The 72,089-nt window shown below is 44.6% G+C and overlaps 1 protein-coding gene across 2 annotated transcripts; it reads left to right on the top strand.

Moving 5' to 3' along the window:
* The first annotated feature begins 29,080 nt into the window (after positions 1-29,080).
* Positions 29,081-69,049, top strand: LOC144684193 (thyroid peroxidase-like). 2 transcript variants are annotated; one of them, XM_078547841.1, is made up of 6 exons: positions 46,656-47,430; positions 51,125-51,517; positions 52,386-52,548; positions 54,330-54,588; positions 66,657-66,894; positions 68,558-69,049. In XM_078547841.1, the coding sequence occupies exons 2-6, from the start codon at positions 51,465-51,467 to the stop codon at positions 68,604-68,606; spliced, it is 762 nt and encodes a 253-aa protein (XP_078403967.1). In that variant the 5' UTR covers positions 46,656-47,430; positions 51,125-51,464; the 3' UTR covers positions 68,607-69,049. The 2 variants fall into 2 exon arrangements, 1 of the variants encoding a protein (XP_078403967.1); XR_013577443.1 differs by lacking the exons at positions 52,386-52,548; positions 54,330-54,588; positions 66,657-66,894; positions 68,558-69,049 and adding an exon at positions 29,081-29,448 and having other exon boundaries at positions 46,650-47,430; positions 51,125-51,814.
* The last annotated feature ends 3,040 nt before the right edge of the window (positions 69,050-72,089 follow it).

The following is a 72,089-nucleotide window of genomic DNA, read 5'->3' as shown; positions in this document are numbered from 1 at the left end:
ATTTGAACCAGCGAAACAGCCACTCTCGGGAAGAATCAGGGTGATAGAAATGTAAGGCTTTGGCTGGCTATGGATCCAAGCATCGTCAGCTGCCTCTCAATTCGAGGATGATGTCTACGTCGTAAGTTTCTGCCGTGAATTTTCATGTGACTGAACAGACCAATTCTTGACCCACAGATCCTAGGGCACATGGGACATGACATCCCATGAGGTAGTGCAAGATTTTCTTCCTTTTCTTTCCTTCTCTGACACTGCCCTGCCTCATCATTAAGATGTTGTTATTCAAAGTATGATGCAGCTTGATGGACAAATTGTTACTATTCTGAATGAGCAGTCATTAATGTCAATGCTGCCACACTTCAAGGAGAGCTTTAGAGTGTCTTTGAAGTGTTTCCTTCGTCCACGCCTGGAGTGCTGGCTACTTGAGAGTTGAGAAGACAGAACCTGGTGGGGGAGACAGCTTTCAGCCATCCAGACAAAGTGTCCAGTCCGTCAAAGTTGATTTTGCAGGGGTTTTGCTTACATGTTTGTGGAGCTGACTTCAAGAAGGAGATTAGCATTTGGTTCCAGCATTCTGAATGAGTTGCCGTTTATGAAGGGAGCAAGTGGGGGAGTTGGTTTGGGCAGTACTAGATAAATTGAGCTTTGTGGTGATAAAAACAGGGATTAAATTCTCAGGGACACAGGTATGGATGCTGCCAATGGTCATGTGACTGTTGTGACTAAAATCAATAGATTTTTGTTAGCTAGGGATATTAAGCAATATGGAACTAAAGTATATATGGAATTCAAGCATAGATCTGTCATGATCTAATTGGATCATGGAAGAGGCTCGAGAGGCTGAATGGCCTACTCCTCTTCCTATGTAAGGAACTTTGTGAATGAACAGTAGATATTCTCTCAGACTCCACATTGCCGGTCATTTCTGTCAGTTGACCTCAGCTGCCCCACAACCAGGAGTGCACTTTTACTGCCCAATAGCTGCTAGAAATTGCAACACAGGACCTTTATGGCACTTACTGGATACTGTGACATCTCATATCTCACCACATATGCTCTCTCTTCTGATGGAAGGTAGACTTGAAAGCATTTTATTAACCTGATTATAAATTGGTTCATTTTACATGGGATATTCCACTGACATTAACTTAAAGATCATCCATACAGTGGCTGAAGATGTTTTCTCAATGATATGCCAATTTGCTGTTTGAGCTTTTTGGTGCATTCCATTATTTAGAAGCCAAGATAACACGACCCAGGCCTCACACATTGTCCAGCGATGACTAATATTTTAATATTAAGTCAAAAAAAAACAATTTGCTGTCAAAATAACACAAGGTTAATATTGTCAACATTGTTTAAGTGCAAATGCCACGGTAATTTCAGGCAAGGACAGATGCATGATTAACTGTGGAAATTCAAAAGCTGTTGGAGTAGCATTGTTGGAGGGACATAGCAGGAGAAGGCCATTCAGCCCATTGAACCTGCTACACCATTCAATTGGATCATGACTGATCATCTACCCCAGTGCCATTTTCCCACGCAATACCTCTGTTCCTTGATGTCATTGGTATCCAGAAATCTTATCGATTTCTGCCTTGAACATGCTCAGTGATTGACCTTCCACAGCCCTCTGGGGTAGAGAATTCCAAAGATTCACCACCCTTTGAGTGAAGAAATTCCTCCTTATCTCAGTCCTAAATGGCCTGCCCCTTATTCAGAGGCTGTGCCCTCTGGTTTTAGACTCACTAGCTGGGGAAATATCCTATCTACATCTAACCTGTCATGCCCTGTAAGAATTTTGTATGTTTCAATGAAATCACCTCTTATTCTTCTAAACTCTAGAGAATACAGGCCCAGTTTCCTCAATCTCTCCTCATAAAACAACTCTGCCATCCCAGGGATTAGTCTGGTGAGCCTCTGTTGCTCTCCTACTATGGCAAGTATATCCTTCCTTAGATAAGGAGACAAAACTGTACAAAACTGTCAAACATGATTTCTCTTTCATAAATCCATGTTGACTCAACCATAACATTATTTTTCAAGTGTCCATCCTTTATCATAGATTCAAACATTTTCTTTACTACTGATGTCAAACTAACAGGTCTGTAGCTCTGTTTTCTCTCTCCCTCCCTTCTTAAATAGTGGGGTTACATTTGCTACTTACCAATGTGCATGAACCTTTCCAGAATTGATAGAATTTTGAAAGATGCATCCATTATCTCTTTGGCTGCCTCCTTCAACACTTCGGGATGTAATTCATCAGGTCCAGGGGATTTGTCAACCTTCAACCCAATTAATTTTTTGAGTACTACCTCTTTATTAATGCTAATTTCTTTCTGTTCCTCAGTTTCACAAGCTCTTTGGTTCCCTGGATTTCTGGGCGGTTTTTCTGTATCTTCCTCCGTGAAAACAGACAAAAAGTAATTGTTTCACTTATCCGCCATTTCCCTACTCTCCATTTTAAATTCTCCTTTCTCCACCTGTAATGGGCCCACATTTGTCCTTGCTAAAGCTTCCCTTTTCACATACCTAAAGAAGTTTTGATAGTCCGCCTTCATGTTTCTCACTAGCTTGCATTCATGTTCTCTTTCCCCTTTATCAGTTTCTTGGTCCTACTTTGCTGGATTCTATATTGCTTTCTATCCTTGGTCTTACCATTTTTCTGGCAACCTTATCCAACAACTTCTTTTGATCTAATGCAATCTTTAACTTATTTTGTTAGCCATGGTTGATTCACCTTTCCTGTTGGGTTTTTGTGTCTTGGAGGAATGTATATTTGTCATAGATCATGTAATAATTTCTTTAAATACTAGCCATTACCTGTCAACCTTCAAATTTTTTTAGAGCATTTTCCCAATCCACCATAGCCAACTCACCCCTCATACCTTCATAGTTTCCTTTGTTCAGATTTAAGACCCTAGTTTCAGAATGAACTATCTCACTTTCAAACTTGATGTAAAATTCTATCATATTATGGTCACTGTTTTCTAAAGACTCCTTTACAGCAAGGTTATTAATTATCCTTTTCTCATTAATAATACTAATTCTAAAATAGACCGATTCCCTACTTGGTTCTTCAACATACTACTCCAGAAACGCATCTCGTATACACTCCAGGAATTCATCCTCCACAGCATTAGTGATAATTAAATTTACCCAGTCTATATGTTTATTGAAGTTGCCCATTATTAATGTATTTCCCATGTTACATGCAGCTCTAATTTCCTGATTTATACTGTTCCTGTTACCTCTACAGTTTGGTGGCCCATAAACAGTTCCCTCCAGTGTTTGCTGCTCCTTGCTGTTTCTTAGCTCCACCCAAACTGCTTCTGCATCTTGGTCCTTTGATCTAAGATGCTCTCTTACTAACATGCTGATCTTGTCCCTTATTAACAGCACTACCCCACCTCCTTTTCCTTTTTGCCTATCCTTCCTAAATGATGAATATTCTTGAATATTCAGTTCCCAGTCTTGGTCACCCTGTAACCACTGCTCCATAATGGCAATTAACTCATACCCATTTACCTCTATTTGTGCCTTCAAATCATCTACCTTATTGCAAATGCTGTGTGCACTCAGATAGAGTACCCTTAACTTTGCCTTTTTAACATTCTTCTGCATTCTAATCCTATTTGATGCTTGCCATCTTTTCATCTACCTTCTAATTTTGTTTGCTACTTTCCCACTTCCTGTTACCAGTTTTGTTTCCTTCCAATCTGAGCTCCCTCTAAGGTTCCCATTCCCATGTCGATCTAGTTTAAAACACACCCGCAACAGCACTAGCAAATCTCCCTGCGAGGATGTTAGTCCCAGTCCTGCTAAGGTGCAACCCGTCCATCTTGTGCAGATCACACCTGTCCCAGCACCGGTCTCAATTGCCTCAGAAATCCGATGCCCTCCTTCCTTCACCTATTCTCCAGCCACATGTTCAATCACTCAATCCTTCTATTCCTGTGCTCACTAGCACGTGGCACTGGAAGTAATCCTGAGATTACTGCTTTTGAGGTCCTGCTTTTTAATTTCTTTCCTAACTCCCTAAAATCTGCTTTCAGGACCTCATCACCCTTCCTACCTATGTAGTTGGTACCAATGTGGACCACAACATCTGGCTGTTTACCCTTCCCAGAAATATGTCCTGCAGTTGCTCTGTGACATTCTCGAGCCTGGCACCAGGGGGGCAACATATCATCCCGGAGTCACGTCTACGACCGCAGAAATGCCTTTCTATTCCCCTAACTATTGAATCCCCTATTACTTTGCTCTTCCGCTTTTCTTTCTCCCCTCCTGTGCACCTGAGTCACCCATGGTTCCACAGAATTAGCTGCTGCTGCACTCCTCTGAGGAACCATCACCCTCATCAAAAACCAAAATGGAAAACCAATTAGCAAAAGAGATCAACTCAGGGCACTCTTCATTACCTGCCTAGTTCTCTTAGACTGCCTTCCTGTCACCAATTCCCTCTCTGCCTGCATGTTTCTGATCTGTGGTGTGACCACCTCCCTAAACATGCTATCCATGTAGTTCTGTGCCTTGAAGATGCACCACAGATACTCAAGCCACCACTCGAGTTTTGAAACCTATGGCTCAAGTTTCTGTAGCTTGTAACACTTCCTGCAGATATGTTTGTCTAGGGCACATGGTGCACCCATGACTTCCCATATTCCATGGGATGCACATTCCACTCAGCTTGGCTGCCCTGCCATACACTAACTTTTACAAACTACTTATTATAAGCAGAATAACTTACCAGTAGCTCACCAAACATCTCCTTCCTTTGTACTGAAATAAAAGCCAAATACTGGAGGCGCAAGAAGGTAGAAAAAGAAAGGAGCACCTCCTCCCCCATTTCACTGAACTTCCTCACTCACCAAACTCCCTGATGCTCACTCTATAAAGTCGCACTCCATGCAAACTAATAGAAACTTAGGACATGTCCATTTTAGTCTAAGTACTCTTCTAATACCATGACAGCCAGTGAATCCCCCAGCTCTTAAATTAATTGTTACAAGTGTGGAGTCTCATTCCTTCAGGCTTGTTTTTTTGGAGTTTTTTTCAACTTTTTCATTCTGTTTCTTTTTTTTTTAGCTCTTTCTTAATCCAACCTTCTTTCCTTTTCTTTAATTCTTTCTATACCTGATTTGACATTGAATTTATCCACTCTAATTTACATTGGCATTGAATTTATCCACTCTAATTTACACTACCTTGTGCAGAACTTGTGCTGTTTATTTCCCAATCCTTCGATCTGATTAGTTAAGAAGATATACAGTTGCTTGTTCTGGTGCCTTAGATTCCCGATGCCCTACAGTGCAAAGCATCGTCGGCATTGTCTGGCAAGGCAAGTCTAACTTCCAGCAGGTTCCATTCATGACCTATCACATCCATTGCTGGGCTGTTATATCATCAGGAAATACTCTTCTATAGACAGAATCTGACTTTATATCAATAACATACCATTTTAAAAACAAAATCCCTTTCATGTTATGTGGATAAATGAAAATCAACTCGGTGTCAAGAAACACCCTTGGGTTCTGCGTCACCACATCTAGTTCAGGAAATGGTGGAATTAAAAGCAGAGTTATATTTGTGTACGGGGCTATATTGGTGAAATCTCTGTTTCATTACTCTCTCCCTCTCACTGTCCATGGTGATTTGTGGCAACATATAGAAACTATATCAACCTGAGTATGGCTGTATTGCCTAACAGCCCTCACTTTGAAAATGGTTTACAGTGAACCATGCAACAATTTCCTTTCCAATTTAGACGCTGAAAAGGTAGCATTTGTATCAGGAAGTTTCAGGGTGCAAGTAGTCTGTTTTTTAGCTGTTTACATTGTGGGCGCATTCTTATTCAACCAGAACAGAAAGAATTTACAAGATATGCGTGCCTGCAATCTGATTAATAACTCACTGCACAAGTATAAAGCAATCCAACCGGTATAGTGAGTTAATTTGGCATAATGAGCCGGAAATTAGAACTCATCACATGTGGAATGACTTCCAAGATAAGAGATCCATTAAAATTGACAACCAAGGCACATGAATCCTATTAAACTCTTTGGTCATGAAATTGAACAGTGCCCAAAAACAGGTGCAGGTATTGCAATGTGTAATTAACCTGTGGTTGTTGTTTCTGATGCAGGAAGGATACAAACTTCATACTGCCTGCTGATTTACATGATAGCTGTATGCAGCCAGCGCTAAGTGTGTTCTTGAGTGGCTGCATGGATAGCAAGGGTCCTAAATTTGTATGACGCTAGCATCACTTAAAGCTAGGCTGTACTTCTTAAAGACAGTCTGCCCATCTTAAAGGGGAAGTATATTTAGCTGGAGCAAATGCTGGAACTGGTTGCAGAAGAGTGTAAGTATGAAGAACACTGAATGATGGTGCAACCAGCTAGAGAGCATGTCCAAGGTTCTCTGATGCTGCACTGGTCACTTTGGTACAGGAGGCGGACAATGGGAGAGAGTCCTTCATACATAGAGAGCCAGAAGGCTTTGCAGCAAACTCTGATAGCTGTGTCAGTCAATGCCAGGAATCTAGCCCTGAGGATCTTAATCGAGTGCTGCAAGAAGTTAAATGACCTCACACAAATAGCCCAGGTAAGTAGATTCATCTTCAAATGCCAAATCTTATCAATTGCAGACACTGCTTAATGCAACACACCCAATCACTCACCTACCAACAATTACTATCACCAATGACTCCTACATAACATTCATAGCTTCATCTCACCATCCACACTTAGCCACACCTCACAACTTGCACATATTGTCAGCTAGTCAACCATAACAGCCAATCACCTAAATATATGGCACCACACTCACAAGCATACTTCCCTCTCTCTCACAGGACAAGGTGGCATATAACTGGAGGCAAAAGTGCCTAATCGGTGGGGAATAGGCGTGGTAACATATCTTTACACTAATGGAGTGGTTATGATAAGGCTTTGGCCAGTTCCAGGGATGCAACCATTGTTGGTATGTTCAAACCTAATCCTTCTTCTCACATCCCACTGCCCCCTCATCCCACAATCTCTTCTGATTTACAAGCTGCAGATGGTGTAAACATGCAATCCTTTCTTTCACCCCCTACCCTAACAACAACCCAACCCTTTGCCTTTCTTCTTTCAGAAACTCATGAACTGCTATCTTGCCAGCAATAGTGGTAGAGAATTGCCCGGAAGTTCCAACTTCTGTTGGACAATTCCCCTGCATCTGGAATCCTCTGAAATTCTGATTTAAATCAGAGACTTCGGATGGTTCTGGCTTACTTAGCAGAGTAGTTACCCATAAAAAGTTAGAAGAATTAAAACCAGTTCTAACTCCTGGGTAATCATCATACTAACCCCAACCCCAAACCTCCCTGGACATTCCCCAACTACCCCCCGACCACCTAACTACCCCCCACCCCGACTGACCCCACCCAGCTACCTCTAATGCACAACTATCCTCCACCCCAATATCGCCAAATGCACAACTATCCCCCACCCCACAACTACCCCTCAACCACCCAACAATCCGATACCCCACCTTGAACTCACCCTACCCCTTCACCCACTTACCTTACATGCTTAACTTCTCTCCTAGCTTGTCAAAGTGTCTGGGACATTTAAACCTATTGGTATACGGCAGCTAGTGCCTTAAAAAAGGAGGCATAGCTTGGTTTCGCCCAATAATCCTACACTCGGAGGGAAGGCCTCCAGGGGCAGCTACACTCCTGAAGTCCAGGTGAGAAATGTGGAACACCAGTCCAGGTAAGAAAATTGAAGTGAAGTGGCAATCCGACAGCGATTACCACTTCACAGAAGGCTCAGTCCATACAATCAGATTGGCTATAGCAGTGGAGAAGGTGATTTGACCCATTGTATCTATGTCGGTTCTCTGTAAGAGCAGCTCAGATAGTCTCAGTCCTTCACCTTTTCCCTTTAGCCCTGCAAAACTTCTCTCTTCAGGTTCCAATTCCCTTTTTTGAAAGGCATGATTGAACATGTTTTAAATATCTCTACAGTAGTGAATTCCAGATCCAAACCACTTGCTGCTTAAAAATGTTTTTCCTCATGTTGCCTTTGGTCCATTGGCAAATCATCTTAAAAGGGTGTCCTCTGGTTCTCGACCCATCAGCAAATGGGTACAGCTCCCCCTATTTACTTTGCCCAGGCCCCATCAAATCTCATTTCAACCTTCTCTTCTCTCAGGAGATCAATCCCAGCTTCTCTAATCTATCTACATAACTTAAGACCCTCATCCCTGGAACCATTCTCGTAAACCTTTTCATTCCCAACTCCAATTCCTCACTTCCATCCTCAACCACAGTGGTCAGGTGCAGGGGCCTGGGTGGTCAGCTTTTAGGCGGGGTGGGTGGTCAGGTGTAGGGTGGTGGATGGTCAGCTCCAGTGGGGAGGTGTGTGGGGTAGTTATGTCGGGGGCATTGGGTAGTTGGCTGGGGTGGTTGGGGTTTTCGGGAGGGATGTATGGAGATGGTGGATTTTGATACGCTGTTAATTAGCGGGACAATCTGGGTAGTCAGTCTCTGGGTAAGTATTGTGCAGAATTGGACACAATACTCCAGTTAAGGCTGAACTAGAATTTTATAAAGGTTCACCGCAACTTCCTTGCTTTTGTGCTCTGTGCCTCAATTTATAAAGCCCAGATCCCTATGCCTCATTAACCATTTTCGCAACCATCCTGCCACATTTAACAATTTGTGCACATCTGCTCCGGCATCCTCTTTAAAATTATATCCTTTACTTTATAATACTTCTCTCATTCTTCCTACCAAAATGTTTCACTTCACACTTTTCTGTATTAAATTTCATCTGCGGCGTATCTGCCCATTCCACCAGCCAGTCAATGTCCTCTTGAAATCTATCACTATCTTCCTCACAGTTCACACTGGGCTGGATCTGCTAATGCCAACTGCGACAACTGTTGAGACTCCTGCCACTGTTGCACATTAGGACCCATTGGAAGTCCTGATCCATGTACATGCACATTAGTTGTCCAGAAGCCCTTAGGTCAGGGACTCAAGCTAGGTGAGCAATACTTACCCAGAGACTGATTACCCAGATTGTCCCGTTGATTAACAGCGTAACACAACCCACCATCTCCATACATCCCTCCCAACAACCCCAACCACCCCAGCCAACTACCCAACACCCCCATATAACTACCCCACCCACCTCCCCACTGGAGCTGACCACCCACCCTGCCTAAAAGCTGACCACCCAGCCCCCTGCACCTGACCACTCACCCACTTTGGACCTGATTACACAACACCACCGGACCTGAATGCCCACCTGCGCACCCCCGCCACTCTAATCCTGACTACCACCACTGCATCCCCCAGACAAGATTCCCCCTGCCGCCACCACCTCCCCAAATAAAAACAGAAGGTGCTGGAAAAATTCAGCAAGTCCAGCAGCATCTATGGAAAGAGAAAGAGAGTGTAGTAATTATGGTTTTATTTAGTGTGTAATGTACCTTTAAGAATAATACTTGTTAGGTAAGATCACATGATCTGTAGTAACCAATAGAACAGTAGCATAGCCTACCTCATTATCACTGTAGAGTTAGAGTTGGAGTTGAAAGCATACGTATAGTTGCTGCTGAGTATATTGTAAATAAACTTAATGTTTCCACCCAAGAAGCGTCTGCAGATTAACTCTATCACTAATAGTACAACACAGGCACCCTACAACGCACAGGCGACGTGATAAAACAGGATTGGACAGAAGAAATCAAGTTAAAAAGAAATCGGCGTTGTACCTCACCCAGTGATTGTAAGTAACAAGCTCCGTTAGAATTGAAGAAGATATATTCTCTCAAGATGACACAATTTGGCTGAATTGATCCTTTGAACCTGCCACAGATGATTGGTCTCAATACATAAAACGTCTCACGTTCTTTTTTCAAGCAAATGAGATTACAGGAGTCTGCTTGAACCTTTCCTTGCATTGCCCCATAATATATCAATACAATGACAATAGTAACATTCAATTTAAACTGCCAATCACTAAAAGACTGATTGTTTCCACCTTTATTAAAATTATTCTTTGATTTCACTGCTAAGTTATTTTCCTTTATTCTTCGGCTAATGGGGGCTGTTTCCCACTTCTCCATGGAGTCTCGCTTTTTCGCATCTCTTTCATTGGGGGTTTCCCGCTCGGTGTGGAGGATGGTGCCATTTTGCTTCTCTCACTGGGTTTTTCATGGCCAGCGCTATCTCTAGCATCTTCTTGAAATCCAGATTCACTTCAGACAATAATCTTTTCTGAATAGTGTCCTCTTTCACACCTTACACTAAACGATCTCTGACATGTTGTTCAGAGTCGTACCAAACTCACAATGTTCTGTTAGCTGCTTCAAATTTGCCACATAGCACGCAATTGACTCACCTGTGGCTCTATTTCGTGAATTAAACCTGAACCTTTGCATCATGAATGAGGGCTTTTGGTTGAAAGTGACCTTTCACGAGGTCCACCAAGTCATCAAAATTCTTTGAATGTAGGTCACTGGGTGCCTTCAAACTTTGAATCAGACTAGGTTTTGCTCCCACAAGTACTCAAGAGGACCACTCACTCACCCACTCACCCACTCACTCACTAACTCCACTGAAACCTTTTAAGGCTTCTAAAATCTTAACAGGACGCAGCAGCTGGTGTTGTAAAAAAAGGCCGTGTGTCCTTTCTGCTGCTCCTCTTTGCTATTGCTCTCTGTGGATGACTGCAATGAAGGATTGCTTTCAGCAACGAACGCCCCCAGCATCTGAGCTGATACTTTGAAGTTATGTGCCATCTGCAACTTTTGAAATTGTGCCCTGCACACCCAAGCCTAGGTCATTAATACAAATCAAGAAAAGCAAGTGGTCCTATTACTGGACCATGAGAAACCCCACTATGTTCCTTCTTCTAACCTGAGAAACAACATTCACCATCCCTCTCTGTTTCCTGTCCAACCAGCAAAGCCTGTATCCATGTTGACACTTTCATTTCATGGGCTTTAACTTTGCTGACAAGATTATTGTGTAACAGTTTATCAAACACCTTTTGGAAGCCCATATACAGCTGTGGCTCAGTTCATAGCACCCTCGCCTTTGAATCAGAAGGTTGTGGGTTCATGTCCCACTCCCGGAAACCAAGAACTGTGAATGTACTCGAAAGAGTTACATGCGATCTGTTGATAACTCGAAAGAGTTACAGCATGGCAATTGCATTACCCTCATCAACCCGCTCTATTACCTCATTGAAAAGCCCAATCAAATTAATTAAACACAATTGTTCCTTGACAAATCTGTGCTGGCTCTCTAATTAATCAATATTTGTCCAAACGACTGTCAATTGTGTCCCAAATTACCATTTCAAGAAGCTTGAGGTTAAATGGACCAGCCTGTAGTAGTTGGGCTTATCCTTACACCCCTTTTTGAACAGGGGTGTAACGTTTGCAATTCTCCAGTTCTCTGGCACCAGTCCTGTATCCAAGGAGGATTGGAAAATTATGGCCACTGCCTGTGCAATTTCCACCCTTACTTTCCTCAGAATCCTTGGGTGCATCTCATCCAGCCCTGATGACTTATCTCTAAGTGCAGACAGCCGATCTAATGCCTCCTCTTTATCAATTTTTAGCCCATCCACGGTCTCCTGTACTTCCTCTTTTATTACTACTTTGGCAGCACCTTCTTCCTTGGTAAAGACTGATGCAAAGTATTCATTTAATACCCCAGCCATGCTCCCTGCCTCAATTCACAATCCTTTTTGGTCCCTAATCAGCCCTGCTCCTCCATTTACTATTTTATACTTAAAGAAGACTTTTGGATTCCCTTTTATTTTGGATGCTAGTGTTTTCTCACTGTCTCTCTTCGCTGCTCCTTTCTTTTTCCACTTCCCCTCTGAACATTTTATACTCAGCCTGGTTCTCACTTGTACACTCAACCTGACATCTGTCATATGCACCTTTTTTACTTCTTCATTTTACTTTCTATCTCTTTCGTCATCCAGGGAGCTCTGGGTTTGTTGGTCTCACCCTCTCCTCCTTGTGGAAATGTACCTCGACTGTACCTGAATTATCTTCTCTTTAAATTTTGAATTGAGGCAGGGGGGCACACCCCACCCCTGCACACCCCAGTCTCCTGCCCTCATTGCGTGTTCGGCTGTGAATGATTAGCAGAGGCATTCAGTGGACCTGCCTGGTTAAGTTTCAAAAACATGCAGCAAATCTGCTCATGTTGAAAGCTTCAGGCAAACGAATGCCATATCTGTGCTCGTGCCCTTCCCAGCTTGGGCACTCTGCTAGCTGGAAGTGGCCAAAAGTGACTGGAAGCATGGCATGTGCCTTTTTCTGACCTCAGGGTTTCCGTAGCGTTTGCACCAGCAGAGCTACGGAGCCCAATTTCATATCTAAGGCATTTGGGATCTGGGGATGGTGGAAGTTTCAGGTTTGAATAGAAATTACACCGATAGGGCCAGGTAAGGCCATGGAGCTATTTAAGCGTAAAGAAAATCATTTTAAATTTGAAGCACTGGGGCAGCAGGAGCCAATTTCGATCAGCAAGGACTGAGGTGATGGGCAAACTAGGCTTGGTACAGTATAAGATATTAGATTTCATTGAGTTGAAGCTTATAGAAGATGGGACACCTGCACTGGGATATCGAGTCTGGAGGAGGCAAAGATACGAATAAGGTTTTTGCAGCATATTGGCTGAGGCTGGCAACATTAGGGATGTGGGAGTAAGTGATGTTTGTGAGAGAATATTGGATTGCAAGATCATCTCGAAATTGAATGGAATGCCAAGGCAGCAAACAGTCTGGTTCAGCATTAGACAGGGGCCAGAGAAGGAAATGCAGTTTATGGTGAGCGTATAGAATTTGTCATGGGGACTCAAGATGATTGCTTTGATCTTCTTATTGTTTAGCTAAAAAAAATTACAGCTTATTCAATACCGTCTGTCAGACAAGCTCAGTAATAGCACAGAAGCTGCCGAGGAATCAAAGGAGAGATACATTATTGTACGTGTGGAAGCTGATGCTGTATCTGTGAATGTTCCTGCCAAGGATCAGCATGTAACTGAAGAAGAGGAGGAGGCCAAGGAATGGATCCTTGTTGGACTGGTGAGGTGTGGAGAGAAGAAGAGAATCCTTTGGAAGCTATCATCAGATAGAGAAAGGTGGAAACAATTGACAGCAGTCTCATTGAGCTGGACAATAGGGGGGAAAGATTGGAGAATGATGGACTGGTCAACCCACCGAAGTTAGTAGAGAGATTGAGGAGAACCAGAAGGAATAATGACCCGCAATTGTGGAGTATGTCTGCTTTGGTTTCTAAATCACTTTTTTTAGTTTTTTTCTATGCTCTGTGTGTTTCTATTAAGCAGAAACTCAAGTTAGGACTATTTGATGCCATGTCTACCAGGAACTGGGCTTGGGTAGAAACTCATGCAAGATTTAATGTGAAGTTTATTTTCTTTTCTAGAGGTCAGTGATCAACGTGTTTTTTTCCTCTTTTGAGGTCTGTGGAACAATATTACAATATTTTAATGTGCTTATTATAAATAATCACAATTTCATTTGTGCTACAAAATGGTTTCCTGTTATTGTAGTATCAAACAGAAACTATAAAAGATCAGCAAGTCTGAAGGAACTAATGACCTTCTTCAAGTAGCCTATGGCAGAGCCCAGGACAGCAGTACCATCTACAGTGTACATGCAAATGGCATTGAGCCTCATCCAGCATAGTGTTCATCGAGTCCACAAATGCTCACTCAAAGTCTCAGGTCAGTTTAGAAGGAGTTTCTGAACTGCTGCATATTTGCATCTGACTGGAATATTGCTGTTAAAATTTACTATTGGAGTAGAAGCTTAGGCTTCTAGTAACTTGTTCCAGATATTTCACTCATTTTCAAGGAAAATTCTCTGCTAAAAGATCCATCCAGCATAAATGCAAATATTTCAGCTGATAGGAAAAAATTTTGCTGGTAAACATTTTGTTTTTCACCGTGAAATTCAGCTGCAACAAATAAGCTTTGCTGCCTTAACTTTTCAGATCTCTGCCACTTCGGCTGGCAGTGTTTTATTTCACACCCACATGGCTATTCATCATCATCATCATCATCATCATCAGCGTCACCATCATCATCATTAGGTGTGCTCTGCCAAAGGCAGGTTCTTGGCTCATAGTAGGCTTTCCACGTCTCTCTCTCCCTTGTGCCATTCTTTTCATTTGCCAATAACTTGCTTCAATTTTCAAGCTATCCAGCATTGATATTCTCTTCTTTCCTCTTCTTCCTTGAAATCTTCCCTCCATAATGTCTTTTCCAAATCCGTTTCCTCTTACAATGTGCCCTTCCCAGTTACTCTGCCTTTTCCTAATTATGTTCAACACATTTCTTTGTTTGTTCACTTTCCACAGCACTCCATCATTTGTTATTTTTGCTGTCCAGCAGGTCCTTTCCATTCTCTTCCAAATCCACATTCCAAAGCTATTTAGCAAGTTGATCTCCTTCTGTAAGCTCCAAGTCTAAATCCATACGAAACAACACTCCAATTGAAGCTCTTTACAAGTCACTTTTTGAGTTATTTATTCAGCTTTCCAGTCTCTTCCTACCTAAGATGGTCTTTCCCATTGCTATCCTTGTTCCTTTTTTTTGTTGCATCTTCCATCTGCAGATATTATGCTTCCTAAATATTTGAACATCCCTTCTAGTTCCCTTCTCTCTATGAATATTTCCTGGTGCTTTTGAGATATACATCACCTTGGATTTGCCAATGTTCATTTTCATTCCAAAGTTCATGCTTGCTGTTACTAGTCTATCTATTAGTTCTTGTAATTCTCCTGTGCTTGCCACAAGTGCTTTGTCTTCTATAAACCTAATTGATGTTGCCATTCACACCCCCAATCCTAACACCAAATTTTGTGTATTCAAATGCTTCTTTGATCATTGCTACTGCATAAGTATTGAAGAAGACTGGTGATAAACAATACCCTTGTTGAACTCATCTTACAATTACACATTTTTCCAATTCCCTATTGGCTACTCTCAACATTGCTGTTGTCCCATGTACAGGTATAAAGTCTATGGCTCCAGTCTACTCCAATGTCTTCCAGCACTGTCAACAGCTTAACACAGTCAACCCGATTAAATGTTATCTTAAAATCTACAAAGCAAACATATAATTCTTGTCCAAACTCTAAACTGCGTTCACTCATTAATCTTATAATGCCGATTGCTTCTCTTATCCCTCTTCCTCCCTGAGATCCAAACTGGGCAGCCCCATTGTAGTTCTGTGCTTTCCCACTCACTCTCTTTGTTATAAATCTCAACGCAACCTTCGATTCATGGACAATTAGACTAATTGTGCGAAGGTCAGAACTCAGCTTCTTTTTCAGGGCATTTATTATTGTCTGCATGTAGTCCTGGGCATCCTCCTGATAATTAAATGCACAGTTTAGGAAACATTGATGTTAAGTTTGTTCCCATGTTTTACATCAGCTCTGTAGGTATAGAGGTATTTCATCTATTCCAGTCGCTTTTCCAGTTTTTATCTGCTTTATTGCTGCTCTGATCTCATTCACTCTCATAGACATTAAACAGGTGAAAATAGTGCCTGATCGAAACACACAAAATCTAAATTTGCCACATTGGCTTTGTACATTATTGTGACACTTTTGTTAAAATTACAAATTCCTGGCCCCAAACAGTAAAATGCCTGCCCCACTGAAGGGCCAACAAACTCTTTAAAGCAACACAAATACCTGCTAACTGTAAGAAATACAGCAATGATTTACCAAATAATATTTAGCACACAATTGCTTCACAAAAACTCTGCACATAGATAAGGAAAAGACAAAACTTAAAATGTGTATTTTTTTTTTCTCAATAGGACAATGGCTGTAACTATAGAAACAAATAAGGTGTTGTTATTTTGCTGCTGAGTTTATTGTCCAAGGTGGCTGTTGGGGCGAGGTGGGGGGGGGACACGCAGTTGGGAGCAGTTGTACTATATTTTGGTGACTGATCACCAGTAGAATGGACAGGAGGCACTGGAGGCGTCAGATGGGCCACTGTGGTTGGGGTGTGGTGTGCGCGTGCAGAGTTCATGAGCGATCAGCCCCAATAAATGGTCTTCTCTGTTCTGCAGGAGAAAAATGCACATAATGTGCATGAACATTCGCGCACTGGAGGTGGCCAGGCCCAGTTCGTCATCTTGAACCGTTTCGAAAAGCAGGCCCTGGAGTTAGAAACCCACCAGGTCCACAGGTGTCGGTGAGGCTGGGGTGCAGCGGCCAGGTATTTGAGACCCACAGTCCCATCCGCCCTGTCTTCCAACCATCCAAAGCACTGATGATTGTTGCAATTGTTAATGCAGCAAACTGCTCATTCACAGACTGATAGAGTCAGACGTGTGGGTCATACGCAAAGGTCCCTCGGCCCTTCGAAGATGCCCTTCTCTAGCATCTTCCAAAGCTGCCTTATCCTATTTGTGACCACTACCCCCATGGCCTTGTATGCCATGGCATCGCTGCTGCACATCCAAATACTTATTACATCTTAGGAGGGTTTGTGCCTCCACCACCCTTTCAGCCAGTGCTTCCCACATTACTCTGTCCAAAAGTTCCTCATCACCTCACCTGTCAACCTCATGCCCCTGATCTTAAATAAATACCACCAGGTTAGTCATCCCTCCGCCAAGGGGAATGTTGCTTTATGTCCACCCGATCTATGCCCCTCATAATGGTATGAAGCTCAATAATGTCACCCATCAATCTCCTGTGCTCCACTGCAAATTTCACCAGTGTATGCAATGTTTCCTCATAACTCCAACTCTCCAGGCCAGCATGCATCCTGGTCACAAACCTCTGCATTCTCTCCACTCCAATCACATCCGTCCCATGAAGCGCTGATCACAACTGAATGTAGAAGTGTAGCTGTGGCCTCGACACCGTTTTCTGCACTTGCAACATGACCTCCCTTTTCCTACATTCTATTCCTCGGCTAATAAAGGTAAATATGGCTTTTATCTTGTTAAACACCTTATTCCTGTACACCTTACACCTGTTCCGCTACCTTAACGGGCCTGTCCACATGCCCAGCAAGGTCCCTCTAATCGTCCTTATTTTCCACGGTCCTACCATTTCTCGTGTATTCCCGTACCTTGTTTGTCCTGCCCAAGTGCATCACCTCACATTTATCCACATAACATTCCATGTGGTATTCCTTAGGCCATCTGACCAGCCCGTCTGTATCCGTCTGTAATGTTTGGGACTCCTCCTGATTATTTGCCACCCCACCAATGTTCATCTCCTTAGGTTCTTGAAGGTTGAGCGCATTATGAGCCTGGGGGAAAAGGGATAAATTGTGTCACTATGTGCACGCTAACTGATCCACTGTCCTTGTTGTTAATTTCAGCATCATCAGAGCATGGCTGCCATGAGGAAGTGCAGGTGTCCCCTCTCACACCTGAGGCGCCTGAACTGTCACCTGCGTCACACCATTTCAGCGAGGCAGGCACCAGCGCAGAGACTAGCACATCGGTGGGAATTGTTACATCGACTAGTGTCCCGGGGCACAGTGGACACATCACAATCGCTGGAGGAGGTGGCAGAGACAGAGAGTGCTGATGGCACCAGCAGCCGGAGGACTGCAGGGGACCCACATGCTGAGTCCGGCAGTGATGATGTGCCTCTGGAGTCATCCGCAACGCAGCAGCTGCAGGGCAAGTGGCAGGGTGCATGAGAGCATCTGGCAGGGTTGCATGAGAGTGTGCTTCACTTGGTCTCCGTGGTGGAGGAATCCACGCAGATCGTCAGTGATGCCATGAACATCATGTCAGAGCGTCAGGCTTCCTCCATGGAGAGATTGGCGACTCTCATGGAGAGGGGCTTCCAGCAGAATAACCAGCTTCTCCTGGGGATACGTTCGGACCTGCAGGCCCTCACAGTGCTTGTGGCCACAGCTGGTCATTGGCAATGTGGGAGATGGTCTGGGCACCAAGTGTCCCAGCTCGGTGCCCATCCATCTGCAGTGAGCAGGAAGGTCCAAAGCGACCTCACATCGGCACAGCAGCTGCCTATCGTCACTGCGAGCTCTTAGGGCATTCCGAATGAGGGCGGCAGCTCCTCCACCCCTCTGCCAGTGACCGTTGCAGCTGTTGAGGCTGTGACAACTGGGGAGATGCCAGCTATGGAACTAGCAGCTCACTCCCAGGCGGGGCCAGCACAGGCTCCATGTGCCAGAGGATGGCCGCCAAGGCCATCAAGGCCAACAGGACAGCAAAGTGAGCAGGCTGTCTCAGATGCCACTCTGAGCGATGGGGCGGCACCAAGACGTAGCACCCATAAACGTAAGTATAAGGCGCCTTAGGCACACCATGGGTTTTTCACTGGTGCTTTTGTGTTGGCCTGAGATTAGGGAATTTATATTTTTTGACGTTGTAATAACGTTACGAATTAATTTTGTTGCACCATATGATGGATGAAAATAAAATCCACATGTGTTACCATGGCTGAGGGTGACTCCTTTGTGCTGCATTTGTATGTTTCACAGACATATCATGAGTGTTTAAGTGGACATTGAGGTTTCTGTACTAAGCCCTTAGTTGCAGCTGATGAGGTGGAAGATGTAGCACTTAAGTGCTACGTATGGATGCACCAGGCAATGCTGGTCCTGCTAATCCATGTGTGTGGCACTAGCTGAAAGTTCATTGGAATAAAGTCTCCCAGGTGTCCCTGCCTCCTTGGTGTAGTTCCGGGTCGGCGTGCTGCCCCTCATCATCGCCCTGTGCTTCCTCATCCTCTGAGCCACTGCTAGATTCATCGTGTGCAGCCGCATCCACTCCAGTACCCCCCCAGATCGTGTCTCTGTGATAGTGGTAGCATGCTGCGCTCTGCACAATCTTGCACTGGACAAGGTCTGTGTCAAGGTCTTCATCGTCCACTGCATCCCCTCTTTCCAGTTCAAGATTGTGCAGAGCACAGCATGCTACCACTATCACAGAGACGCGATCTGGGGGGTACTGGAGTGCGGCCCCTGAATGGTCCAGGCATTGGAAGCCCATCTTGAGAAGACGGATGGCTGTCTCCACCATAGCCCTTGTAGAGGTGTGGCTCCTATTGTACCACTGCTCAGCTTCTGTTCTTGGATGGCGGAGAAGTGTCATGAGCCATCTTCTGAGGGGATAGCCCTTGTCACCCAGCAGCCATCCATCCAGCCAGGCTGGAGCACTGAAGAGCCCCGGCACCTGGGAGTGTCTGAGGATGTAGGCGTCATGGGAGCTGCCTGGGTACCTTGCACAGCCTTGCAGATCTGCATCCTGTGATCACACAATATCTGCACGTTCATGGAGTGGAAGCCCTTCCTGTTGACGAAGGCACTGGGCTTACCTGCTGGCGCCTTGATGGCCACATGTGTATAGTTTATTACACCCTGGATGCGGAGGAAACCAGCAATGGCTGCAAAGCCTCTGGCTCGCTCTGTCTGGCTTGCCTGGTCACAGCGTAAGTAGATGAAGGTCAATACCCATCTGAACAGAGCACCTGTAATCTGCTTGACACAAGTGTGGACAGCTGATTAGGAGACACCCCAAAGATCACCCACCCGCCCGCCGCAAATTTAAGACTCCCGCTCTCCACAGGAGTGGAAAATGCGCTGGGTGGGCCTTATTTGGCCCACCTGTGCAAAATGGCAGCGCGGCCACATCAGCTTCAGCTTCGCCCGCCTGCCTAATGGACAATTTAGGCCATGGAGTTGTGGAGGCTCTGCGACCTTCCAAAATCAAGGGGGAGACCCAGCTATGGAACTCCCATGCCCATTTTGTCAGATCCTACTTTCACTGTGAGAGGGATGGGGGATCAGGGGTAGGACATGACTCCCACATGTGGGAATCCCAAACTCAGCAGGGCCATTTGAACTCAGTGCTGTATATACGTGATTATATTGTTGGAGCAGGGGCCTTATCCCGCAGTGTGTGAGTTAAGAATCTTTAAAGATATTGTAAAAATGCTCTGAAGGGCAGATAATGTCTGTAGAACTGTCAAGCTGTCAACTTATATAAATGGCCAGCCCTTTAAAAATTGAAAAGAAAAACTGCCTGACTGTGCCTGTGTGATATTAAAAAAAAAAATCTGTTCTAGCAATTTCAATAGCTGTTTATTGACATAACCATAAGCGTTATCATTACAGCTACTGGGGGTGGGTGGGGACACTGGGTAGCATGAATTGGCATGTATGGGCATGGGAGTGGGTGTGGGGCGAAGGGGTGTGAGAGGTAAGGGCGAGAGGACCTAATGCCTAAGAAAACAATCGGGATGAAGTCCCAGAGATCTGAGGTGGGCCTTTTAGCAGCCCACACCTTCCCCCCCACCACCAAGATCAAAGATGCCACAATTCAGGGCACTTTTTCCCCCAATGTGGGTGCAGCAAGCAGGCTAATTTCCCAATTTGTGCTACCTGACTCAGGAGTAAAAATCCAGGTTTTTGTGTATGGAGTTGTAAAGCCCCTCCCTTACTGGGGCTATCCTCTGTCTAGGTTCTAGTTTTAATCTGGGTATATGATGGCACAGAACAATCATGTGGCTTAATCAAACTTCTTTATCGAGTATTATAAATCACTACAGATATACTGACATAACTGGCTATTGGCCGTCTGACGTGCAGGAATCTGTCCCTCAGTGATCAATCTGCTGAACGAGAGTTCTTCATATATTTTGTGACTGATCAGGTCACACCTTCCTGACAGTGATGCTGCCACTCTCGGGCTTCTGATGTTTATAGTGTGAAGTATGTCACTCATGCCAATGCTCATTCCCCGCCTGGGGCGTCAGACAGTGGTGGCACATATCCCTGTTCCAGTTCATAAAGCTTCAACTTTGAGCCAAAAAAACCAACTTTGGCACTTATACTCATTTGCCTGCAGGAACTGCTTGAGGGTAAACAGTCTCAGTTCTTAGCTTATTCAACCCAGAGGTTTTGCAAGTGAGCTATTTTGTCTGTTAAGAAAAATGCAGAAGAACACGTTTTTAACCTTTGTCCATTTGTATAATCACGTACATACTGTTTGTTTCCATTTCTTCAGTTATGCAATCTTCCTCTGTTTTATCACCCTTTCTCTGTGTGCGTGACTGCCAAGTATGGTTCACAAGCATGTGTATCCTATCTAAAGCAACTTCATCTTCAAGCATTGGTAAAAATTAGATTAAAAGAAAACACAAGTTAAAAATGCGATTACAAAAAATCTTGAAATGAAATGGGTCGACTTTAAGTCTTACAGCATCTATGGGTGTGGGTTGGATTTTCCAGCTGGGTCCCAATCTTAACATTGGCCTCAACTCCAGGTCAGGAAACTAGAAATAGCTGTGTGACGTTGCTTGCAAACTTCCTGGAGGCAGCCAACTAAGAAGCCACTTCTGGAAGGCCTGTCCAATTAAGGAGAACGGGCAGACCAAGGAAGTGTGATGCATAATCAGAGGGCCAACTACATTGTCTGGCTGGCAGCCTTATTGGGAGAGGTGGGTGCTGCTGTGGCAGGCAGGGTAAGGTCGCTCTCTGCAGCACTGCAAAAAATTAAAACCTGCACATGGCCACAGCTGTCAGGCCATCGTTATGGAGAGGAGTCCCCTCCACAGGGTCACTTGTGATTCTGTCTGTCATTGCTGCATGTCAGCGGGTATGTGATGGTCTGATGGAGAGGATGTCAATGACACCCCAGGTTTGCCGCCAGGAGGCCGCATCCAGTTCAGTTCCATGACCCAGCCTTAGCAGAGGGCTTGTCTGCCATTGATAAGATCCTGCGGCACCATCTTTCCTCATGGGCCTTAACAGTTACCTGCTGCTGCTGGATGGGTAGCCTCTGCTGCACTGACTCTGCCTCTAGCAAAATTGCTCAGAGGCGGGAACGCACGGGCAACCAACCCAACTTGCAGCTGACTTTACTTCCATCTGATCCTGCTTTCTAATCCACCTCCATGGGACCTGCAAAATTCAGCCCTGCATAAATGCAGCCTGGCTGCAATTAATTGGATTTCCCCATCAAATAATACCCTTATCATTATTTTCAAATTACTGGTAGAATAATGTTTCTACAATTTTAAAAATATATCAGAAAAAATGTGCCAACATCAATGTTGTCAACTTGAAGCAATTTCCACATGGAAGTAAGTTGATCAAACCATTATCGAGACACAGAATATCAGCTCCGTGGTTGGCTGAGAATACAGCAGAGGCTAAATAGCTGCCAAAATGGCCATGTAGAGAACAAACACTACAGGGTACAGAACGGCTGTAGGAAGAAATATTTTATTTGAAGGTATCCTTCATAGGATAGCACAGGTAAGGAGCACTCAACAGCTAGAGAACACAAATGCTGGCCATCAAATTCCCTTCTTCGTATCCTATGGATGATGCCTTTATTTACATAGTAATCCATACTTATGACAAAAATATTTTCTGAAATGTATTGAGTTAGGCTAGTGTTTGTTTAGTGCAGTTAGTTCATAACAAAGTCTGTAAAGTCATTGGTTTCCATCTATATCTTTCAGATCAGACATTAAACTGAAGCCTTGTCTACTCCCAGAGGTGGACTTAAAAGATCCCACGGCACTTTTAGAGGAAGAACAGGAGAGTTCAACTGTTATCCTAGCCAATATTTATCCCTGAACTAACATGGCTACAACAGATGATTTGGCCATATGTCTTAGGCCATAGGCTTGTATCCACTGGAGTTTAGAAGAGTAAGAGGTGACTTGATTGAAACCTTTAAGATCCTGAGGGGTCTTGACAGGGTGGATATGGAGAGGATGTTTCCACTTGTGGGAGAATCTAGAACTAGGGGTCACTGTTTAAAAAGAAGGGGTCCGCCCATTTAAGACAAAGATGAGGAGAATTATTTTCTCTCGGAATGTAGTGAGGCTTTGGAACTCTCTTCCTCAAAAGGCAGCAAAAGCAGAGTCTTTGAATATGTTTAAGGCAGAGGTAGATAGATTTTTGATAAACAAGGCAGTGAAAGGTTATCGGGGATAGGCATAAGGTTACAGTCAGATCAGCCATGATTTTATTGAATGGCAGAGCAGGTTCGAAGGGCCGACTGGTTTACTCTTGCTCCTAACTAACTTGTTTGTATGTCTAATAGCTGTTTATATGACCTTGCTGTGTGCAAAACAGGTTTTGTTATCATAAGAAAAACAGGAAAGTTTGGAAGTACCTAGCAGGTCAGGCAACAGCTATGGAGAGAGAAACAGAGTTAATGGGCTGGATTCTATGCTCCACCACCAGTGGGTTTGAAGGAGGGACGCATGTTAAATCCAGTGGGTGGTTTAACTCACCACCTACCCGCTCGCCCCTGCTGCCATCGCAATTATACCAGTGGCATTGTCGGGGGGGAGGCCTGACTCACACTGGGTCAGTGGGCCAATTGAGGCCCTTAAGTGGGCAATTAATTCCCACTTAGGGACCTCATCCCACAGCTGCTTGGATTTAACTAGTGGCAGGAGAGGCCCACACCAAGTGTCCAGCCTAGCAGGTTTCCTTAAGTGGGCTGGTGGTGGATGGAGAGGTTCCCTCCTTAATGGGCCCTCTGGCCATCACTGTGGCCTGCCAGCTTGGCCTTGGAAAGACACCATACTTACCTGCCATCCCTGATTCAGCGCCACGTGCCTCCTCTCAGCCTCCTGCAATACCATCAGTGACCACTGCACCCAGTGGTACTGCTGGTACTGGAGGACTGCCAGTCTCTGATTGGCAGCCGCTCGCCAAAGCAGGACTTCCTATTTCTGAGGGCGGAAATACCATCCCAACTCAATGAATGTCCAATTGGCCATTAAATGGCTGCAGGGCAGCTGTCTGGCAGGCAGGGGGTGGCAGGCTCTTCCCTGATATTTTCATCAAGGGTTGGGGATTATGGCGCCCCATTAAATCCAGCACAATGTTTCAGGTCAATGACTTTTCATGGTCTTGCCATGTAACAAAAATAAGAAAGCTGCTGTTCCTAAATGGTACCAAATAAATAGCCTCTATCTGAAGCTAAATAACCATTTAATATTGATAAGTTCCTGTCTTAGGCACATATTCAGTGAGAAAGTATAACCCATGAGATTAGGTTAAATTGGAGGAGGCCACTGATAAGTAACTACAGACATTGGTACACAGTGGTTCAGGCTTCTGTGGATCCAATCATAATCTATGGGCAGAATGCATAACTTAATGCTGGTAAAACAACAGTCTTAATATTTGGTTGAAGGACTGTGAGTGTTCATTGAAAGAGCATAAAACTGAATTCTTGTAGATACCTATCTGGGATTCCCTAATCAACAATGGAATTGAATAGAATGTGTTCATGGATTTAAAAGCACTCAGAGTTAAGGATCAGACCTACACCAATTTAACAAATTATACCCTGATGAATGGGAGGATCACCGTGATTAAGGAATCCCAAATAATGTTCACAAAAATGCAGTTTATGCTGTTACAATTAACACACATTGTCCTTTCACAAATATTCAGCCTGCTGTTATATCAGCAATAAGGGTTTGATGCTTAAGACTGCAGAAAATAACCATGAGATGATTCTTACAGACTGGCAGGATTTACTTAAAACTCATACTCAATCTCCCATTACTCACATGGTAGAAAATGGGTGAAGATTTTATTGATTCCTAAGATCCACTACTCCCCATTATGTGAGTAAAGCATGATGTGTATTGGTTTACTTGGAGCAGCTGATAAATTTAAATAGATATTTATAGTCTTATATGTGTATCCCACAGATGCCCTGACAAGCAATGACCTCAACCACATTTTACAAAGCACAGGCTGTTCAGACCTAACCAAACTTCCAGTCTGCTCTGAAGAAACTTACTTTGAGCCCTGCAGGACCATTATTGGTCAGTGCAATAACAGGTATGAACTGATGGAGCTAACAAAAATTGTCTGTCAAATGTATTGTACCATGAACTCAGATTTGGTTAACTGTTTTACTACCATCACTTGTCAGCTTCTTGAAACAGGTATTTATTATGGAGCTTGGATCAGACTCTTTAAAGGGTTAGTAAAGTCCCTTGAAAACTTAGTGGTTAAATGCTACTCCTATTGGAGCATAAAGCCTTACAGGCTAGAAAAGCCATAGATTTTATCTATCAGCATGCACTGGTCTCAACCAAAGCAACAATTAGGATATTGTTGCAACTAACACCTCTTGGGTTAGAAAGAGGGTTCTCACTGTTCAGTATCAGTGCTACAAAGAGTGCATATTTGAAAATCAGATGAGTAAAGGTGTGGGCTTCTCTGTGATGCACAATCAAATATGCTACCCAAAATTACTGTTAAAGACTACGTCTGAAGAATAGACAATAGATTAGGTGTGATTAAGCTGCCAGCACTCTGGAATTGTGTCCAAGCCAGAGTACAGTTGGGTAATTTAGTTATCTAGACACCTAATTGACAGATATTGTTTAATGTGGGTAAATATAAAACAACTAAATGGAGAATGACTTAAATGAAATAGTGATAGACACTAATTGGAAAAGATAAATGGATGAGTCTTTGAATTCATTGGAATAATTAGATTGGAGATTAGATGCAGTAATACTAGAAATGTGAACTTGCATTTATGTAGTACCTTTTGCACTCTCAGGATAGCTCAGAGTGCTTCACAACCAATGAAGTATCTTTGAAGTATAGTCACAGTTGTAATGTAAACAGATGTGACAACTTTTATACAAGCAAGGTTCCCAAAACAGTAATAGGATATCTCATGATGATGTAACCTCAGCATAGGTGGTATTAATCTTTAATGCCATCAGATGGTCAAACATATATTGAACTGTTTAAAAATAACTTGTAAAAAAAGCAAGCAGACACATTTACTTAAGATGGCTGCCACAAGTCACCTGATGTCTGGTATTACCAGTTGACCAGTTTTCTGGAAGATTCCAACTTGGAATACAATTAAGGCATGTCCAGACACCCCCATGGAATTTCATACTTGCTGATGTCAAGAACAACTTCAAAAGGATTTACTGAAACTGTACTGGACCTCACATTTGCATTTTGATAAGGCTACCTCTCAAGCAGAGACAGCAAATCTACCAGGACAATAACTACATGGAAAGGGGTTTTTCCTATCTCATCAACATGGATAATGAATCATTAGGAAGCTAATGGCTGGTACATTATAGGCCATGGCCAGGATTTTCCTGTCCTGCCTGCCACAGGGATCTTCCTGTCCCGCCAAAAGCCTGCCACATCCTCCATGGTGGGTCCTGCCATGCCGGGAACTTGAAAATCCTGGCCCATGGGACAATAGCCACAGTTTGTACAGACATCAGCTAAGCAAATACCTCCTGAAATCATTATGGGCAGAGAGGTCATGTGACTAGAACAACCATTTTTGAAATCTCTTTTAATACAGCATGCAAGTGGCTAAAACAGTAGCCTGGGAATAACCTTCCAAAGGGGCAATAATACTCCCCCTCTCCCCTTCTCTTTCAATTTCAAGGCTCTATCTCTATTACAGTTTGAAAAACCAGCACAGAGATAGTAAATTTCCATCAGAAGGAAATTCCTCAGGTACAAAATCATCAACTACTGGAAAAAGAAATTGTCCCTCTCAATTGAAGTTTTACGTGGGCTTCAACTCCTGGAATTTCAAGATCACCTTGGAGAAAAATCTGCCGCAGCCACAGATAACCACAAAAAACTCATAACAGTGAACTCTCAATGTTTTACTTTTTAGTATTGAATTTTTAATTTGGCTAAGAAAGCAACTATCTACTGTATAATTATCTACTATAATTGTGTGTGTATGTGTGTGCTCGTGTGCTGTGAGTTGCGAAAGTCAGGCCTGGGTTTACCTTTTTAAATATTTTTATATCTTTACCTGGGTAAGTTTTTTTTTAAATCAAAAAATATCCCCTTTTTGTTTTAAACTCAAGAAAGCCTGTCAGACTAGTTTCTTTTCAATCAGCATGTAAATGGTTAAGCACAGACATTGAGTAAATATCTTCATCCTTACAAATTCACAAAAAGCCCTGTTATGATCAGACTTGAAGTGGTATTGTGAGGGAATAATTTTTACTCCTCCTCACATGGTCGTAACAGATGATTTGCTTGTTAATTTGTTTTAGCAATGCTTGTTGAGGGATAAGAATTTGCCAGGACACCATCTTGCTTTTCTTCAAATATTGCCATGGTGGCTTTTGCCACTACCTGAGAACAGGAAGATTTTAACATCTCATTCACAAGGTGGCACCTCCAACAATATTGCACTGAGTATCAGTCTAGATCATTTGTTCAAGTCCTGGTGTTGACCTGGAACCCATGACTTTCTGACTCATGTCAGAGGACCACAACTGAACCAAGGTTGACACTGTATCTGGGTTACATTGGCAGTGAGATAGATTGCAAGTTTAACAGGTTGTAATGTTGTTCTATAAGATGCTGGCCCTTTGAGAAGTATTGGGTGTCCAGTAACAGGAAGAATATCAGTATCTTGTTGGGGGAATAGAGGTACCAACACAAATTATTCAGACTTTCGGGAACTTAAGCTCTGAGGGAATGATGGTGAATGTAAAACATTTTCCCTTTATAAAAATGTTTGAGTCACTGATTCCAGATGCAAAGACAACAATGGGTGGCTTTATAGATATTATTTATTATGGGAGTTTGACTTTAGTGAGAAGAATCTGGCATGGGCTCTGTTTACTTAGGTTGCCTGTCTATTTACACTGAAACAACTTGTTCTGACATTATTTTTAGAAACTATGTGTTACACAGGAACTTTCTTTGTGTTCTGTAAACTTAATGGGCAGCATTAAGGCCATTAAAAAAGTAATTAAAATGATTAATGGACCTGCCTGTCCAACCTTAAGGTTGGCGGGCAGGTGAAGAGCCGAGACGGCCTTCCGAGAAAGCATGAAACCTCATCCAAGGACGGGATGAGGTTTCATGAGGGATTTAAAATGTTTGAAAAGTTTTAAAATAAAAGTTATGGACATATCCCAGCTCATATGACAGTGTCACACAAGGGTACATGTCAGGAAAAATTTTTCTTACCTCTAATAAATTTTTTAAAGTTCAACCGATCTCCCTGAGGCAGCACTTTGCGAAAGAGCGAATAGACCGGCTTAGGGAATCCCCCCCTGCCCGCACAGGGGCGTCACACTGGGTGGGCTTTAATTGGCCCGCCCATATAAAATGGCGACATGTCCCCGACTGGGGGTACCAATCAGGAACCCGCCCGCTCCCGCATAACCCCCCCAACGGGGTGAAAATGCTGCCCCATAAAGAAGGGGAAAACAGTTCAGACCAGTACTCTTATTTCCCAGTTTTTTACTGGTATTCCATTTTAAGCTATACGAGACCAGTTCGCACCAATATTCTTATTTCCCAGTTGTTACTGTTTTTTCCTTCTGGATTTTTATTCCCTGTTTTGGGAAGGTTCTCTACTCCTAGCGTTACATTTACTAATGTCTATAAGGCCAGTTCTCAAGTCTCAGTCGGAGCTTGTTATTCTATCATTGCAGATCAGTGCAAATTAGAAAATGGAAATACCAATTACAGACTAACAAAGATTTATTTTGTCTAAAGTAGTCTATTTTGCTCGTTCTCAGCCTTTGTTGTCTTTTAGCCATTAATATGTTTTTATTACATTTTCCTTTCAGCTCTGGTCACATTTCAGGAATGACCATTTTTCAGCGGAGAGATTTGGGAGAAGAGTTACTTTTAAATATTGGGACTGTTAAAGCGACGTGTACTTATAGAAGGATATGTTGATCGGGTGAGGTGAAGTCAGGTGGGAGAAGGTTCATATGAAGTATACATAATGGCATAGGCCATTTAGACTATAAGGCCTATTTCTATGCTGCAAATTCTATGTAATGTAATTCATACATTTTTTTCAAAAACCACTGAGACAAAAGGTAGTTGAAAAGATAATGGGCTTCGATGGATGTACTTTCTCCAAAGACTGTAAACAATATAGCAATACTACTGTAACCATTCACAGCTTCTTTGGATCTAGCTTTGTCGTAATGATATTATACCTTGGGCTTATTTACTGTACAAGACACAAGGCAGCAATGGCTCATAAGGGATTGGGTAAGCATGTTGTGGGTTCATTTACTAAGACGGGGAACATGAGAACAGTTATGCATGGGCATAAAGCTTGAAGGCATCAGAGCTGTGTGTGTTCTCTACTCAAAGCAAAAGTGAAACTAAGTCTGGATCACATGACACATTTCCCTTATTGTGATGTCATGCTGATATCCCTTAAAGGCATATTACAGCAAGCTTATGCTTCTTTACTTGTCCTATTAGCATCTTATTCCTTTTGTCAGTTTGTCACTCTTGCCCTTCACCCTAACACTAACCTTTTCTTTTTATTTTTCCTCTGCCCACTTTCCCTAGGCTCTACAATTGCTTAAAAGCGAATCATCTCTAACATCTTCCAGTTCTGATGAAAGGTCAGCAAACTGAAATGTTAACTCTGCTTTTTCTGCATAGCTACTGCCTGCACCATCCATGGAAATGACCCCTTCCCTACGATACGCTGGATTAGATAAATTTAGGATCACCTCGACCACTTTCCCTAGAGGAGTATTGTTGTCAAGTTACTATGATTTCAACATTTACCAGATAGTTTTCATGCACCTAACACAAAGCTTAGCTCCCTTAGATGAGCACTGACAGTCCCTATGAATCAAAGCACAATGCAAAATAATCTTAGAGACTGCATATTTGTCTCCAATTCAGAGTATTAGGCCTGGATTTTATGCTCCTCCACTGATGGGTTTGAAGATCGGGGGTCATGTAAAAATCCAACAGGTGGCCTTCCTGCCACCTACCCACCCCCACCCACCTGTGACCTGTCTGAAATTTTACAGGGGACAGGGGAGGCATCAGGTGGGTCACCCACCCTAGGGCCCATTAGCTGCGTTGGCTGGTGTTGGGCAGGGAGGCAAGGAGCATCCTGCAAAGGAGGAATATTGGAGCTCATTGGAGGCACTCCACCATACACCACCACCACCACCGCCCCCTTTCCCACCTCCAAATTTCATCTCGCCCTTAACCCTCTCCCGGCCTCTTGAACTTGGCCTGACACCCCTGTCACCTAGAACCTGGACCTTAGACTTACCTGGGTTCCTGTATTCCCAGCAGCAGCCAACACTCCTACAGAGATGTTGACTTATTCCCAACAAAGGGCTAAAAGGCTCACATTAAAGCAATTAATGCTGCTCCCAGCGTTAAATTGCTGCAGTGTAGGCTGCCAGGACCATGGGTGGGCTCCCCACCCCCAAATTTTTAGCTGAGGTGGATGGGGACCACAGCACCCGTAACATATAGCCCAAAGAATCATACAGCACAGAAGGAGGTCATCATGCCTGTGCTGACTCTTTGAAGGAGCTAACCAATTAATGCCATTCCCCTGGTCTTTTCTCATAGCCCTGCATATTTTTTCCTTTTCAAGAATACATCCACTTCCCATTTGAAATTTTCTATGAAATCTTCCACAATTGTTTTAGGCAGTGTCTTTCAGATCATAACTAATTGCATTAATTCTTCACTTTAGTATTCTAAGGCTATATTTATAAAGCCCAGGATCTGATTTCACAGATAGGATTAACACGACACACCCAGGTCACTGAAGAATACTATCCACATTAGATAGAGACAGAGTAACCAAATTAATCTATTCACCGATAAATTATTTTCTAGACATATGTAACAGCAAATGTTGGTGACAATCCAAATATCCTGGCAACAGATAAACCAATCTATTTAATACCTTTGAATGAGCTTTCTTTGGAAATTTCTAGTGATGGACATTTTTTGGTAGGATATCAACACTTGATTGCTGTACATGGTCTCCTACCTAGATTTCACATCTTACTTCAATATTTGCAGTGATAACCAAGCCTTTTACCTTGAGCATTGAGCAGCCATTTCATATACATTAGATATGAATGAATGCACCTGTGGTGTTAAGTGGATTGTGAAGTTGATTAATAGCCCAAAGATGCACCTTAATTTTTTCAGGCAGTTGAACGATTGTTTTTTTTCAAATGCTTACGCCCACTGGTGATCAATATTATTGACTTGAGCACTTTCTTTCTGACAAGCTTCAGCATAGAAGCTGATTTCCCAAGCAGGCACTCCACTGCAGCTCACCACCCCCTGTCTGTGTTGTAAGATGTTATGTGTAGTTCATTAGGTTTCACAAAGAGGTTCTAAGCCTTGTATAGTTTAACAGTAAGTGTTTATTGACTACTAGTAACTATATACATACATGCAGCATAAGATCTAAGCTCGGAGCTGTCTCCATGCTTGCCTCTACACACATCTCTGTCCACTCCAAGGCTGCCCTCTCGACTCTAGTCATGTCTTCCTTTACATCACAGTGTGGACAATACTGTACTCAGTTCCATGTTAACTCTTTCTATGCCAGACCCTATACTAGACCTTACCCCAACTTTTTATCCAACATATTAATAATACAATTATGTTTACTTATGCTACCTCTTCTCTCCTCCTCAATTCTCTATGTTTACAGATTCAGGTGGTCTGGAGGTTTTACAATTCTTCGAGATCTGAGGCAGAATTTTCCCAGAATTGACCTAAGTGTGCTAGCGGGCGGGTTAAAATGGAGTCCTACCCACTGATGAAAATGGCGGGTTTTCATGCTGTATCTTCCTGAGCCCGCCTCATTATTTATGCATTCCCAGGAAACATGCCGTTTCCATAGTGGGCAGGCTCTCATTCTCCCGCTCGCCATCACCCCACTGTTACATCACACGGCCGCCATCTTTAAAAAGCAGCCGCCAGCAAAGCGCTCATCGCCGCCAGCTCACTGCCGCTGCCTGGGAGACATGGCCTGCAAAGGCAAAAAAACCCCCCGCTTCCACGATGGGTCCCTCGAGCAACTGCTGGATGCCATGGAGGCCCGACGGGATGTGCTCTACTCCCACTCTGGCCGTTGGATGGGTAGCAATGTCACCAACCCAGCTTGGGAGGCGATGGCAGTGGTGGTTAGTGTGAACGCCCTGCAGGGGAGGACAGCCACCCAGTACCGCAAAAGGATGAATGATTTCCTCCGTTAAGCCAGGGTAAGTCACTCTTTTCCTCCTTCCCAACTCTCACACACTCAAACCCATCAGGCATCCACAGGGCCCTCACTCACTGCCAGTGTAAGGGTCATCACCATTCACTCTTTCACACACACCGTCATTGTCCTCATCCTGTCCATGGGACCACGCACCACCCACACAGGCCAGGCATACTTATCACCTGGTCTGGCAGGCGTCCTGATACACTCTCCCCATCTCTATCCATGCAGGACAAACTGGCTCACAACAGGCGGGAAAGGTCGCAGACAGGTGGAGGGATGGTGGAAATCAAAGTCCTGCCAGAATTCGAAAACAGAGCCATCCAGCTGGCCGGTGATGACCGGGACTGGTCCTGTGCTGACAGTGAGGTCGGCGCTGCTCTACCAAGTGAGGATGCAGTAGTGCAACATCAGATAACCACGCCATGAGTGATGTGTCCTCTTTCACAGGCCCCTGTCATGCACTAATTATCTCCTCTTGCTTTCGCAGGCACATCTGCCAAATAGCCGACAGGATCCATGACCCAGGGCTCCAATCAAGCCTTGAAGGAATCTGAAGGGACCCTCTCTGCGCTCATCCACACCTTCCACCAGTGCAGAAACACACACCTCGGTGGGACCTGGCATTAGAGTAGCCTCGGGACCACAATCTGGTGAGCACATTGCACTTTCTGATCCACAGCAGGAGGAGGCAGGGACTTCCTAGGTCCCAGGCACTCGGAGGATTGCAGGAGGCCAGAACATTGCAGAGTCAGATGATGAGCTTCTGGACTTAGTCATGTCACAGTTGCTGGAGCTGCAAAGGTAAGCTCGGGAACATCAGGAATGGATGTCCACTGCACTCCTCAGATTGCAAGGCACAATGGAGGAGTCCGTCCATCTTCAGGCTGAGGTGATAGCGCCGGCATTGCAACGCACCAAGGTCAACACTTGCAGGATGGTGGCAGCCATGGAGACCTTGGTCCAGGATGTCACTCCTGCACTGCTGCGTGGGCTTAACTCCATCACTGATGCCATAGTTGGCCTCCAACAGTGTGTATGCAAGAAGGGTGCTGGGCAGCTTGATCTCACTCCAGCTACCCCTTCCGCTCACGGAGTCAGCCAGGGGCCCTCGGGCACCCATAGGGAGGAGGATCAGCAGGTGCACACTGTGGGGCCATCCACCTGGGTGACTCTGGGAGTGACCAGCCAATCTGACTCCCCTCTTCCTGTGACCCCAGCTCCAGTTCCACAGGCCGAGGAGAGGGCCACTGCCACACAGCAGGACCCCGAAAGCAGGCCGGGGCCCTCCAAGTCTTGGCCCTCCAGATGACGCCCGCCAAGTTCATCACAGACAGGGCATCGCAGTTAGCAGGCTGCCTCCACCTCTGGTGTAGTTGTCTGGGGAGCACCAAGACGTAGTGGCAGGGTTAGGAAAGTTAGGTAAAAGTGGCTGCACAGCCTGGCCACAGGTGTTGATCACTTGTACATACTGTTCACTACTGTCAATAAACTCCTAACATTACTGATGCCTGCACCTTGGCAGTGCTGGCCTTTGCTACCAGAATATAGTGGGCAGGAGCCACGGAGTTCTCTCATTCTCTGTGTGTGCTCTCAGCACCTTTAAGATGGTGCTGGCCCCCATCACACCAGCATCTGCGACCAGTGATGCTGTGCACCAGCTCCTGAAGGGCTGAGGTGCTGAAGGCGGACACAGCATCAGATGCATCTAAAGTTTCATGGCTGCGTCTCTGAGATGGCCCTGATCGTGGAGCGCAAGTGAGCTGACCTCAGCCAGACAGGAGTCAGACATTCTCAGAGGCTATGTGAAGATCTATGGAGTGTCCTCACTGCATGTTGTCATCATCCTCCTGCGATCAAGTGACTATTAGGCCTCCACTGCATCTCCATGACAGGAGCATTCTCTGAGGGTATTGGCGCTGAGATAAGCCAGACTGGAGTCAAATGTTCACAACTGTGATGTGAGGATCTATGTGGACACCTCACTGCATGTTGTCGTCATCATCCTCCACAAATCTGGCAGCTATGAGGGACTCCCAGGCACGCCTGTCTCGTCTAGCCAGTGCAAGAGCCTCATTCCCGTCATCGTCACCACCGAGGACCCTCTCCCCCTCATCCCCCTCGGTGTCCTCCTCCATTGGAGGAGACATACAGCTCCTCCTTCTCCTCCTCAGCCAGCTCCTCACTCTGTTGCAGCGCCAGATTGCAAAGGGTGCAGCAGATGACAACGATGCGTGACACTCTCTGTGGACTGTATTGCAGGGCTCCACCAGGCCGGTCCAGGTACCGGAACCCCATCTTCAGCATCCTGATAATCTGTTCCACCAAGTTGTGAGCTGCTGTATGAGCCTCATTATAGCGTCGCTCTGCTGCAGTCTGAGGCCGCCGCACAGGTGTCATCAGCCACGGCCTCTGCGGGTTGCCCTTGTCCCCAAAGTGCCAACCCTGCAGCCTCTGTGGACCCTGGAAGACTGCAGGGATCTGTGAGCGACTCAGGATGTAGGCGGTGTGCACACCCCCTGGAAACCGTGCGCATACCTGCAGGATGCGTTTCTGGTGGTCGATGCGTTTCTGGTGGTCGCATACCAGCTGCACATTCACCTTCTTCATGAAGTTGCTGCTCCTGCCTTTGTGCAGCCAGGAGCCTCAGTCGCTCTCTCCTCCATCTTCTATGGTCTCTGTAGGCCATCAGGGATACAGCTAGGTCACCAGGATCCATGATACTGAAGTGGTCCTCCTGCAGCATGAAAGAGAGAGAGAGACGTGGTTATGGCTGTATTAAGCACATTTCTTGTCCCTGTGTGACCGCCCCTTAATGCTTCCCAGAGAGTGGCTGGTCACTCCTCGGATGGTCAGAGATGAGTGCGCTACACGGCTGCTCTGTCAACCTGCGACATGGGGAATACTGGTCCAAACCAGGATGCTGAGACTGCAAGGGGCTGTGAGCACCTCCAGCAGTGACTGCTACATGGCCAGCGTTGGAGAGGAGATTGTACAGAATGTGCAGTCCAACTGCTCCGCAGTCCAATAAAGTGATGGTGGACTCAAAGTCTGTGCTGGGGGCTGGGGGTAAGGTATGGAGTGCTTGGTGGCCCTTTAGTGCCTCCGCGATGCTTGCGTGGGTGGGCAGTCTAGGAACCTGACCCCGATCCTATCACTGTGGCTGCGCCTGATCTGTCTTAGTTGCAGAGGCATGGTCAGTTTATACAGATGTCCCTAATACGTGGCCACTCCCCTCACTTACCCTGCCCCCCACCTCGATTGCCTGTGCGCGAGATGCAGCGCCAGGGCAGCACTTGATCCCCCCCCCCTCCACTCCGCTCCCTCAGCAGTTGCCTCTGAGGCTGGCCAGCACTTGCCCCCAGACACCCCACCCCACCCCTCAGCAGTCGCCTGGCATCAGTTTCCCCCCACAACACCCCCCGGCACCCCTGAGGCCTGTAAACAATGGGCGAGCTGTGGAAAATGCTGCTCGCTTCCCCCAAAGTGAAGGCCACCAAGTTTATGTCGCCTATGTGCTGTTGTGAAACATGTCGGCGTGCTTTCCCGCCGATGTGGACGGACAAAATGGCGGGGTTCCAAGAGCCTGGCGGGATGGCCTTTTAATTATATGCTAATGTATTACAATTAGCTCCCCACCGACCGATGGCTGGAAACGCGGCCCGCCGTTGGTGGGCTGAGCGGAAGATCGCGACCTGCCTCCACATCGTCGTGAAGTGAGTCCAGCCATATGTTCCACGCACACCACCTATCACGCCACTGCCAGCGGGCTGGGAAAATTCCGTCCCTTGTCTTTATAAAAGTTGGAGGAGTCTCTTATTGTACTGGGTAAACCTTGTTGAACGGGAGGCTACTTTGAATGTGGTCATTCTGGCACATGGTTCGTTGTTCTTAATTCTCTTTTTTCATCTTTTGAATTTGAACTGCCCCTTGTCAACTCCCCATCTGGTGCTATTGATGGCCATCGGTTTATCCCAATCCTTATGGTGAGAACCAGCTCTCTCAACTCATCTGTTTTATGTTTCTTCCCACGTGCGGTGATGCACACTGGTGTTTATGTTTCAAAAATGGAACCTCCATTCCCACTTTATTTGACCATTTTACCCAAATAATTGATTACTACTGTATTTTCCAGTTTTTTTTTCGAGTTTATGAATCTTTCCATTCAGCTCAGCAACGACTTTGGTGAGTTCAGTTGTCTTTGTTTCAGAGTTAGCTGTGGAACTCATAAGTTTAGCAACTTCAACTGGGCATTCAGTTCCTTTAGGAATCTTTTTCTTCCTTGGTCACTGACTGCTCCTTAGACTCTTTCAATTCATCGTTAGATCTCCAGTCTGTTTCACAGAATTTTCCTTATCTGTTTTCAAAGTCTGGATTTGTCCTTCTAAACTGTGCATCTCATCTTACATGTTGTTCAGGTTGGATTGACGTTCAAGAATTTAATCAGTCTTGGTTGTTAGTTCTGCATTCGAGCAACTGTTCAGATGCATCAGCAATTCTTTCTCCTGTTCCAGGCATTTTCCACGATGTGTACTAGAGACTTTGGATGTTTGAAGATCATCAAGTTTTAATTGAAAATGCATCTTTGTCAAATTTGTTTTCTAAGATGCTCTCATTTCAGTGTTTCAAATGTTCTATTTATTGTGGGCAGCATTTCAGTGTTCTCATCAGTTTTCATTTTTCATTATCAAACTCCTCTTTTGCACATGAAAGTTGGTTCTCTGCACTCTTTTTTTTTCTTAGCATAATTCCTCTATAGCACCCTTCAAGCTCACATTCTATAATTGTACTTCTGCCAATTTTTCTAAGAATTTTCATGCTCTTTTGTGAAAACGTCTATTTTCACTTGCTGTTCTAGGTTCTTGATTTTCATTTTAGCCATTTCATTTTTCAACACCTCAATGGATCTCAGTCAGTTTGAAGCATCTGGTGCTTTTCCTTCTCATTCCTTGGTTTTTAGTTCCAAATCTAGATTTTGTGATCTTGCTTCCATCTTTACTTCATCTGCCTGCAGTTTGTAACACTGGCCTGAATCTTCTATTCTATATGGCACTGCACGCCATCGCATAAAACGACGCGTGGTGATGTCGGGCATGCGTCCCGACGTCACTGTGCGTCATTCCAATCTTCAGTTTGGCAAGCGCGCACCGGAGTCAGCTGCACGCCCGCTGAACTGTCAAAGGCCTATTAAAGCCATTATTAAACTAATTGAGGTGCTTTGTCTGGGCTGCCTGTCCAACCTTAAGGTTGGTGGGTAGGCAAAGAGCCCAGAAGGCCTTTGCATTTTTCATGACACAGTGGATGAGGTTTCATGAAGGGTTCATAAGTTTAATAAAAATTTTTATTAAGATTCATTGACATGTCCCAGCTCATGAGGGGACATGTCTGAAGTTTTCTTTTTATTTTTTTTATTCAACTTTTCATAATCAAAGTAATCTCCCTGAGGCAGCAATTAAGAAGGCAACTAAGTCCATTAACGGCGCAGTTAGCTGGGATTTTTCACTGCCCATCCAACGTTATGGTTGACAGGTAAGCAAATCGGCCAGGTGGCCATTGCATTTTTCAGGAAACCTCATTCAAGGGTGGGATGAGGTTTCCATTATTAAATTTTAAAAAATCTATGCACAGAATTTTTATAATGTCTATGCTCAAATGACTGCTTGTGTTGCATGGACATTTTTTTCTGGATTTAAAAATCTTTACTTGATACTTTTGAAGTCTTCAGCTCCCTGAGGCAGCTCCCTGTCTTCAGGGAGCTTTCCGTGAGTGCTCCCCTGCGCCCACGCTGACTTCAGTGCTCGCCCTCCTCTTGTCCCCAACCCAAGCAATGCTGATGTCATCAGCGTGCGCTTGAAGCTGGCTGACCATTAATTGGCCAGCCAGCATGAAATCGCTGTCGGGGGGCCAATCGCAGGTGGGGCGGTCCATTCCCTGGCCACTCCCGGGCCCACCGAACGTGCCTGCACGCCAGCCTAAAAATCCTGCCATATAGCCAGAGGGAAATAAAGAAGCAAATTAATGACCATGGAAGCGAGTGGCTGAGGAGAGCACCGGCAAGCAATTAGAGTGACTTAAAACTTTAGCAGAGGCCATTTTGAAATTTTAATTTTGTCCGGGTTAGAAAGCCAAGCTCACTAAACTGTTCCAGTACAGCTTCAACACTGGTATCTGTCCAACAAGGTAGAAAATTGCCCATGTATATCCTGTCCACGAAAAGCAGGATATATCCAATCCGGCCAATTACCACCTCATCCGCCTACTCTCAATCATCAGCAAAGTGATAAAAGATGTCATTGACATTGGTGTCTAGCGTCACTTACACAGCAATAACCTGCTCACTGACTCCCAGTTTGGGTTCTGCCAGGGCCACGCAGCTCCTGACCTCATTGCAGTCTTGGACAAACATGGACAAAAGAGCTGAACTCCAGAGGTGAGGTGAGAGTGACTGCCTTTGACATCAAGGCAGCATTTGACTAATCGTGTCATCAAAGAACCTGAGCAGGATTGAATTCAATGGGAATCAAGGAGAAAACTCTCCACTGGTTGGAGTCATATCCAGCACAAAAGAAAATGGTTGTGGTGATTGGAGGTCACTCATCTCAGTCCCAGGACATTGCTGCAGGAATTCCTAGAGACAATGTCCTGGGCCCAACCACCTTTAGCTGCTTCATTAATAATCTTCTCTCCATCATAGGGTCAGTACTGGACATGTTCACTGATGGTTGCACAGTGTCCAGTATCATTCACATCTCAGATACTGAAGCAGTCCATGCCTGCATGCAACAAGACTTGGACAACGTTCAGGTTTGGGCTGATAATTGGCAGGTAACATTCTGCCACACAAATGCCAGGCAATGACCATCTCCAAAGAGAGAATTTAACCATCTCCCTTTGACTTTCAATGGCAATACCCTCAGTGAATTCCCCCACCATCAAAATCCTGGGGGATACCATTGACCAGAAGCTTAATTGGACCAACCACATAAATAATGTAGCTACAAGAGCAGGTCAGAGGCTGGTAATTTTACAGTGGGTAACTCACTTCCTAGTTCCCCAAAGCCTGTCCACTATCTACAAGGCACAAGTCTGCATTGTGATGGAATACCCTCCACTTGTCTGGATAGGTGCAGCTCCATCAACACTCAACTTCAGCATCATTCAGGGAAAACCAGCCCATTTGATCGGCACCACCTTAAACATTCACTCCCTCACCACCAGTGCTCAGTGAGCAGAGCACTATCTTGTACCATCTACAAGATGCACTGCAGAACTTACCAAGGTTCCTTTGAAAGACCCCTTCCAAACCTGCAACCACTGTCACCTAGAGGGAAGCAGATACATGAGGACACCACTTTCTGCAAGTTCCTCTCTAGGTCACAAATCATTCTGACTTGGTTCCCTCGCTGTCACTAGGTCAAAATCCTGGAGCTTCCTTCTTAACAGCATTGTGAATGTACATATACTGCATGGACTGCAGCGGTTCAAGAAGGTGTCTTACCATCACCTTCTTAAGGGCAATTATGGGTGGCCAATAAATGCTGGCCTGGCCAGCAATGCTCACATGCTCTGCACGTATAAAAATCTGTTTATGGCGAAGACATCTGGAATGTTTGAAGTGATATGTTGCTGACTAATTATCTGGGATTCTGTCACCTCTTATTTATTGGTAAAGAAGGGAGTTTTTAATCACCATAACAGGAATTGTTTCAGGAAATAAATGGCTTTACCGCTTCTTGCCAAAGGCATTGTGTTCGTGATCTCGGCATTTCTGAATGCTTGCAGCTGAGCCTGTGGACATTGTCAAATGTGAGCTGAAACACAGCTAAAGCACTGCAGTTTGAGAGTTATTACTGAATCTGCCTCCATCACCATTTCAGGCAGTGAATTGCAGATTAAGAATCATGTTTCAAAATATGTTCTCTCTGATCATATTGTCAATTAGCTTAAATCTGTGTCCTCTGGTTACTGACCCTCATTTCTGTCACTGTAAACAGTTTCTCCTTACATTGTATTTCTTGCCACCACACAGGAATAGGGAGTCGATGCCACTGCCGTTATAGGTGTCCGTCCATTGGTGCTGCCTCCCGTTCACTGACCGGCTTGTCACCCCTGTGATCGCTGTTCCTTGCTGCCCTGCTCACCACTTTGCTTGGGGAGTGGCGCAGCAAGTGAGGCAGTGAAGGCTCAAAGGTGAGCAAGGCAGCAAGAGCGTGGACAAGAGGGCCAGTGTGTGGAAGGTGAGCGGGGAGGTATGTGGGGCATCAAGCAAGGCGGTGAGTGTGGCAGTGAAGGTTATGTTATGACCCAGCAGATGATGTGTGCCAGGCAGATCAAATCCATGAGGGAAACTTGATCGCACGGTCACAATGATTTTGCAATTTGTATTTTATTTTGAAATGCATGCCCTGAATTCAGTAGTAATAAGTCCACCAAGAATCTGGAGTGTTTTTACAGAACTAAATTAAACATTTATTAACAGAAGAAAAGATTTCAAGCACATAGGTCTACAAATTACTACTATAATAATTCCTAAAACCTCTAAATAATCTGGCTTCCAGTTCCACCCCTGTTAAGGTAACATTAAACAAACAAAAAAAGATTTTAAATAGATTCCAGTCAAATCACCACAATACCCTGGACAGTAGAATGCAAAGTGGCTTTTCCCAGCTTCGGTTTGTATAGACAGCAGCTAAAGCACAACTATTGGAGGTTTTTCACACTTCTGGTAGATCTTACAATACCTTCCTCTGACACATAACCTCAATCCTTTATACATGTTTCTCCCTTTTAATGCAAATTCCATTGTTCCCATATGTCTTTGGAACTTAACTTTTCTCGTACTATAAATCTTTTCATGGTGCTAATACTATCAGTGACCTTTGGGAAAAATAAACACACTGCTTGGCCTAGCTTCTTTGGTTAAGTGTAACATCCTACCAACTCTTTGAAATTCAAACTAACCTGATTTGTCTAAAAAATGCAAATTCTCCTCCACCTTCTAAAACTTAAGCCATTTTTACGTATTTAGCATTTCAAACCCAGCTTCTTTTTATAAGTCAAAGCCTCCAGAGCAGCTGTCTCCAATTCAATTAAAATGCACGCTGCATGCATGCATATTGGGGGAGGTGATGGCGTAGTGGTATTGTCACTGGACTAGTAATCCAGAGACCCAGGGTAATGCTCTGGGGACCCGGGTTCAAATCCCACCACGGCAGATGGTGGAATTTTAATTTTAAAAAAAACCTGGAATTAACAAATCTGGAATTAAAAGTCTAATGGTGATTGTGAAACCATTGTTGATTGTTGTAAAAATCCATAAGACATAAGAGCAGAAATTAGGCCATTTGGCCCATTCAATCATGGCTGATAAGTTTCTCAACCCCATTCTCCCGCCTTCTCCCCGTAACCTTTGATCCATCTGGTTCACTAATGTTCTTTAGGGAAGGAAGTCTGGTGTCCTTATCTGGTCTGCCCTACATGTGACTCCAGACCCACAGCAATGTGGTTGACTCCAAAATGCCCTCTGAAATGGTCTAGCAAGCCACACAGTTGTAACAAACTGCTACAAAGTCACAAAAAATGAATAAAACTGGATGGACCAGCTGGCATCAACCTAGGCACCAGAAATGACAACAACAAACTCAGCCCTGTCGATCCTGCAAAGTCGTCCTTACTAACATCTGGGGGCTAGTGCCAAAATTGGGAGAGCCAGCTCACAGACTAGTCAAGCAACAGCCTGACATAGTCATCCTCACAGAATCATATCTTATAGATAATGTCCCAGACTCCACCATCACCATCCCAGGGTATGTCCTGTCCCAACAGCAGGATAGGCCCAGCAGAGGTGGAAGCACAGTGGCACACAGTCGGAAGGGAGTTGTCCTTTGAGTCCCCAACATCAATTCTGGACCCTATGAAGTCTCATGTCATCAGGTCAAACATGGGTTGGAAACCTCTTGCTGATTGTACCACCCACCCTCAGCTGATGAATCAGTGCCATGTTGAATCCATCCGAATCCATGTTGAACATCACTTAATGGAAGCACTGAAGGTGGCAAGGGCGCAGAATGTACTCTGGATGGGGGACTTCAATGTCCAGCACCGAGAGTGACTCGGTAGCACCACTACTGACCGAGCTGGCTGAGTCCTAAATGACATAGCTACTAGACTGGGCCTGCGGCAGGTGGTGAGGGAACCAACAAGAGGGCAAATCATACTTAACCTCATCATCACCAACCTGCCTGCCACAGATGCATCTGTCCACGACAGTATCGGTAGGAGTGACCACTGCACAGTCATTGTGAAGACGAAGTCCCACCTTCACATTGAGAATACCTTCCATCGTGTTGTGTGGCACTACCACTGTGCTTAATGGGATAGATTTTGAATAGATCTCGCAACTCAAGACTGGGCATCCATGAGGTGCTGTGGGCCATCAGCAGCAGCAGAATTGTACTCAAATAGAATCTGTAACCTCATGGCCCAGTATAGCCCCCACTCTACCATTACCGTCAAGCCAGGGGATCAACCCTGGTTCAATGATGAGTGTAGGAGGGCATGCCAGGAGCAGCATCAGGCACACCTAAAAATGAGTTGTCAACCTGGTGAAGATATAAGACTGGACTACTTGTGTGCCGAAGAGCGTAAACAGCAAATGATAGACAGAGCTAAGCGATCCCAAAATCAGTGGATCAGATCTAAGCTCTGCAGTCCTGCCACATCCAGTTGTGAATGGTGGTGGACAATTAAACAACTCACTGGAGGAGGAGGCTCCACAAATATCCTCGTCCTCAATGATGGAGGAGCCCAACATATCAGTGCAAAAGATAAGGCTGAAGCATTTGCTACAATCTTCAGCCAAAAGTGCCGAGTGGATGATCCCATCTTGGCCCCCTTTGGAGGTCCGCAGCATCACAGATGCCAGCCTACAGCCAATTCGATTCACCCCATGCAATATCCAGAAACAGCTAACGGCACTGGATACTGCAAAGGCTATGGGCCCTGACAATATTCTGGCAATAGTACTGAAGACTTGTGCTTCAGAGCTTGCCGTGCCCTTGGCCAAGCTGTTCCAGTACAGCTACAACAATGGCATCTACCTGGCTATGTGGAAAATTGCCCAGGTATGTCCTGTACACACAAAACAGGACAAATCCAACCCAGCCAATTACCACCCCATCAGTCTACTCTCCATCATCAGTAAAGTAATGGAAGGTGTCATCAACAATGCTATCAAGCAGCACTTGCTTAGCAATGACCTGCTCACTGATGCCCAGTTTGTGTTCCACCAGGGCCACTCGACTCCTGACATCATTACAGCCTTGGTTCAAACATGGACAAAAGAGCTGAACTCCCGAGGTGAGGTGAGAGTGAGTGCCCTTGACATCAAGGGAGCATTTGACTGAGTGTGGCAGCAAGGAGCCCTAGCAAAACCGGAGTCAATGGGAATCAGGAGGAAAACTCTCTGCTGGTCGGAGTCATACCCAGCACAAAGGAAGATGGCTGTGGTTGTTGGAGGTCAATCATCTCAGCTCCAGGACATCACTGCAGGAGTTCCTCAGGTTTGTGTCCTAGGCCCAACCATCTTCAACTGCTTCATCAATGACCTTCCTTCCATCACAAGGTCAGGAGTGGGGATGTTTGCTGATGATTGCACAATGTTCAGCACCATTCGCGAATCCTCAGATACTGAAGCAGTCCATGTCCAAATGCAGCAAGACCTGGACAATATCCAGGCTTGGGCTGACAAGTGGCAAGTGACATTCGCGCCACACAAGTGTCAGACAATGACCATTTCCAACAAGAAAGAATCCAACCATCGCACCTTGACATTCAATGGCATTACCATCACTGAATCCCCCACTAACAACATCCTGGGGTTACCATTGACCAGAAACTGAACTGGACTAGCCATATAAATACTGTGGCCTCAAGAGCAAGTCAGAGGCTAAGAATCATGCGATGAGTAACTCACCTCCTGACTCCCCAAAGTCTGTCCACCATCTATAAGGCACAAGTCAGGAGTGTCATGGAATACTCCCACTTGCCTGGATGAGTGCAGCTCCCACAACATTGAAGAAACGTGACACCATCCAGGACAAAGCAGCCCTCTTGATTGGCACCACATCCACAAACATTCACTCCCTCCAGCACTGACGCACAGCAGCAGCAGTGTGTACCATCTACAAGATGCACTGCAGGAATTCACCGAGGCTCCTTCAACAGCACCTTCCAAACCCATGACCACTACCAACCAGAAGGACAAGGGCAGCAGATAGATGGGAACACCACCACCTGGAAGTTCCCCTCCAAGTAACTCACCATCCTGACTTGGAAATATATCACTGTTCCTTCACTGTCGCTGGGTCTTAATCCTGGAACTCTCTTCCTAACAGCACTGTAGGTGTACCTACACCACGTGGACAGCAGCGGTTGAAGAAGGCAGCTCACCACCACCTTCTCAAGGGCAACTAGGGATGGGCAATAAATGCTGGCCCAGCCAGCGAAGCCCACATCCCGTGAATGAATTTTAAAAAAACACACACACGCACAGAAACGAACCAAACCCCAATATTAACCTACTTCTACAATAAATCACAATATTATGAGAATTATTATACTTCTGTAACAGGTTAAGAGTGGGGTAGTAACTAGCAGGCATCCAAAGCACTATTCTTTGATGCAGGCAGGTACCTGCAGCATCACTGGCAGTGACGTCATAGGCACCTTGACTGCATGCCCAGTGAATGCATCCCCTGCAATTACTGTGGCAACAAATGTAACCTTCTCCTTATTTATTCAAACAAATCCATTCATGATTTTGAACATTTCTATTAAATCCCTCTTTAAACTTCTCTGACCTAAGGAGAACAACTCCTGGGCCCCTAGTGTCTCTACAGAACTGAACCATCACAACCCATATGCCATTCTAGTAAATTTCTGCATCCTTTCTAAGGCCTTAACATACTTCCTAAATGTGATGCCCAGAATTAAACATAAAACTCAAGCCAAGGCCTAATAAGTGATTTCTAAAAGTTCAGCGTAACTTTCTCACCTTTTTGTACATGTATACCCCCAGCACCCTTATTTCTGCACCCTTTTTAAAAATTGTACAAGCTCCATAAATGCAGCACTCCCTCAATACTGCAGTGGATTGTCAGCTTTGCATTATTTGATCAAGTATGTGCTGTGGGATTGGAGCCCATAGCCTTCTGTCCCACAGGAAGAGTGCTGCCCCCTGAGTCACGGCTAATGCTAGGTAGCATTTGAGGAAACTTCCTGCTTCAGCCAGAGGTGTAAACCATAAAGTGTGCAGTCAAAGGCAGGGTGTGTAATGAAGGGGCAATCTAATGGTGACCCATCCATCATTTGCATTTCAAGTCCTACCGTTTGGAGAAGGAAGGTTTATAACAGACAGTGGTTAAGAGCAGGAGGCTGTGTATGAATGTTTGGCTAAGAGCCCAGACAGCAATCAGAATACTAGAACAGCTGTTCCCCAAAGGACACATTGTTTGATTGACAGCTCAGGCTCTCTGATCTCTGCATCAACTTCACAATGTTTGTTGACACACGTTAAGTGGTTTCCAAGGTTTGTGGTTTTTGAAACTCCAAAGGGTCTGGATGATTGACACACTTGTTAGCTTGCAGTCCAGACCTTTTTTTTTCAAGCATAGGAGAAGGTTATCAATGGATTACATTTTTTCGAAGCTTTGTTTTAAATATATGCCACTATAAATTATAATTTTATTGATTCTATAAGTCTAGAGTGGGTCAATGGGCATGGAAGTACCAGAGCTTGGCATAGGGGACATGACAGGCCTGAGGGGGTGGGTTGAAGAGCAGAGCTTGGCAGAGAGAGCCTGAGGGGGTGAGTGGGAAGGCATGAGGCAGCATGGATGGGGCATGGGGTGTGGTTGGAGGGTGATGGGAGTGTGAGGTGAGGGCAAGATGGCCTTTGTGCTTTTTTTTTTACTGGGCCAAAGCCTCACAGCTTTTTAAACAGCCCACCTCCACACCAGGCAGCCCCTGTGGCTGCTTCTGCACTCCTTTCCGGGTCAGCTAGCCCAATTCTAGCTCGCACCCGGCCCCCAGCAATGAAGATCCTGCCTTTGCAGGCAATTTCTCCTGAGGTGGGCCAGCCAAGCTGAGAATTCTCCCCACTCCCCCTACCCTCCTCAAGGATGAAAATCCAGGCCTATGTTACTGGTCTAGTAATCCAGAAAACATGAGTTTAAATTCCGCCCTGATAGTTTGGAAATATAAGAAAAAAGTGTAACAACCCAGTTAGTTCATTAATGTCCTTGAGGGAAAGAAACCTGCTGTCCTTGAGAAAAGATTTGAATTTATATTGTGCGTTTCATGACTTCAGAATGGCCCACGACGACAAATAGCAACCCACTCAGTTAATTGTATCAAACTGCTACAATGTAGAAGGCCATTATCACCTCCTTGAGGAGAATTAGTAATGCCCACATCTCAATGTATAAGAAAAGGAAGCTAATGTTTGTCAGTGATGAGATTTCTTACACGTCAGCATTAAAAGAAATTCTGTTCCTTCCTCAGGTCCGAGTTGTGTCTAACAAGATTGTGAGGATGCTCAATAATAGTATCCCCTTGGACTTCCAATACTCTCAATTTCTTATGCAATGGGGCCAGTGGATTGATCATGATCTACGTTTAACTGTTTTGTCTGGAAATGGCGTTGACTGCACCCAGACTTGTTCCAGAGAAGCCCCATGCTTCCCTAAGAGGTGTCAGCATTCGAGAAAACACATCTGTGCTCTGCTTAATTCACTCACTGTCAACTTCAAATACTTGGTCAGGTGCAGCATGGCTTGGATTTAGAGTAATGGTCTCACTGCGGTATGCTGACCAATCAAATGCCTTCATTTAGGTTTAGTGAATCTAGAAGTGTTTTAATGCAAAAAAAATACAGACCTGGTGAGGTGGCAGTTGGAATCTGTGCCTTGTGCAAATCACGCACAACATGGCAAGGTCAACCCATACATGGTGTGATGCTGCACACAATGTACGATGAACTGAGAATGCACCTGAATCAAGGCCAATTGTCTGCTTCCAGGCACACTTACAGGGGCAACAGGCTGATCTTGCCTTGCCATAGAAATGACTGGAGCAAAGCTGACTGACTCTATTCCAATATCCAGTTTGGGATTCTGTTGCAGGGTGTCAGTCTTGCAAACAAGGGCTGTGCCTTTTCAAGTTGAGACAGATCCACCAGTAAAGGGAAATACCAGCTAGAGAAGACTGGATGAAGATGTCTGTGCATAAATCCTCAGAGCTGATGAGGAAGGAAGGAGTGGAGTGGCCTCTGGCAGATTTCAAGGTAAATATGTCTCACTTTACTTAATTTTTACAACTGCACCTGACATTACTGCCTCGCTTTTAATTGGAGGCAGGGTCAGTGGAGGGCAAGTGACAAACTCACATGCCATGACCCAGTGAGATTTAGCTCCAGGGCCGCATTTCCATATTCAGCCTTAGACTCCCGCCCAAGTCTGGCAGGAATCGTTACCTGGCTATTGTAATAAAAATGGAAATGTGGCTTAAAAATGATGAGAACTTGGCGCTTAGCATTCAAGGATATAAAGGGAAGGGAAAAAGGAAGGTGGGATAGCAGCACTGATTAGGGAAGACATTGTAGAGTTGGAAAGGGAGCATGTTCCTGAAGGAATGCATCACAATTTACCCCAGCCACTGTTTTACCCCCTATCTGAAATGTTCCCACCAAACTGGGAAAGTTAAAATCAAGCCCAGTAGTTCTGCTTCTCCCCTGTCATCATCCTCAAGCAAGACCTACCACAGCATCAAAATGCTCCTTACCAAAGTCACAAATGGCATTCTGTGTGATTGCGACAAAATTAATCGATGGACCATACACTTTTAACGCACATTCATGCCTAAATTTAGAAATCCCAAAGGACATGACCTCCCCGAAGGGCACCTGACCTCCCTCAAGGACCTTAGCATGCACATTTCACACAGGCAGCTGCCCATAGAAATCAACAGCTGCCTCCTCACATGTGATGTTGGTGTGAAATGTGTCTGAAACACGATGTGCACAGATTAGGCCTGGTAGGTGCAGGTCTGAACCTCGTGGATTTATTTGGATAGCCCGAGTATCCTCCTGGAGAGGTGAGGTACCCCTTTGGATATGGTCCGGGACACCTTTGGGGGGGGTCAGCTGTCCTTGAGGGAGGTCAGGTGCCCTTTGGGGAGGTCAAGTGTCCTTTGGGATTTCTAAATTTAGGCATGAATGTGCATTAAAAGTGCATAATCCATAGATTATTTTTGTCACAACCACACAGAATGCTATTTGTGACTTTGGTAAGGAGCATTTTGATACTGTGGTAGGTCATTTCCTTCGGGATTTCTAAATTTAGGCATGAATGTGCGTTAAAAGTGTATGGTCCATCGATTAATTTTGTCGCAATCTCACAGAATGCCATTTGTGACTTTGGTAAGGAGCATTTTGATACTGTGGTAGACCCTTTGTATCCTTGAATACTAAGCGCCAAGTTCTCATCATTTTTAAGCCACATTTCCATTTTTGCCACATCATGTTCCAACATGGCTATTTTGTGCATGTAACTCACCAATCTTTTTCACCACACTTTGTCAATTTATATACATGCATTTTAAATCTCTCTTTGTATTCCTCGTAGTCCTTCTTAGTCCATTCCAAATTAGTATGGTACTACTTCCTTCTCTAGCGCTATCCAACATGCTCTCTCCTTTATGCATCCTATTCCTCTTTTCTACGTTGATATGCTAGTGCCCACACCTCTGCCAATTTAGCTTAAACCAGTCCCAATCAAACTAGTGAATCTTTAGTTGAGGTCATTGGTCCCAGTTCTGTTGAGGTGCAACCTGTTCCTTCAGAATGGGTGCCTCCTGCAACAGAATTGGTCCCAATGCCCTAAGAATCTGAAGCCAGTTCTCCTGCACCACGCCTCAAGCCACACATTGATCCTCCCTGTCTTCCTATTTTTACCCTCACCAGTGTGTAATATTGGGAGTAATCCAGAGATAACAAACTTCGAGGTCCTACTGTTTAACTTCCTCCTGAAAGCCTAACCATAGGATCTTAATTCCTGTCCTCCTTTTGTCATTTGTACTGACATGTACCACAATTTCTGTCTCATTCCCTTCCCCCACAGAATATTCTGCACTCTCTCTGTGACATCTTTTACCCTGGCACTATGGAGGCAATATACCATGCAGGACTCACAAAGACAGTTACAGAAATGCCTGTCTGTTGCCCTAACTATAGAATCTCCTAATGGCTGCATTTCTACACTTCTTTCCTTCCTGTGCAGGTCCTTGCCTATTGGCACCATGGTCTGGACTGCACTCCTTCAAGGTGCCGTCATTCCCAGCAGTCAGCAATGCTGAGAACCAGTTTGACAATTGCACACAAGCCCGATGACTCCTGCACTTTCTGCCTCTTCCCTCTCTTCTACTTCCCATCTCTACCCTGAGCTCTCACTTCCAGTGGGGTGATCACCTCCTGGGAATGTACGATCCAGGAAACTCTCAGCCCCCTTGATGCTCCGTAGTGACTCCTGCTGCCCCTCATGATAAGAAACCCTGAGCATGACCTCAAGCAGCTGGAGACACTTCTTACACATATGGTTCCCCCAAGACACATGAAATATCCTGAAGTTCCCATATGGAGCAGGGATTGCAAGCAACAAGTCTCAGCTGTCCATCCAGAAAGGTAGAGGGGTGACGGATGAAATTTAATTTATAAGTAATATATTTTGGGAGCAAAACAATGACATCAAAGGTAGTGGATGAACAAGAACCCAGGGTAATTGTGATTACAGGTTGATAAATCCTTTAAAAAGTCAAGGCGCTTTATAAATAGATGCATAGAGTAGAAGAACAAAGCATGCTATTTTTTTCCAATTTATTCTTTGGTTGTAGGTGTCACTGGCATGTCCAGCATTTATTGTTCAACACTAGTGCCCTGGTGAAGGTCGTAGTGGGTGCTCTTCTAAAACTACTGCTGTCAGTGTGGTGAAGGGATTACAATGCTGTTAGGTAGGGAGTTCCAGGATATTGATCCAGTGATGATGTATGTCCAAGTTGGAATAGTTTGTAAATTGGAATGGAACAGTGAGGTGATGGTGTTCACACGGACCTGCTGCCCTTTTCCTTCTAAGTGGTGTAAATCATGGATTTGAGAGGGAACAGCAATGCTGAGTTGCTGCAATACATCTTGCAGATCATACACACTGCAGCCACAATATGCTGATGATGAAGGGTGCAGGTATTTTAAGGTGGTGGATGGGGTGCCAATCAATAGACTGCTTTTTCGAGGATAGTGCTGAGCTCCTTGACTGTTGCTGGTGCTGCACCCTGAAATGTGAAGAATATTCCATCACACCCCTGACTTGTGCCTTGGAGGTTATGAGAAGCTTTGGCACGTCAGGCAGTGAGACACTCCCTGTATAATACTCAACCTATGATCAGCCCTAGTAGCTACAGCATTTATTTAATTAGGGATGTTGATGGAGGGCACTCAACAATGGATGTTTAGCATGGGGACATGAACTGCTTCATTAATTCAAAAATTGCAAATGGAGCTGAACACGGCAATCATCAGTACACAGCCCCACTTCTGACCTTATCATGGAGAGCATGTCGTTGAAGAAGCAGCTGAAGATAGTTGGGCCTATAAAGTTGTCTTGCAGACTGTGGATTATAGAAAGGATATTGAAAGGACATTAAAGGCATGTAGAATGTACTGTGTTCACTATGGTAATATCAGGAATGAGAAACATTAATTAGCAGGAAAAACTCAAGAATCGTGAGTTTCAAGTTCTTAGGTCCAGAAACTAAGTGATTAGAGGATACCTACAAAGGAGGGATACAAAACGTAATGAAAATGTTACCATATTTCTATATAGGAAAGTACAATAACAATAATTGCATTTAAAAATGAGAGTTAACCTGATTAATTAAATAAATTCTGAGTAATAATTTCTATCATTATCTACCCAATTTACTTACAGGTTCCGTCAAATGATCGTAGGATTACAGACCCCAATGAATGTCTGTCTTTCTTTCATTCTGCTCCTGCATTGGTCACTCACCAGGCGGCTAAAATATTTGCAGATCTTTGTGAACGGTTAAACGATATAACATCCTTCATCGATGCCAGCATGGTGTATGGCAGTACCAAAGCAATGGCAAACAACCTGAGAGGCTGAACAAACGATGTGGGCCTGTTAATTGTGAATGATGTTTTCAGGGACAATGGACTGGAACACTTACCACTTCTGAACATGTCGGTGAACCCTTGTGCACAAAATAACTGTCATACAGCTGATAAAACACTGGCCAAAGTTGCAGATGAGAACTAATTTTGCTCCATGTACTGAACTTTGGAGTAGCTTAACCAGACAGTAAGAGAGGCTTTAAATGTATTTCAACATAGAACTATGCTTTAAAGCAGCTTACTCTTAACTCAGCTAAGGGAAGGAATTTCCAATTAGACATAAGCAGAAAATGCTGGAAATGCACAACAAGCAAGCGAAAAGGCATGTTTCAGGGACAGAACCCTACCACACCCATACCCCAATCTTCATCAATTTGAGCCTGCTGTTGTCTACATATTTGAAATATCAGAACCTGCTATTTCTCTTTTCAGATGCTGACTGAACTGTTGCATTATTTGTTTTATTACAGCTTTTCAAATATTTACAGTTTTTCCTTTTGTATTGTAACACACATCCTCTCCAACCCAAAGACTGCTTACTTCCACAGCATTGCTTGTACCTGCCCCTATCTCAGCTCTCCTATCACTGAAAGCTCATCCTTTTACCACCTCCCAGACTCGCTTACTCCAGCACTCGATCAGTTCCTCTACCTGTATCTTCAATCTGTCTTCCAATTTATTCCTCTTCATTCTGAAGGTTTGATTTTTCTGTGTATTTTCCCCATGCTAATGCAATTAATACACTTTGGCTGCCTTATTGAGATGATCTATCTATAATTGGTATCAGTTGTCATCTGTTTCTAGTTCTCAAACAATCTGTTCACAGACCATGAAGCTGATTAACTCGTTGTAGCAGAAGTTAGCATTCGTTACTCTCGACTTATGATTTTCTTTCTTGCCTCCTCCCTCTGTTTTCTTCAGTCCTACAAAATCATTCACTACACAGTTCCCGGTCCCGATGAGGGATTCTACAGCTAAGCCTTAACGACTATTTTGTCACCTCAGATGCTGGTGAACCGCCTGAATATTTTCAGCATTTTCCAATTTTATTTCAGGTTTCGAGAATGTATCACCTCTTTTAACCACACAGGTGACATTCATGCAAATGAGCATATCAGAGTAAGTGTGATGTATATGTTATTCCTACGCAAACACAATCGCTTAGTGAGAGAGCTGAAGAAACTGACACACTGGAATGGAGAAACAATCTACCAGGAGGTGAGGAAAATCATGGGAGCAGTTCACCAGGTGGACAAAAATGTGACTCACAAGCCTACAATAATACCTTCACTCAGCTGTTTGCCATGTGTGTGCCTGCATGTGTGTACTCATTTACTTGTACATGCATGTGGCGAGTGCGCATACACGCATGTGATTGTGCACCTCTGCACAGTTAACATGTGATGTTTGTAGTTTGCATTACCCACCTTACAGAACATGATCAGTAATTGTCAAGACTTCAGGAAGTTGCTTTGTTAAAGATGAATGGTTTGAATCTGGCTATGTGTATGGACTTCAGTGTTCCTCTAAGGGGACAAAAGCAATGGAGAAAGCGCAGTGTAGATTCAACCAAATAGTTGCCAAGGATGAGTGATTATAATAATGGAAAGAGACTTAAGGGGATTAATGATTAATTCCCCTCTCATTAGCAGGTGGAAGGTGTCCAATGTCCATTCATAGGAATCTGTTGCTAGCCATGAAGATTTCCTCATAGGACCCTAATTATGCAAGCAAAGCAGGTTTGGATCAGTATTGTCGCTCCTGATTGGTTTGCTGCCACTAACAGGAAGAAAAATTCAGTTCTGGTTCAGCCTTTAAAATGCTGGACTCATGTAAAGGGCCACACCACTTTCTAACCTCAGTGCTAACTCCACCACCTGAAGAACGGCCGCTGCACAGTGCGGGAGGAGGTCCTGTGATCTTACAGAGGTGGTTGAGGTAAAACCAGGCACTGGTGCCGATATACATTTTCCACCGCTTGTTTCACCTTTGCTCACCTTCCCACCTATCATACTTTCTCTCTCAATACCTGGTATAAACACAAGGCTTTCTATTATACTGCTCCAAACCCATCCTGCATAGTAAATTGGGGAGAGTTGCAGCAGGTTAGCAGCAGAGTTACATTGGCAGTGTATCTGCTCCATCACTAACCCACCAACGAGAAGAGAATTCAGCACAATGCCTTGCCATTGTTTAATAAAGTCCTACAGTAAATGCAATGATTATTGCCAAAGTTACTATTAAATATAAACAAACCTGTTGGACTATTATCATGCAGAAGATCAGGATTGCTTTAAGCAGGCAGTGGGCATGTTTTTGTGCCCTGCTATCCTCACTTACACCACTGCCACTTTTTATAGTAGCGTATTTGTCATGTTCAGTATCCCAACACATCTACTGCAAAGGCTGAATTTTCTTCTCCAGTAAAATCTCAACTTTAAAAGATAGATTGCTGCTTCTACCCTGTTAACACAACACCATCCCCATTGGGAGCAAGTGAGATTCCCTGCAGCAATACAAAGGCAAAAATGGTTGTTTCCCAACAGACAGACACACACAGAGCTGTGGAACATTTCATAACTTTCAAATCTCTGATTGCTTTGTACTTTTGAGGAGAAGTTTTCTAAATTAGAAGACATACTGATCTGGGTATATCAATACCAAGTTACAATAACTATTATTTTCTGATTATTGCCTGACTATAGATAGTGACTTAGGTCTAGTGGTAAAACGAGAATAGCTACGTTCAGCAATCTTGTTTAAAATCCTCATTCCACATGTTGATCTGAATTTGAACACAAACCTTAAAATTGGAGGATAATTAGCTGCTACAGTGTGCTTCTTAATTCCTTAATGTCAAAAGATATCTCTTTCCCTTTGTGTTATACTTAATCCCCAAGGTAAAAAATACAATGCTCTGACATCAATCCTTGTGATGTTATTGTTTCTTTTAAATATTAATTCACTCAGTGAGTCCGTCTCTCACTCTTCTTCAACAGATAATAACTTACAATGACTACCTACCCAAAATAATTGACTCAAAAGCAATGGTGAAATTTCTGCCTAAGTACAAAGGATATGATAGTTCCATCGATCCAAGCATTAAGGATGCTTTTGCCACTGCATCCTTCAGATTTGGACATGCCAATGTTCATGAAATTGCACCATGTTTGAATGAAAGTTACCAGGAACATCCTGAATTTCCCAATCTGCAGCTGCGTCATTCCTTCTTCATTCCAAGAACATTGATAAAGCAAGGTAGGTCATACACTGTAGTGTGACTGAGTCAGGCAATCATATACTGAATGGTTTAATCATCTTGATACGCTATTGTTATCATATCTGTTACAGCCATGTGAATAGGGGTTAAAATTGACTCCCCTAATTTACCACTCCCGGTCTGGCTGTAACAAGGTTTTGTTGTGAATTTAGCGAGGAAGTGCACTGTCAATAGTGCAGGAGTCCTACTATGTACGCTTTCAGAACATAAGAACTTAATCAGACAGGTTTTCTGAATTTAAATCAAAGAATGAGATATGTTTATTGACCCTACTTCCCGAATTTAAAAAAAAGAGCTAAGTAAAGCATAACCCTTTTCACACGCCACACACATTCCCTAGGCCTCACACACGGACACCAGTACAGATGGTAGAATAAGAGGTTAGACTTCAAGAATGAGGAGGAGCAAGGCCATATATACAACAATAACAATTTGCATTTATATAGTACCTTTAACACAGTAAGAATATCCCATTTCCCAGGCACATTCTCAAATAAAACTGAGGGCGGAATCATCCGCTCCCATTGGCAGTAGGCATGCTCGGTGGCGTGAGCAGACAATATGGCAGGAACACCAAAAATTGGTTACACGACATCATGAAATCAGTTTGTAATTATCTGCTCCACCCATCAATGGTGGGGGCTGCATTTCCCACCGCCGCACATCAGAAACTGCATTGTAATACACCTACATTGTAAAGCCCAGTCTGCCGGAATCATCCACCCTTGCTGGATCATCCGAGCACGTCGGCATTTCACAACAGGACATAAGAGGCATGCACCTGGCGATCTGCACTTCGCGCGGGACTTTGAGGCTTGTTTGTCTACCTTGCTTCAGGCAGCACTCGCGGTCATCAGCGCCAGGCTTCACAGGCAGCGCCACATCAATTTTATGGGGGCTCACAGGCAGGTCTCTACTTACGAGGTCAGCCATAAGGCGGGGGTGGCTTTTCAACAGCTGCAGGGCTTTGGTTTGCTTGGGGAAGAGGGAGAAGTGACCTCAGGCAAGGGAAGAGTTTGCAGGGCTAGGGCATTACCGGGGAAAGTGGGTATCCTGGGGTGTGTGTTGGAATACACAAGAGGGTGAGGGCTGAGAAGGCAGTCTCCAGAGGAGATGAGACCAGATGGAAATGTGAGGGTGTGTGTGAGAGAGTGGGTAGTGATGTACCTTGAGCTGCAGTGAGTGAGATGTGTAATGGGCTTGTGAGTGAGATCAGAGTGATGAGATGGTTGCCCTACTCGGGCTGCATGGATGAGATCATTCATCCTCTTTCCGCACTGGATGGCCAACCTCTTCTGTGCAGTGTTGGCACTGAGCACCTCTGCCACCAACTCCCAAGTTGGAGTAGTGACACTGATGGACGTCCTGTGGCCAGAGCGGGGTAGAGGGCCTCACGGTGGGCTCCAATGGTGTCCAGAAGGTGTCCCAGGGATGTGTCACTGAATCGAGTGGCTGCACTCTTCTTGGCTTTTGGGACCATGTCTTCACCGGTGCCCTCCTGGGCTAGAAGCAGAGGTGTGTATGCGGCTGCACTTTAAATATGGCGCCTGGCGTGAGGAAGTGGAGAGGTGACGGCGTGATGGGCATGTTTCCTGGGAATGCATGATTGATGAGACGAGATTGGGACGATGTGGTGTGAAAACCCGCCATTGCGGCCAATGGGTAAAGCGTCCTTTTTTCTGCCCGCTATCACACTTAGTATAAATCTAGGACGATTCTGTCCATAATGTCAAATCACATGACGACATATTAGGATAGCTGGCCAGCTGCTTGGTCATAGAGGTAGATTTCAAGGAGCACCATAAAAGAGGAGCGTGAAATAGAAAGGTGGAGAGACTTAGAGAGAGAACTTGGGGCTCAGGCACCTGAAGGCACAGCTAGCAATGTTGGGTTCAGTAAAATTGGGGATCTGCAACAGGCCAGAATTGGAAGATTGTTAAGAACTCAGAAATGTAGGACTGGAGGAGGTTCCTGAGATTGGGAGGAGTGAGGCCATGGAGGGATTCTCTGGGTCCCGACAACATTCCAACTGAAAATTTATGTTCCAGAATTAGCCATGTCCTTAGCCAAGCTGTTCTAGTACAGCTGCAACACTGGCATATACCCAACAACGTGGCAAATTGCCCAAGTGGACAAATCCAATTCACCCAATTACCACCCAATCAGTCTAATCTCAATCATCAGCAAAGTGATGTCATTGGCAGTGCTATCAAATCATTCACCAATTATATGCTCACCAAATCTCAGTTTGGGTTTTGCCAGGACCCTTCAGCTCCAGATCTTATTAGAGCCTTGGTCCAAACATGGAAAAAAAAAAGTGAATTCCAGAGCTGAAGTGAGAGTGACTGCCCTTGACATCAAGGCAGGATTTAACGGAGTGTGGTATCATGGTGCACTAGCAAAAGTGAAGTCAGTTGAAATAAGGCTAGCACGTCTTCCAGCTATTCTCCAGCTCTTAAATGCAGTTGGTTCTTAAAGGGAAGCTGCATGGGATAACAAAAGGCTGGTGCAGATTGATATTGGTGCAAATCTGAGCAAAAGCATGGAGCACCAGGCCAGGGAGCCAGCTCCCGGGTTCACAGATAGGAGAAAATAGCCAAACTGGGCAGAAGAAGGGAGGCCATGTTTCCACAGGGGTCCAGGAGGTATTCAAGGTAAACCCTCTGCAATCAATACCTGGAACCTGGCACCAAGAACATTTAAGCAATGTCGAAAGAAGTTTAATGACCTCATGCTTATAGTTAAGGTCAATGACTGCATCTTCACATCACATCTCATATCTACCAAACCACCATCCTCTCACACTACTCAATGTACCACACACTCATCAATCCAGCAGAATTCACTAGCACTTAGGTCTCACGCATAACATTCAGATATTCCACCTAAACCTCATACACCATCCAATGATAACAGCCTGACCCCCACCTCTCATTGCTTCCCCATCCTTCCAGCTATTCAGCTACGGCAGGCACATCATCCAAACAAAGTGCAACACAATCGCTGACATTCTGTGCCCTGCTTTGGGGCCCACACAAATCCATCCACTCAGCCTGATGGAAGAGATGATGCTCAGAATCATGGACCTGGCTGCAATGAGCCCATGGCATCGGCATCACTGTTTCCATAGAGGGCGATGGTTAGGTTACTGCCTTATGCCTCTCGTGAACTCCCTCACCCTCACCCTGATATCTGATATGAAGTGAAAGCTGTAGATGGTGTGACCGTGGACCTCCTGCTTTCCCCTCACTCCCATCCCTCACCCCAACCCTCCCGTTCTATTTTTTTTGTTTTCAGCCACTGCAAATCCAGGAGGAAGAGGGAGAGCCATCACACACTCGATCTGACAGTCATAGACACCAGCTCAGACACTGGCACTGCATGAATTTCACAGGCTCATAAATAGTCGGATTGTCACGTGGTGAGACACCTGGCAGAAGCGTCATGCAACCAGGGCAACTAGGCAAGGGACCGGGGAGGGTATTTCGTGTGCCAGCTCCCCAGAAAATGAGGACACAGCTGACTTCTTCTACAGGGACTCACATGAGGAATTGGGTGGAGTGTCCTGCCCCATCTGCTTATTGGGGATTAATAAGCTGTCCAGGCAGCAGAACAGTTGAGTCAGAATGCTGATGATTTACTCCACAACATTCCCTGGTAGCAGAATAGCTCTCACTGTACGTACACTGTTGGATGGTGGAGGGAAGTGTAGAGCCCTTGTTCCCAGGCTGCCAGCCGCTTGTTTGTCATGGTGCTTTGGATATGGTGAAAATGGCTGAGTGATGCAAGCTGAAAGCTGCTGCCAGGATTGTGGGCATTCACCGAGATGACCCTCTGTGCATGATTACACACAAACTGCATATTAAGGGTGTGGTACCACTTACTGTTCTTGTACATCTCCCTATTAATATGTGGTACCCACAGAGTCGATGACTACCTGCACCATTGGAAATCCCACTACTCAGCAAAGCCACATACCCGTCCCTGCTGCTTCCCTCTGTGGTAATGGATGAATGGGACTTGGGTCAAGTTAGGATATGGGAAGTAGAGTTTTGGATGCGCTGAAGTTTATGGAGGGTGAAAGATAGGAGGCTGGCCAGGAGAGCATTGAAATAGTCAAATTTGGAGTAACAAAGGTATGGATGAAGGCTTCATTAGCAGTTAAACTGAGGGTGGAGTTCATAATCTCCATGACCTTCAAGTCATCCAAACACATGCTGCCTGCATCCTTTTCCAGTCAACCATAATTCCAGTCCTCATTTACTTATATTAGCTCTTGGTTCCCCTGTGCCTAAAATGTTAATCTCAGCATTCTCATTTTTTAAAATCCTTTTATGGGCCTCAACCCTCTCTGCCTTGCTCCACTTCCTCCTCATCTACCTTCCCCCACAACTTCATGATTCCCCACGTGCAACACCAGAGACCAATTAATGGCCTTAAAAAAGTGGACAGGATTTCAATAAAGGGCATTTTTTTACTATGTTTAGGTGGAATTGATCTGCTTCTTTGGGGATTAATGAGTTTTCCAAACAAACTGATAAAGCAGTATATGATTATGGTGGAAGACTTACGTGATTGTATGTTTGAAAATATTAGTCGCATCGCTGAGGGCCTGGTTTCGTTGAACACACAATGAGGCCGGGACCATGGACTTCAAGCTAATGGATTAATGGATAATACTCAGCAATGTTTGATGTGATCCAGTTTTAGTGTCATTATATTTTATCTGTGGGACCAAGTTAACCAAAACTGAGGGAAGTGGAGAGACACAGCAAAGGGTAAGGCCATGACAGAAATCCATGAATTTAGTCAGTCCTAACCTCCAGAAGAGTTCATTCTTCTGTGATGATTTTCCCTCTAATTTTGTGCTGGCTGTATTTGATTAGCTCAATAGGCAGCCAAAGACTTGACTGACCTCTGATCGTCCTCGAGATTTCCATGGCAGGGATTGGCTATTTGAGCTGCCAATTAATTCTGCTGCTATCCTCCTAGATGAGAGTCCTCTGGTCTGCAGGGAGGGATTTCAGCAAAAATTCCTGCTCTTAACTGCCGGGAGGGAGGGAAGTGGAGTTAAAAGGCTTTGGGAAGCCTGTGGGAGGTGGAGGAGCTCAAGAAGAATTGTCAAGTTCAGGTTGGCAAGAGAAGGAGTTTTTACACAATTCTGAGTTTTTGCCGTCAGCAGATATTCTGATAACTTGAATGGCCTCCTGCTATGAATCAGTCACATCTTTTGATTCACAAGTCCAAGAGCACCGCCCTAAGGTGTCACTCATAGGGGCGGAACACTGACAGAACGAAACAGCTTAGCATCTCCAGACGAATGCTTCCTCTGATTCACCTATTCCATCATAACATCTTAGCAACCACCGGCCAAGATACACAATCATAGCACAAGGACATTACCGGGACAATGGAGATATTACTGAGTAAATCACAGAATGCCAGTGAGCTGGAGGAGCTGGGTAAAGGCAGAAATAGCTGCCTTTGGCAGAGGTATCCACAAAGATCTCAGGGCAGTCCAGTAGATTAAAGAACATTCATGTCATCAGAAAGAGGATCTAAGAGTAGTTGTTAATCCCACAGTTGCATCCACAGTGCTTCTGTAGAGCACATTTTCTTGTACTTCCAGACTTAAAAACTGAGACTATTTAGCTTGGACTTAACCTGGCCCACTGAGCTCGTGACTTGTTCCAGCGGGCTGTGAGGAGTGGTTTTAGATATTGCTGTAATGTGTATCAGAATCAACATGGCCCCTTCCAACGCCTCCATCAGCTTCCTTAAGGCAAATGATATTTCAGCCTTGAAGGCTGTATTGATACTATTCAAAACTCGTCATGATCTTTGTAATGCAGTGCTAAACTATTAACTGACTCAAATGACTAATGTCACCAGAGGCCTCCCGGAACCCTCTAGATGTATACATGTTCAATGCTATTGTCAACTTCAACACAGGCATGGCAGTGTCCTTGGTGGAAAGAGGCTACAAGTCAGATTCCAATGGTTGGCATATCTAATGTCAGGCAGCCTTCCCAGATACTGCCAATAGGAAAATCCAGATAGACCATGGTCAGTAGAGCCTATCAGGAAGCTATGTCTAGATCAGCTGTTGCTTGCTTGTAGGATGTCACAGTCTGTTAACATCCGTCCTTTCCTCTTCCTTTTCCTCATCATCCTCTTCATCTAAAAGGGAAATCTATTATTTCAATATGCAGAGGTCCCTCTAAATTTTCAGCAAATTTCACCAAGAATCCTTAAATGCTAAGAAACTGCAGTTTGAAAGCAGTGACAATGGCTCCTGTTCAAAACAGAATTGCCGAGTCGTACTTCAGTGTCATCTTTCACCTTCCTGATCACTTTTACCATCTGTGGGCCACCTTTACAATGGTGATGATTTTCAGGCATGGTAAATAGGTGAAAATGCAGAGAATTCACATTTACAACACATTAAAGGAAGGATATCTCAACTTAAGGAGTATCCCGGGGAAAGCAATATCTTGCAGCATCGAGCACCAGGTAAAGTTTCCAAGAAGATGTGTAATTCCCAGGATGGCAGATACCACTGCTTCAATGGATACTTTTGATAAGACAAATGCCAAATATTGCTTTAAAGAGCTGGTTGGAGCTACTCCATTTGTGGTGGCACCAATTAATAGCATCACCAAATCTCTGCCCTGCTCCAGTGACTTATGAGCAGGTTAGCACAATGCTGCTTCCTAAAGACATCCTCCAATGCCTTCACAGAGCAAGTTTCAGGTGTGTTTCAGCTTGTACTGCTTGCCACCACAGTACAAAAGGTTGCTGGAGCCAAAAGTACCCTCAGATCTACAAAAGTCCAGTAGAACCATACCAGCTGTACACCATACAAACTTATCTTTCTCAGAAAACACTTCATAGGAGTATTTGAATAGGAAGTAGGGAAACCAGGTAGCTGACACAAAATGTAGTCAGTGTTTTGAATTACTTATAGAAAGGGGGAATTAGTTTTGTTGTCACTTCCTGGTAAATGTGTTGCTTCAATAGAGGAGAGCTTGTTGGGCTCAGAGCTGCGAGTTTGTTTCTGGGTGGCTTTTCAGCTTTTGGGAGATGAATTAGAGGAAATGCAGATCTTTGTCTTATAGAAGACCTTGGCAGAAGTCTTGGAAAATGACAGACATTGTGAGAGTATGAGGCGGTGGGAGGCAGTGGGGGCGGGGGAGGTTTCTGGAGTTGGAGAAGGTGTGGAGAGCAGGCAGGTGGGAAGTGACTGTTTGGTGAGTTAAACTTTATTTATTGAAAGCTCTGGCATCTGGCACTTCCTCTCCCTCTTGTGCACTTTCCTTATGCTGTGGATTTGCCAAAGTAAACCTTTTTTTCTCTGCAGACCCCAGTGATTGAGTATCTACATGTAGGGAAGAGATACCTTTGCTGACATCTCTAATTTGAGCTCTTCCATGTCCTTCTCTTCCTCTTCATAACACAAAAATAAAAACATTCCAATCAAGAAATCCATGTGTCGAATGCTAAGCAGCAATGAACAGAGGAAGCAACAGAAGTTTTGACTAGACATTGCAAAATGCATTAAAGACCATAGTCTCCTTCTTGTCATATCTACCATAGGGAAACTCTACTGTAGCCTTCAAGCCACATTTTTGAAGACATCAATTAATTAGAGAAACTGACTATGCCACATGAATACATTTACATGGAACCATAAGCATAAGATTGTGTATAGCTTAAGGGACACTCATTGTTTTGGGAGGAGAATGCAGGCTGCAGTTTGTTTTGGGACATTTTTCAGCTGGGGGCCTTAAAGAGTACATTCCACTCTTTTTACTCCCGCAAATTGTTCCGGTACTCAGAGGAGATTCTCTAGCTCATCCGGTACAACATGCCCATGACTTCATGAGGACCTTTGTAAAGAACACTCTTAAGTATTCTGTAGAAAGGTCATTGAGCATCTAAAAGTCTCCCACGCCATAGATGTTTGCTGCCTCCTTCATCGTATAGCCTTAAGAAGCAGCAGCAACTGGATGGCCCGGCCCTTATATATTCTGTGCAGCCTTCTCACCAATCCAGCTAGAGTGTTTCACTCTGCATTCATTAATTGCCGCCCCACAAGTTATTTATTTTGGCTATTTACAAAGAGCTAAATATTCATTTTCCCCATTTTTTTGGTTGTAGGAGTCACAATTCATGACCTGCCCACGGTGATTTTGTTAGAGATGGGCAGCTTGCAAACTCAGTGCTCCCGCCTCATTTACCTTAATGGGAGTTGGTTCTTGGCTGCTGGCATCCTCTTCACATTGTGGCTGCCTCTGTGCTCAGCAGGGGATCGAACAGTGTTGTACAGGGATCACATGTTGCTGCCAGCACTCAGTCTTGAAGGCAACCTATTTTTCTTAAAGGGAAGCTGTAGTGAATAATGTTGCTGGAATTTAAAAGGCAGAGAATTGCAGGGACAAGTTTCCATGGTGCCGGGGGCATAGTGATAGAGTTGCCATCGTTCTGTGGTGGGCCAAGGAGCCTTCAAGGACCACCCTAAGAAGGGAATGGTAGTAGGTGGCCTGGAAAATCAATTCTCATGGTCTGTACCCAAGGACCAGGCAGCAGTGCCACAAGAAGTCACAATAATCTCACGTGAGTGGTCAAGTTCATTGAATGCATCTTCACATGACATCTCCTTACCCATCACACTACCAACCTCTCACAGTGCTTCACTGGAGCATTATAAAGCAAAATATGATACTGAGCCACAAAAGGCAGTATTATGGCAGATGATGAAAAGCTTGGTCAAAGAGATAGGTTTTGAGGAGTGTATTAAAGAAGCAAAGGGAGGAAAAGAGGTGGCAAGGTTTAGGGCTACATGATTATCTCAGGTGTCCCTGATGACTTTCACTTTGGACCCCTTCTCTTCCTTATGTAAACGTAGATCATTGGCAGGGAGTCAACTTTCATCTTTGATCCATCCTCTGCACTACTCCAATCTTCGTGCCCAAATTAGGTCAGAACAGAGGCGGGCAGCCAGGAGAAATGGCAGTGACATCATGCATCCCGAAGGCCTGCCTCCATTTTCAATGTCACCAATCTTCATGAGGGCAGGGGCGGGGGCAGCACAGGCCTGTGAACTCGCCCACATTTCTAAACAGGTAAACTAACATTGTTAAGGAGTTGTTAAAAACCTACCTCTGGAAACTTTTTGGATTTTCCTGGGAGCAGCCAGCATTCAGCAGCTGTCTGTCTCAGACCAGCTGAATGCAAGCGAGAATCACAGAACCACAAAATTGTTACAGTGTAGAAGGAGGCCATTCGGCCCATCGTGTCTGCACCGGCTCTCTGAGCATTTTAACTTAGTACCAATTTCCTGCCTTTTCCCCATGAACTTTATCAGGGACGAGTCATGGAGGTCAGAAACATTTTATAAAGTAAGTGTTAATTCTGATCTTAGGTTAATGGGCTCACCCCTCTGAAGTAAAAGGTGCAGCTGCCCATCACAGGTCAGGAGAGGAGCCAGCATGAAGAACTTTGCCAGTGCAGGGGGTTGTCACCCTCCTGGCATCATGTGAGGTTGGAAGCAGTGGGCAAAGCTGTTTGGACCTCATCTGAGTACTCAGAAGGCGGCAGCTTGAAATGGGTGCTGCAACTTCAGAAATTGAGGCCACTGGAGATGAGAAGCAGCAGCCTGCACAGGACGACAGAACCCTGGGCATCAGAAGGCCAGAGGAGAGGGACGAGAGGCACAAAGGAGAAGGAGACACTGCCCTGAGCACAGGATCTACAGGCAGAGGCCAAGATACCTGGACAAGACTGAGAACCAGTACCGAAGGAAACTGTGATTCTCCAGGCAGTCACAGACATCTGTGCCCTGATGGGTGCGGACCTCTGCAGTATTTCACAGGTGGTTGCACACCAGTGCATCTCCCAGGTGACCAATGTCCTCTTCAAGGCTGGATGACACATCAGATTCACAACTGATGGGCATTTCATGCTCAGCGGCCACTGGGGACTGGCTAGGTGGTGCCCTGTAATACCTTCCTACAAAGATCTCAGTCATTGTGGTGATCTGCTGTATTCCCATAACATGGCCCTCCAGGGAAGTGTAGATCTTGAGGATGCTGAGGTCCCGGAAGAGGACAGCTCATCGGGGCAGGAGCAAAAGCAGAACGTAAGAGAGAAGAAGGAATTAGCGGCAGAAGGAGATGATTCTCAATGGAGAGGCACACCTGTTGCATGACAAGATGGCCTCCTCCTTGCCACCCTTCAGGAAGAGAACCTTCCTCCTCCTCCCACTTGGGTGCCAGGCCTCCATCTCCCCTGTGACATCTCAATGCCCTGTAGTACAGTGGAAGGTTTTGATACAAACTCTCTCCCTCAGGAGAACCAGCAGCCTCAGTGATGGCAGCCGTGAGCGTCTGAAACATCCCCCATTTCATCTGACCCACCTCCATTCCTGGCCCCATACTCACCCCCACCAAAATCTGTCAGTTTCCCATTGGAGCTGGGTTTCTGACCCAGAAAGTTTCCAAATTCGCAAAAAATCCAGACCTTGATTTTTTTTCAACTAATATTTGACCAAAAACGTTCTGTGTCTGGGGGATCATACCCTAAAGGTATGCCCGGAGATTTTTTTAAATTCATTCATGGGATGTGGACTTCATGGCTTGGCCAGCATTTATTGCCCATCCCTAATTGCCCTTGAGAAGGTGGTGGTGAGCTGCCTTCCTGAACCACTGCAGTCCATGTGGTGTAGGTGGACCCACAATGCTGTTAGGGAGGGAGTTCCAAGATTTTGGCCCAGCGACAGTCAAGAAACGGTGATATATTTCCAAGTCAGGATGGCAAGTGACTTTGAGGGGAATTTCCAAGTGGTGGTTTTCCCATCTATCTGCTGCCCTTTTCCTTCTAGATAGCAGTGGACGTGGGTTTGGAAGGTGCTGTCTAAGGAGTCTTGGTGAATTCCTGTGGTGCATCTTGTAGATGGTACACACTGCTGCCACTGTGTGTCGGTGGTGGAGGGAGTGAGTCTTGATGGATGGGGTGCCAATCAAGCGGACTGCTTTGTCCTGGATGGTGTCCAGCTTCTTGAGTGTTGTAGGAGCTGAACTCATGGAATTGCCTCTTTGTGATTCTGCAATCGCTTGCAGCCCTAGGTTCCTGTTCACGCCCTCTACTCATTTAACACTGCTCTCCTCTGTATCCACTTTTTCTCCATTCCTCCTTCAGCAGAAGAGTCTTTAACCTCAACACCTATCATCACCCTACCACCCCCTCCATCCCTATCCTCATCACCACAAACCTTCCTTTTTTGTGTCTTGGCAAACTCCCTTACATAGAAACATAGAAACTAGGAGCACGAGCAGGAGAAGGCCATTTGGCCCTTCGAGCCTGCTCCGCCATTCATCATGATCCTGGCTGATCATCCAACTCAATAGCCTGCTCCCGCTTTCTCCCCATATCCTTTGATCCCTTTCGCCCCAAGAGCCATATCTATAGAAATTCCCCCACTCTGCTTGCCATACAGTTTCTTTCTATACCTCTGTAAAAATCTTTGAGATGTTTTATTATACTAAGAGGTATTTTAAGTACAAGAAATTATTGTAGGCTGAGATTCAGAAACTGACCACAATGGGTACAAAGCTATATGCTGCCCTTTATGCACCATTATGCTGGTGTATTATTGCTTTGGTATGTTATTGTATTGTTGTATTGTGTATTGCACAATAGAACAACAGCCCTATTAACTAAGAGGGACCTTTTGAGTCTGAAGGCAGCTTTCCAACATTGCACCCAACTCATTGGCATCCTTCTATCAATCCAAGTTTTCAAAGTGCCCAATTATTATGTTACAGCTCATCCTATCTTTTCCTCTTATGTGTGTATTTGTAAAATTCACAAGGTATGATTTCATGTCAAATAGATTATATGACCATGATTTTTAAATTCTGCCAGAACCAAATTCTGATCCCAAGGTTCTGCTTCATTACAGTTTCAATTGGCAATTGGTGGGTTTCCATTTCCACCATGTATATAAACTAACTCTTCCTTTTCTTCATTTCCAAACATCTCACAGGATACAATGCCTGGAGAAGGTTCGGTGGTCTTTATGCACTTCAAAATAAGGAGGAACTCAGCAAACTTCTCAAAAACCCAGCACTGGCAGATCAACTCCTCAAACTGTATGGAACTCCAGAAAACATTGACTTGTGGATGGGAGGAATCATTGAACCCTTTGTAACAGGTGGTAGGGTGGGCCCCTTGTTTGCCTGTCTGATAGGAAAGCAATTCAAGGGCCTGAGAGATGGAGACAGGTAATTATTACCAAAAAAACACTCATGATGCTTGTGGGCAAAATGATAATTTCTCCACTGAGCTTCACTAAGAGCAGATTCATCACAGCTCAGAGTATTTAGGTGAGTTTATTTTACCCCAGATCAGGAGAGTTGGATCAGGTGAGGTGTTATAATGTTAAAAATCTGAGTTCCACTGGCTGTGGCCAGGAAATGGAAATAAAAGAGAGAGAGAGAGAGACAAAATTACAGTTGATTTAAGTCCATCACTTTGCATTTCTAATGCCTTCTGTTCAAGAGTCCCTTTTTGAAGTGGACCTTGACACCTCCCGGGTGTGAAATTCCATGAGCTACATGTCAGCAGTGCAATCTACATAGTAACTTTCCAGAAAAGGTCAACTTACATTTCCAGACATCATAGGGAGGCAATGATGTAGTGGTATTATCGCTGGACTAGTAACCCAGAGACCCAGGGTAATGCTCTGGGAACCCGGGCTTGAATCCTGCCACGGCATAAATAAAAATCTGGAATTTAAAGTCTAATGATGACCATAGTCATTGTTGTAAAAACCCATCTGGTTCACAAATGCCCTTTAGTGAAGGAAATCTGTCGTCCTTACCTGGTCTGGCCTACATGTGACTCCAGACCCACAGTAATGTGGTTGACTCTTAAATGGCCTAGCAAGCCACTCAGTTGTATCAAACTGCTACAAAGTCACAAAAAAAGAATGGGACCAGCACCAACCTAAGCACCGCAAACAACAGCAGCAATCTCCGCCCTGTCACCCTGCAAAGTCCTCCTTACTAACATCTGGGGGCTAGTGCCAAAATTTGGAGAGCTGTATCACAGAATAGTCAAGGAACAACCTGACATAGTCATCCTCCCGGAACCATATCTTACAGACAATGTCCCAGACACCACCATCACCATCCCTGAGTATGTCCTGTCCCACCAGCAAGACAGACCCAGCAGAGGGGGCGGCACAGTGGTATACAGTCGGGAGGGAGTTGCCCTGGGAGTCCTCAACATCAACTCCAGACCTCATGAAGTCTCATGGCTATAATTTCATCCCTTTCTCTATGCCCGCATGGTTGCTCCTGGATCCTCATTCTTAACTAACCAGCTGCATTAACATCAGGACCATGCATAGTTTCCTGTTGAAGTGTTTTGTCGCTTCTTAACAATTTAGACTAAATCTCACACTTCTGAACCCCAGCTTCCTGTGTAAAACCAGAAGGTACCTTTTATTCTTTTTCTACACCAGAGGGCAATACATCCAGGACATAGCACACCCTACTGACAGGTATTTATATAGCACTTCATTTTAACTAAAATGTCCTTTTACAAAAAAGCATAGGCGTTAAACACAAACATCACATCTCCTTTCCCTTTAGCCAGGAACAAATCGGTCAGGCAGTTTGCAGATTCACTTTGGTCTAGAGGGGAGTGTTGGCTTAGGTATTTCAGTTTGTTTCCTTAGAAATGGAAGGTTCTACTATTTCACTGGTTTCTGTTCAGGTTCACCAGTTGCAGCTACAGGTGCTACAGGTTTGTCAGTTGAATCAAGCTGGGTTTCGCCAACTGGAGCAGATGTTTCCCAGAAATCTTCCACTGTGACTGGAGATCCCTGGAAATTTGGTTCCTTGGATTTGGCTTCTCTAATCTGATGTGTTTCTCTTCCAGGTTCCACAGGAAAATTCAACATCACAGGTCAGTGTTCCTCGATGCTTGATGATTCTTCCCAGGAGGCACTTTGGTGTCCCACAGTAATTTTGGACCCAAACAGACTGATGCAGATTAAACTCACAAGCTGGTTTATTTGTGTCATGTGGCCTATCATGATCAAGCTGCCTTGAACCAGTCTTTCCTTTCAAATCTGGACACAGCAAATTCATTCACTACAAAGTCCATGGTAGCTGGGTCAAAAGCCTCTAATAATGATAATCCCATCCTTGTCGCCGTTTGAAGTGTTTTGTCACTTCTTAACAATTTAGTATAAATCATACACACACCTATCCAATTCTGAGCCCCCGGCTTCCTGTGTAAAACCAGAAGGGACCTTCTATTCTTTTTCTACACCAGAAGGCAATACATCTGGGACTTAGCACACCCTACCTGCAGGTTTTTTATGGCACTTCCTTTTATAAAAAAGCATAAACGTTAAATACAAATATCACATCTGTGTTGCAGTTTTCTTTTATATTCTGAAAAATTGCACATTGCAGTAATTGTAGTTTGCGTATGGCTACAGATGCTGTATGCACTTCATTCTTTTATGAAGGTAATAGTATAGTATGCATTAAATTAAACTAAGCGCAAATCATTTTCTGGTGGTTGCAAGTCCAAACCACAAAGCTGGTCAAAATTTCACACAAATTAGCAACCTTATTCAGTGAAGATGCTTATCTCATTTGTCTTGGCTAGAATTGAATCCAGCTCCCCAAACTATGATGTAGTGTGCAAACCTGCCATGACACAAATTTCTGTATGGTTGAAATTATTCAATATGTTAGAAATACCCTGATTCTTATTCCCGAATGAAACAACAGGTTCAGGAAAACCATAAAAGCTGTGGAGAAAATGCAGAAATGTTATACTTGCATGAAAAACGGAAGCTAAATCAGTAATGATTGCCAATATGTACAATCCAATGGCTTGCTTTCACAGAACTAGCATTTTATCAGTCTTTATTGTGAATTATTTTATGTGCAAAAGGTTATCATGTGGAATAATGTTTGAAAGGCCTAATTTATGGTGCACCCAGTTTACCGCTGTCTGCTGATTGCATTTGCTTGCTCTCTAGATTCTGATGGGAGCAGTAAGATGTCTTTACTGGTGAACAGCGCCAGGCTCTTGGTCAGATTTCTCTGGCTAGGATCATCTGTGACACCACCAAGATTGAATTCCTTCCTAAGGATGTATTTGTATTTCATCCATTCCCAAAAAACTATGTCCATTGTGGATAGGTTCCAAAGTTAGACCAGAGTGCTTGGACAGATCGAATGGTACAGTATCATTGTTCACTACCTTCCAAACACTTTCCAAACACTTTAATCTAAACTAAGCTGAACTAAGTTAATGTAAAAAAACGCAGATTGTTTATGTTTCTGTATCTAAGATGAGAGTAGTTACTTTCTGCTCCATCTAATGCCTTTCTAAAAGACTGTAAAGCAACAGTTTTCACCACCTTCTCTGATATCCTGTTCCACAGGTTAATCATTCCATCAGGAAAAATAAAGGGCTAAATAATATGCACCAGCGGGCAAGCAACACAGCCAGCATTCAAGCTTCTGAGCCCACCACACAAAGACGCTGATTAAAGCGTCAATTGGGCCAATTAAAAGTGTTGGGTGGGTTCCAGGCCGCAGACTGAGAGTATCCCGCCCAATCCATGCTGGAATTCATTGGCCATGACCCGGTTCAAGGTCAGAGCTGATAATTCAAAGGGCCACTCTGACCTCTTTGGCAGCGCAATGCAGAACCGGACCTCTCTGCATGAGGTCTCAGGTTCTTAAATCATAAATTTAAGTTAGTATACATCTACTTCTTTCACAAAGCACTTCCAGCGGCCAAACAACACTGAGCAGCCGAGATTTAACTCTGCCCTCGGACAACCCATAATTACATCATGGGTAGAATTTTCCCTCTGTCGGGAGGGTTGTGCAAGGGTGGGCGCAGGCGGGCGGGGACCCAATCGGCTCCCCTGATCAGGTGCACACCACCATTGTACGTGGGCGGGCCAATTAAGGCCCACCCAGCGTGATGCACACCTGGAAGCGCTGAGCGCTCCCTGTGCGGGGGGGTGGGGTGAGGGGGTTTCACTGAGTCAGAGAGGTGCCTCAGGGAGATTAGTTTTAAGTTTTAACAGTTCAATAAAGTGTTGAAAAAAATTTTATGACATGTCCCCTCGTGAAACTGTCACATGAGCTGGGTCATGTGCATTTATTTCAATAAAATTTTTTGAGAAAATTTAAAATCATTTCATAAATCCCGCCCATGGATGAGGTTCCATGAAAAATGCGAAGGCCTCCTGGGCTCTTCGCCTGCCCGCCAACCTTAAGGTTGGATGGGCAGCTCCGTTAATTATTTTAGTTGTTAGTTAAATGGCCTTAATAGGCCTTTGACAATTCGGTGGGCGCGCAGCTGAGTTGGCTGCACGCCCGCCAAACTGAAAATTTAAATGACGCGCGGTGACATCAGGACGCATGCCCGACATCACCCCGCGTCATTTTACGCCTCGGCGAGCGGGCCCCACCCCCGCTCGCTGAGCCAAAGATTCTCCCCCATGTCTGATGTAAAAACAGGAAACGCGGCTGGCATAAATCCCACTCTGAAAGCGATTTATTCCATTCTGCACATATTATAGAGCAGTCGATTTCCTTTTTAATGAACAAACTAGCTTATTACCTTCAATTTGCACAGCGTGGGCAGGTTCCCGATTTCCAGACCCACCCGCTAATCATATTATCCCAGACCAGTGTGATGATGCTGGGAACATGACCCAACATCTTTGCGCCCAATAATAATTTGACCCGTGCACGTTTCGCTCCTGTTTTTGGAGCATATTATTCAGGCCAAAGGTTGTGAACATCCCAAGACTTTGGGCCAGATGTTACAGACTACCCAATAAAGGGATCGAGCTTATAAGTGTTTTTAAAGCAGTTTATTAAGAACCAACAGTTTGGATATGATCCATGAGCTAAATAGGCAGAAAAGACATATGAGTTTTAAAAGGTGAGAACGATTTACATAATTTGGGTTGGGTGGATGCTGATCTCCGTGGCTGACAGTGTCAGTCTCCTCTGAATGGTCACAGATCAGACAAACAGTTGGATGAAGCTGACTTCTGTAGCTGGAAGTGGCAGTTATGTTCTCAGTCTTCTGAAGCTAGACAAAGCGTTAGACGATGCATGGGTCACTTCAAAGAACTCTTTCCTATCTGAAGTGAGTTCTTTCCCTCTTGAGAGTCTGTCTAATATTTACACAGACAGTTTCTTTATGGACAGGTCATGAGATCCAATCTTACCAAGGTTAAGAATGTCTTGTTTCAGGCGCTATGCTAAAGATATGTCCTTGACAGAGATAACCTGTCCTATGGTAAAAGCAAAATACTGCGGATGCTGGAAATCTGAAAAAAAACAGAAAATGCTGGAAAAACTCAGCAGGTCTGACAGCATCTGTGGAGAGAAAAACAGAGTTAACGTTTCGAGTCCGT

Source organism: Cetorhinus maximus, chromosome 9 (genome assembly GCF_964194155.1).
Source record: "Cetorhinus maximus chromosome 9, sCetMax3.hap1.1, whole genome shotgun sequence".
In the NCBI taxonomy this organism is placed as follows: Eukaryota; Metazoa; Chordata; class Chondrichthyes; order Lamniformes; family Cetorhinidae; genus Cetorhinus; species Cetorhinus maximus.
This window is presented reverse-complemented; position numbering and strand designations above follow the sequence as displayed.

What these genes read in the sequence shown, in the direction of transcription:
- LOC144684193 (XM_078547841.1), top strand. Translation starts at nt 51,465, where the DNA reads ATGAGAACTAATTTTGCTCCATGTACTGAACTTTGGAGTAGCTTAACC. An exon ending in TGGAGTAGCTTAACCAGACA is followed by an intron (nt 51,518 to 52,385) that starts GTAAGAGAGGCT and finishes ATTTTATTTCAG; the next exon opens with GTTTCGAGAATGTATCACCT. An exon ending in GAGAAACAATCTACCAGGAG is followed by an intron (nt 52,549 to 54,329) that starts GTGAGGAAAATC and finishes CTTCTTCAACAG; the next exon opens with ATAATAACTTACAATGACTA.